The sequence below is a fragment of the Lolium perenne genome, chromosome 6 (genome assembly GCF_019359855.2).
Source record: "Lolium perenne isolate Kyuss_39 chromosome 6, Kyuss_2.0, whole genome shotgun sequence".
NCBI classification, from domain to species: domain Eukaryota; kingdom Viridiplantae; phylum Streptophyta; class Magnoliopsida; order Poales; family Poaceae; genus Lolium; species Lolium perenne.
In genome coordinates this window covers 137,346,945-137,419,033 of record NC_067249.2, presented here as the reverse complement: position 1 = coordinate 137,419,033, position 72,089 = coordinate 137,346,945, and the positions used below count along the sequence as shown (strand labels likewise).

Sequence of the window (72,089 nt, the reverse complement as noted above, 5' to 3'; positions counted from 1 at the left end):
GCATATTTCCAGAGAGGATGCTTGCGAGCCTGAAGCGGCTGCACCCTAGTCCTAAGAAAGTATGCAGTGATTTGGATGCCTGATAACTCCTTGCCGCGAGTATTTTGTAACTCGTGGATACGAGCCATCAAGGTTTCTGTCGACGCCCTTTCTTCTTCGGTGGCCTCCGCGTCCCATGAGCGGCGGCGAAAGATTTTTTCGACGCCATCAAACGGAGGGATGTTGTCTTCTGCGCATCCGTGGTTCTCCTCCTGAATGTACAACCACTTCTTGCGCCATCCTTGAACTGAGTCAGGAAGCTTGACGTCGAAGTAGTCGACAGTGGGTCGAATAGAAATTACAATGCCGCCTATATTATAGGCGATGTTGGGCGAGCCATTGCGGCGGCAGAAGAAAATGCGTTTCCATAGCGCCCAGTTAGGCTGGACGCCAAGGAAAGCCTCGCACAAAGTGATAAAAATGGAAATGTGGAGGATTGAATTCGGCGTGAGGTGGTGGAGTTGCAAACCATAGACAAAGAGCAGTCCACGGAGAAAAGGATGAATGGGGGCGTAAAGACCACAGATGAGGTGGTCGACAAAACTTACCCGGTACCCCATTGGAGGGGTTGGGTAGCTCTCCTCGCTGGGGAAGCGCAATGCTTGGGGTTTCTTGGTGATCCCCAGTTTCTTCAGCAGGTTGACGTCTTGAGTGGAAATTTTGGATCTTTCCCACTCCGCCGTTCCAAGATCCGCGGCGGCCATGGAGGATTCCGGCATACTGTGCCTGGTCGATCGGCGAGGTGGCATCAACAATGGCGCAGGATTCGCAGTTTGGAGGTGAGGAGCTCAGGAAGTTGTGGATAGCAAGGGGAAATTTGCAGATGAGAGAAGGAAGATGGCGCGGGCGGAAGTGTCCAAGGAGGAAGAAGACGAATTCATATAGGGGTGCGGTGAAACGACGAACCGTTGGATAAGGAAAATGTGTGACAGAGGATAGCCACGTGGCGTCAAGGGTAAAAAAGTAATTCAACGTCGCGGAAGTTACGGTGCGTGCCCCGGAAAAAGCGGAGGACGTGTGTACCCCACTAGCACGACGTGTCAAGATGGTGAAATAATTGGGCCCGCATGGCGGCGAGAAAAGGCTTGTCGCAAATTTTTTATAGTCAATCGTGGCTATCGTCAGCAACAACATCATCTCGACAGAGGGAAAAAATTCGACTCAACAGCTTTATAAAAGGCAACACGGGAAAATAATGATGGAGCCTTTGATCAAATACAAGTTTCCGATCAAATGCTCGGGGGCTACTTTGGAAAAAAGAAAAAGATCTAGACAGAAAAAAATAGAAGTGGCATGAGCCTATGACCAAATATGAATATTTGTTCATAGCCTCGGGGGCTACTCCCATCGGGAGCGCTGTTCGCGCACCCGAGAAATTGTAAAACTCCGGAAGAGAAAGGGAAATATGTCGGCATAAGGCGTGGAGCCTACACCCAAGTACAAGTCCTTGGCTGTAGCCTCGGGGGCTACTCCCATCGGGAACGCTGTTCGCGTGCCCGATGAAATTATAAAAGAAAGAAAGACAGAGAAAAAAGAAAGATAAAAGAGCAAAAGAGTATATTTCGAGTTATAACTAACTCTACATATACTCCCATCAGGAGAGCAATATAAGTCATCTTTGACTCGATAAAATGTGCCATTCCAACAGCCGGAAAAGCACTCGACAATATATTCTCAGAACGCCAAAGTTGCGATCAATTTCTGAATGCCGCAAATTTGCGAAGGTAAGACCCCAGATCCGTTCTGCTGGGCGTGGCATCGCCGAAGAATGCGCTCTGCTACTTTTATCCGTATCAACAGATACGAAGAAAAATCCTAACGGATGCGTTAGGTACCCGATAAATTTTACTGGGACTCGACAGAATGGTAAGACCTTAAGCGGCACCTGTCGAAGTTTACACCAGTATCCCGAGGTCATGTCCAGGGACGTGATCTTGAAGTAGGTTTTTGCGGATTGCCACTAGAGCAGTTAACTAGTACCTGATCCGTCAGATGAACTAGCCCCAACTACCATCATCCCTGTACAATATAGAATTTTATGTGAAGAAATATAGAAAAGTTGAAGTTGTCGAATAAAAGTAAACAGTGGAGATTTTCCCTGACTCTACGATTCAAGAAAAATCTCGGGGGCTACTGACATAGGCATCCCAAATGGGCCTGCTGAAGGCCCACTACCCGAAAAATAAGAAGATTCGGGAACCCAAGATATATTAAGGAAAGTTAGAACGGTAATAGGAAGTGTTATTTGTAATCTGGCGGGGTGAGTTAGAAACCGTCCCGGACTCTGTAACTTGTACAACATGAATCCCTCGGCTCCGCCTCCTATATAAAGGGGGAGTCGAGGGACGAAGAGATCATCGAATCATTGTTTCAAACCCTAGTTTTCATAATCGTCGAGTACTTTTCGGCTGAAACCTTCGAGATCTACTTGCCCTCTACTTCCAACTAAACACTAGCCTACAATCCATAGGCATTGACAAGTTGATACCTTGTCACGAGGGTTTAACAAATGGGAAGGAGAATGGAATTGCTTTATGATTTCATGAGGAGAATTACTTCTAAGAGTTTAAGAAGATGATTGAATAAACTCTATAATTATTAATCTTGCTTAGCAACTTGTAACTTGGATTACTTAAGATAATTCCCAAGCTTATCATTGGTCAATTCACTTGGTAAGGTGATGGTTCAAACTATGATACATTTTCCTATTTGGTTAACTAAATAAGTACTTGGGATACCAATTAGAATTGGATATTGGTTTTACTCTTCTCACCAAATGGCATTTAGTCCAAAAGCATATATGGCTTGGTTTATACTTGTGATCCATGATACACAAGTTAGGACATTTGATTTTATGTAGATTAGTTCCATATGACAAGGTTTATGGTTTTAGAAATACTTCACTATTTGAAGTATGAAATAGGCATGAGGCATGGCAGGGTTCTATTTGTAATCTAAATTTATACTTGTATTGAAACTTAAATTGGGTTTAGGGTTTTAGTAGTGATCACCCAAGTGATACACAACTAGGATTAGGTATGAGCATAAGCTTGATTATGTTTAATTGGCTAGGGTTATCCTCCTCACTTAGGTAGAATTATTGTATCAAGGCAATGCTAGGTTTGTCTCAAGTGTTTGGATAAGCAGGGTTTAAAACTAATATCATAACTACTCTACATACGGCATGAGTATTGGTTTGGTTAACTACTAATGAGTTACTTATTATTTCATGAGAAGAATGGGATCTATACATCACATATATAGGTTTAACTTATCAGCTCAATTTATAAAGTAAGATCATGCATTAGACATAATCAACTAATTCCTCACTAATCTCTTTAATACTTCTCTCAATACATTTACTTAGATTCTTAGGGTTTGTGATCATCACCCAATTTGTAATGATCAAAGTATTGGCCTAATAAAAATTCATTGGTGAATTATGGTTCTCTCTTCAAGACAAGTATAAGTCCATATACTTGAGTATACCTCTTTAGGTTGAGCTCTTCTGAATAGGTAGGGTTTCTCTAGGGTTTATGATCAAGTTGTAATGATCACAACACTTGCCTCTCTATAATTACTAGAAATAGTTTCTTACTAAGTCAATTAGAGTTTAGTACTTGACTTATATTTATTATAACATTGGTTAGTATCAACAATTACCTTCCTTGGACAAGGTTTAAATATTTAGCTAGGTTCTATTGAATGCATAATATAAGCATATGAATAGTTCTCTCCTTTCTCTAGGTTTAATGGTAGGAGTTGGGAAACAAGATTGGAATGGTCAAAGTTAATGAAGAATAAATATGATTGTCCTTGGCTTGAGTTCAAGCATTGTAGTTGAAAAGATATACCATGTGACTCATGTTAGGAACATTTATTTAGTAGAAGACATGGATAAGATAAGTAAAGAATAGTTTCTTAATTAATTGAGTTCTTTGATTTAGGATTGAATAATTATCCATGTGTTGTTGTAAGGAATGGCATGTTGAGATCCTTTTATAAGATCTTGTAGTTGGTCCTTACTTAAGGTGTTGTTTGTTGTAAATCTACTTCGATTTGATCTAGCCCATAGATCAAATCATCTCTACCCAAAACAAGGTTTTAGCAAAGGTCACAGTGAAGTTTATAGCGCTTGACTTGATGATCTACTTCAATTCCAGCAAGTCAAGTGAAACTTCAATTAATGTGGTAAGTTTTATTTGAAGCGCGAAAATTACCCTGATTTTCTATGCATGAATGCAATGCACACTTTGGTGTTCTCTCATTTTATTGCCTCTAAACCTGGGATATTACACTCCTCCTCGGCGAAGTCGAGAATTTCTTGGGTACAGTGCCTGTCAGAGACATGCGCACTGTATCTGACGCGCCAGTACCAGGGGTCACTTCCCTTCGGCTTCTGCGTCTGCATTTATGGTGCCGCACTGGATCCCTGCTGCCGTTCCGGATCCGTGCGGCCTCCCTGTGGCATATTATTTTCCGTGCGTGTATCATCGCGCCACGTGGTGGCCCACGAACCGAACCGCCGCGGCCCAGCGGTTGCCAGCCCACTATCTCTTCTTCCTATATAAGGGGAAGCGGTTCCTTCTTCCTCCCTTTCTCCGCATTCGCCATTTCCTCTCGCACTTAGAGATCTTAGCCCTCTTGCACCCTCGCTGCCGCCGTTCGTCGCCAGAGCTCCGCCTCCCGGTGAACTTTCGCTGCGACTCCTTCAAGCCTCGCCGAGCCTCGCCGCGCAGCGATTCACCGCTGCACGTCTGCTGCCGCCGCACCGTACGTTCTCCGGTGACTTCTTCTCTTCTTCTTCTTCGCCGGACCTCGTCGGCGACTGCAGGTTCGCTGCTTCTCCGGCGACCATCTTCAGCGTTTCACGCCGCCCCAGGTTAGCCTCAATGCTTCTTTGCCCTCTTCTTTCTCGTCTTCCAGATCTTGGGCCGGTAGAGTATTTACTCTTTCTTTTCTTTTGCTTTTTTTCTTACTCGTAGATCTTCGCGCAAGGGTAGATCTTGGGAAATCAGTTTTTCGGGTAGAGTCCGGCGTCCGGTAGACCCGTATGTCTAGCGAAGATCATCTTTTCGAATCCTCCTCCAGTAGCCGCCAGAGTGAAGCTTCTGACGAACTCTCAGCTGAGCTTGCCAGGATGGAAACCGATACCGGAAGAGGTCAAGAGTCCGGCAGCTCTAGCCAAGCATCCGGAGTAGATCTATCCGGTGTCATGCGTGGGCCCTGGAAGGGCTCTGACGTGACACAGCACGAAATCGACTGGTTGTACCGGTCTAGAAGGATACCGGAAGGAGTATCCTGCCGGCTTCCGCGCGACGAGATCGAACCGGTACTTGAACCCGGTGAGTTCGCCGTTTTCCTTGCTCATTTCGAGCGCGGCTTCGGCCTTCCTGCTTCTGATTTCTTTCGCCGTTTTCTGGATTTTTACCAACTCCAGCCTCACCACCTTCCTGGCAATGCCATCTTCTATCTCTCTTGTTACGTTTATTTCATGGAGGGCTACATCGGCCTCCGTCCTACTCGCGAGACTTTTGCTCGCTTCTTTTCTCTTCGGATCAATTCCGTCCAGGGCAAGGACATTCCTAAGCCCAAACCCCCCGTTCAATGCGGGTCTTGTATCATCGGCTCCCGTCAAGGGAGCCCCTTCTTTAAATTCTCCGGTCTCGAGTCATGTCGGGCATGGCAACAGACCTTTTTCTACGTGAAGAACACCGGCGCCACAGATCTCATCAATCTGCCGGCTTTTAATCCGGGAGTGCCTACGAAGGTCAATTGGGGCTTCAATCCTGGTACCAATCATATAGAGACGAACCGGATTGTACGCTTCATGGAGCAGCTGATGAGGGAGACGGACATCTGCTCCGACGACATCATCCGCACCTTCATCTCACGCCGGGTGCTTCCCCTCAAGCGCCGAGCCCATAAAGTAAGCGAAATGTACGGCCCTGGCGATCCTACCAAGATCACCGGCCTCCCTCTAAGCAAGGAGGATGTAGTCCTTAAGGCTAGGCAGATCTGCCAAACCGCCATGCCGATGGACTGGGAGTGGGGCTTCCTGCCTCTAAGCTCCACCAACCCTCCAACTGATGAAGTAAGAGATTATGCAATCCGGGTTGTTTTCCGGTAGCTTTTCGACGTATGACTAACTGTCTTTTTATTCCTTTCCAGGCAAAACAGCGCTCCCCTCGCACCGCGGCGGAGCAGCGAGGCCCTTGCCGGAAGCGGCCTCTGGACACGGTGGACCCGGATCCTTACAACCATTGGACCGAGCTCAAGATGGGTCGCACCCACACCCCGCGCCCCAGTAACTTCTCATCCAAAGCTTCCGGTTCCGACGATGATGTTACTATTCTTGAGGTATCTCATTCTTTCACCTCCTCATATGTTTCCTTGTTGCAGATGCTCCCTCAGCCAGCGCCAACCCACAGGTTGTGGAGCGCGCTGTGCTGCTTCAGGCCGAGGTTGGCGATGAGATCCTGGAGAGACTCATCTCCCAGGACAAGAAGAAGAAGGCGCCGGCATCTGAAGCCAGCCCCAGCGAGGCTCCTCCCGCCAAGCGCCCCCGGCAAGAAGTTGTCGGCGGGAAGACGGTCTCCACGAAGCGGTACAAGAAGCGGCAGATGCCGGTCGCTTCCGGGTAAGTTTTTGTTTTTCTATTTGCTTTGTTTTGCAAAGTTTTTCCTTCCGATTGCTTTTCCTGATCCTTTCTTCTTTTTCTTGTTCATTCCTGCGCTTAAGCTCTCCAAGAGTGCCACCGGCATGCCTCCGGAGAGCTCTGAAGAAGCCGCGAGGCCTTCACCTCCACGTCAACCAAGCCCGGCACCATCTGGTGCCGGCAACTCTTATGCCTCCTGTCTGGGAGGCACTGCAAGTGCGGGGCGCGCGGCCCCTACATCTCCAGATCACCGCGCGGAGGAGGAACACGTCTCCCCTCCAGAAACGCAAGATACCGGCGCCAGCAACATCGGCACCAACACCAAAGATGCCTTTGGCTCCTACCACCCCGAAGAAAAAGAAGAAGAAGGACACTAGTTCCTCTCCCTCCAAGTCTGCGCCGGACTCCTCCGCGCCTCCTCCAGAAGCTCCCATCGGCGAGCCAGCTAGGGCCAACCCTCCACGCCAAAGACCCGCTGCTGCCCAGCCTACGGCTTCGGGGGCATCAGCTTCTCCAAGCCTCAAGCTGCCGCGGTGACTTCCGCAACCAGCTCCGGCCCGCAGTTCTTGGCGCTGCACGCCGGTCGCGCCGCTGTTGTGGTCGGGGAAACGGCTCCAGCTTCGCTGGGCCGGATTACCGAGCTTACACGCGGAGGAGCTGAGCTAGGGCACCTTCTCGATTACGCTGAGAAGTGGAATCGGGCGGATGAGTCCCCAGCAACGCGCGGCCTGGGGAAGGATAAGCTGCCGCTGGTCGATCCTTCCGGCCCCCGGAGCACCGGACAACACTTTAGCCGGCTGCGGCGCGCTGTCAAGGAGTTCGACAACGTGTGGCACGATGCCAATATCAATGTTGTGGTAAGTTAAACCAAACTTTTTTTCATTTTTCATCTCATGCCGGTTTCATTCTTTCCAGATTATGTATATCTTGTAGGGATTCGTTGCATAGAAAACAAAAAATTTCCTACCGCGAGAACGCAATCCGAGCCAAGATGCAATCTAGAAGACGGGAGCAACGTGGAGATGATCGAGACTCACCCTTGAAGATTTCCAAAGCCTACAAGATGAGGCTCTTGTTGCTGCGGTAGACGATCACTTGCCGCTTGCAAAAGCGCGTAGAAGATCTTGATCACGGTGCCACGATCGGGCAGCACCTCCGTACTCGGTCACACGTTCGGTGTTGATGAAGACGACGTCCTTCTCCCCGTTCCAGCGGGCAGCGGAAGTAGTAGCTCCTCCTTAAATCCGGCAGGACGACGGCGTGGTGGCGGTGGCGATGGAGAACTCCGGCGGAGCTTCGCTAAGCGTGCGGGAGAGGTGGAGGAGAGAGGGGGCAGCTAGGGTTTGGGAGAGGGGTTGGCCGGCCTCTATGGGTGCGGCCAGCTTGGTGGCTTGTGGTGGCCGGCCCCCTCCCCTATGCCCCTCATTATATAGGTGGAACCCCAAGTGTTGGACTACAAGTCTTCGAATAAGACCCGAACCCAAAACCTTCCATGTAGTAGGGAAACCTACCCAAGGTGGGACTCCCACCCAAGTGGGATTCCCACCCTTCCATGAAGGGGGGTGGCCGGCCCCCTTGGTGGAGTCCACCTTGGACTCCCCCCCCTCTAGGGTTGGCCGGCCATGGGGAGGTGGAGTCCCTCCGGGACTCGTCCTTCCTTAGTGATTTCTTCCGGACTTTTCTAGAACCTTCTAGAACCTTCCATAAATACACCGGATCATTTCCAAACTTGGAATATGACTTCCTATATATGAATCTTATTCTCCGGACCATTCCGGAACTCCTCGTGATGTTCGGGATCCCATCCGAGACTTCGAACAATACTTCGAACTCCATTCCATATTCAAGTTCTACTATTACAACATCAAACCTTAAGTGTGTCACCCTACGGTTCGCGAACTATGTAGACATGGTTGAGATTTCTCTCCGACCAATAACCAATAGCGGGATCTGGAGATCCATAATGGCTCCCACATATTCAACGATGACTTAGTGATCGAATGAACCATTCACATACGATACCAATTCCCTTTGTCACGCGATATTTTACTTGTCCGAGGTTTGATCATCGGTATCACTCTATACCTTGTTCAACCTCGTCTCCTGACAAGTACTCTTTACTCGTACCGTGGTATGTGGTCTCTTATGAACTTATTCATATGCTTGCAAGACATTAGACGACATTCCACCGAGAGGGCCCAGAGTATATCTATCCGTCATCGGGATGGACAAATCCCACTGTTGATCCATATGCCTCAACTCATACTTTCCGGATACTTAATCCCACCTTTATAACCACCCATTTACGCAGTGGCGTTTGATGTAATCAAAGTACCTTTCCAGTATAAGTGATTTACATGATCTCATGGTCATAAGGACTAGGTAACTATGTATCGAAAGCTTATAGCAAATAACTTAATGACGTGATCTTATGCTACGCTTAATTGGGTGTGTCCATTACATCATTCATATAATGATATAACCTTATTATTAATAACATCCAATGTTCATGATTATGAAACTAATCATCTATTAATCAACAAGCTAGTTAAGAGGCTTTACTAGGGACTCATTGTTGTTTATATAACACACATGTATCAATGTTTCGGTTAATACAATTATAGCATGGTATATAAACATTTATCATAAACATAAAGATATATAATAACCACTTTTATTATTGCCTCTTGGGCATATCTCCAACAGTCTCCCACTTGCACTAGAGTCAATAATCTAGATTACATTGTAAGGTACCTAACACCCATGGCATTCTGGTGTTGGTCATGCTTTGCCCTAGGGAGAGCTTTAGTCAACGGATCTGCTACATTCAGATCAGTGTGTACTTTGCAAATCTTTACTTCTCCATCTTCGATGTACTCGCGAATCGAATGATAACGCAGCTTGATATGCTTCAGCCTCTTGTGTGACCTTGGTTCTTGTGCATTGGCGATGGCACCCATGTTGTCACAGTAGATGACTAGTGGGTCCAATGCACTAGGAACCACACCGAGCTCTACAATGAACCTCTTCATCCATACTGATGAAGCCTCTGAAGCCGCTATGTACTCCGATTCTGTTGAAGATTTCGCCACCGTGCACTGCTTCGAGCTTGCCCAGCTTACTGCAGCACCATTCAATATAAACACGTACCCAGACTGTGACTTAGAGTCATCAGGATCAGTGTTCCAACTTGCATCGGTGTAACTTGTTACAACGAGCTCTTGGTCACCTCCATAACAAAGAAACATATCCTTAGTTCTTTTCAAGTACTTCAGGATATTCTTGACCGTTGTCCAGTGTTCCATTCCTGGATCACTTTGATATCTGCTAGTCAAACTAACAACATGTGCTATATCCGGTCTAGTACATAGCATGGCATACATGATAGAGCCTACTGCCGAGGCATAGGGGATCTGACTCATCCTTTCTCTTTCTTCTGCCGTAGCCGGACCTTGAGTCTTACTCAAGACCTTGCCTGGTAACATAGGTAAGAATCCTTTCTTACTTTCGTCCATTCTAAACTTCTTTAGAATCTTGTCCAGGTATGTACTTTGTGATAGCCCTATTAGACGTCTTGATCTATCTCTATAAATCTTGATGCCTAATATATACGATGCTTCACCAAGGTCTTTCATTGAAGAACTATTATTCAAATAACCTTTTACACTGCTTAATAGTTCTATATCATTCCCAATTAATAATATGTCATCTACATATAATATCAGGAATGCTACAGAGCTCCCACTCACTTTCTTGTAAATACAGGCCTCTCCATGACCTTTGTATAAACCCGAAGTCTTTGATCACCTTATCAAAGCGTCGGTTCCAACTTCTCGATGCTTGCTTCAGTCCATAAATTGAACGCTGAAGTTTGCATACTTTGTCAGCATTTTTAGGATCGACAAAACCTTTGGGTTGTACCATATACAACTCTTCCTCAATGTCTACATTAAGGAAGGCTGTTTTGACATCCATCTGCCAAATCTCATAATCAAAAAATGCAGCTATTGCTAACAAAATCCTCACAGATTTTAGCTTCGCTACAGGTGAGAAAGTCTCATCGTAGTCAACACCTTGAATTTGTCGGAAACCCTTTGCGACAAGTCGAGCTTTATAGACAGTAATATTACCATCAGCATCTGTTTTTCTCTTGAAGATCCATTTATTCTCGACAGCCTTGCGGCTATCAGGTAAGTCTACCAAAGTCCACACTTTGTTATCATACATGGATCCCATTTCGGATTTCATGGCTTCTTGCCATTTGTTGGAATCTGGGCTCATCATCGCTTCTTCATACGTCGCAGGGTCTTCATCATTGTTGTCCACAATCATGACATTTAGACAAGGATCATACCAATCAGGAGTGGCATGTTCCCTTGTCGATCTGCGAGGTTCAGTAGTTATCTCATTTGAAGTTTCATGATCATTATCATTAGCTTCCTCTGTTGCCGGTGTAGGCGGCACAGGAACATCTTCCGGTACTGCGCTACTCTGATCAATGAGTGAAGATTCATCAATCTCATCGAGTTCTACTTTTCTTCCAGTCACTTCTTTAGTGAGAAATTCTTTCTCAAGAAAGGTTCCGTTCTTAGCAACAAAGATTTTGCCTTCGGATTTGTGATAGAAAGTATACCCTATAGTTTCCTTAGGGTATCCTATGAAGACGCATTTCTCCGCTTTGGGTTCTAGCTTGTCCGGTTGTAACTTTTTTACATAGGCTTCGCAACCCCAAACTTTTAGGAACGATAGCTTAGGTTTCTTATTAAACCATAATTCATACGGCGTCGTTTCAACGGATTTTGATGGTGCTCTATTTAAAGTGAATGCGGCTGTCTCTAATGCATAACTCCAAAATGATAATGATAAATCAGTAAGAGACATCATAGAACGAACCATATCTAAGAGAGTTCGATTACGATGTTCGGACACACCGTTTCGTTGAGGTGTTCCCGGCAGTGTCAATTGTGAAAGTATTCTGCATTTCTTTAAATGCATGCCAAACTCATAACTCAGATATTCACCTCCGCGATCAGATCGTAGAAATTTAATCTTCTTGTTACGTTGATTTTCTACTTCACTTTGGAATTCCTTAAACTTCTCGAAAGTTTCGGATTTATGTTTCATGAAATAGATATACCCATATCTACTCAGATCATCTGTGAAGGTTAGAACATAACGATAACCACCGCGCGATGCTACACTCATTGGTCCGCACACATCGGTATGTATGATTTCCAATAAGTCAGTAGCTCGCTCCATAATACCAGAGAATGGAGTCTTAGTCATTTTTCCTATTAGACATGCTTCGCATCTATCAAGTGACTCAAAGTCAAGTGATCTAAGTAATCCATCAGTATGGAGTTTCTTCATGCGTTTCACTCCAATATGACCAAGACGACAGTGCCACATATAAGTAGAATTATCATTCAATTTAATTCGCTTAGCATCAATGTTATGAATATGTGTATCACTACTATCGAGATCTAACAGAAATAAACCATTCTTTTCAGGTGCTCGACCATAAAAGATATTATTCATAAAAATAGAACAACCATTATTCTCAGACTTGAATGAATAGCTGTAATATCCCAGGTTTAGAGGCAATAAAATGAGAGAACACCAAGGTGTGCATTGCATTCATGCATAGAAAATCCGGGGAATTTTCGCGCTTCAAATAAAACTTACCACAGTAACTGAAGTTTCACTTGACTTGATGGAATTGAAGTAGATCATCAAGTCAAGCGCTATAAACTTCACTGTGGCCTCTGCTAAAACCTTGTTTTGGGTAGAGATGATTTGATCTATGGGCTAGATCAAATAGAATTAGTTTTACAACAAACAACACCTTAAGTAAGGATCAACTACAAGATCTTATAAAAGATCTCAACATGCCATTCCTTACAACAACACATGAATAATTATTCAATCCTAAATCAAAGAACACCATTAATTAAGAAACTATTCTTTACTTATCTTATCCATGTATTCTATTAAAGAAATGTTCCTACCATGAGTCACATGGTATATCTTTTCAACTACAATACTTGAATCAAGCCAAGGACAATCATATTCATTCTTCATTAACCCTTGACCATTCCAACCTTGTTTCCCAACTCATACCATTAAACCTAGAGAAAGGAGAGAACTATTCATATGCTTATATTATGCATTCAATAGAACCTAACTAAATATTTAAACCTTGTCCAAGGGAGGTAATTGTTGATAATAATTAATGATACAAGAAATAAAGTCAAGTATTAAACCCTACTTGACCTAGCTAACCCTTGATGGTAAGCAAGAACCTATTCTTCTAGTAATTATAGAGAGGCAAGTGTTGTGATCATTACAACTTGGTAATGATCATAAATCCTAGAGGAACCCTACCTATTCAGAAGAGCTCAACCTAAAGAGGTATACTCAAGTATATGGACTTATACTGAATCTTGGAGATAGAACCATAATTCATCAATGGATTGTTATGAGTCCAATACTTTGATCATTACAAATTGGGTAATGATCATAAACCCTAGAGAATCTTACTTTATAAATAGAGTTGATAAGTTAAACCTATACATATGATCAATAGATCTCATTCTTCTCATGAAATGTTAAATATAACAAGAGTAGTTAATCCATACCAATACTCATGCCTTGTGTAGTATTGATATGGTATTTAAACCTTGCCTATCCAAACATTTGAGACAAACCTAGCATTACCTTGATACAATAATTCTACCTAAGTGAGGAGGATAACCCTAGCCACTAAAACATAACCAAAGCTTATGCTCATATTCTAATCCTAGTTGTGTATCACATTGGTGATCACTACTTAAACCCTAAACTACATTTGAATTCCAACCCATGGATTAACTTGGATTATAATTAGAACCCTGCCATACCTCATGCCTATTTACACTTCAATTTAGTGAAGCTTATGCAAAACCCTAAACCTTTCAAGTAGAATTCACACCACATAGAATATTATGTCCTAACTTGTGTATCATGGATCCCAAGTATAAACCAATCCATATACACTTATAAACTAAATGCCATTTGGTGAGTAGAGTGAACCAACATTCAATTCTATTTGTTTTCCAAGTACTTGTTTTGGGAACCAAATGAAATAGTATTTTTTATAAAATAGAACCACCACAAGAGCAATTGAATTAACTATGAGGATTATAGGATTCATCCTAAATAATTTAAGTCAAAGCTTGATTGATGATTATAGAGGTTATATCACCACTCTTCTTAAACCCTAAGAACTGTCATACACATAAAATTATGAACCAATCCATTCCCATTGCCATTTATTTTAAACTCTAGCTATAATTATAATATGTGCACAATCCATATTATGATGTATAAGTCAAACTTAACAAAGTGTTCACCAAGCACATGTTATAATTTTCAACCATTCAAACAGAGTGGTTCCTAAATAAAAGGAATAGAGATAAACATTTCAAACCATGCTAATTTACAATTTAAAATGCATTTCACAAGAACACCAAATTACTCAATTATGAAATGATTGTTTATAAACAAAACAATACAACAGGTAGCATTATCAAATTGTTCTGATATTAAAATATTTTAGAATCTGCAAAACAACACATAATTCAAATCAAGTTAAAACCAGTAAATAAAAACAGAAAAAGAAAACAGAAATTTGAAAAAAAGAAAATGGAGGGAAACTTACCTGGCAGGCCGAGCAGCACCGCAGCAGCCCATCACCACCACGTCCACCAAGCCCAGTATCAGCCCAGCCCAAAGCCACTTACCTTTTGGGTCGCTTTAAAAATCGTGCAAGGAGAAAAGCCACCTTCTTCTTCCTTCCCGGCGTCGACAGCGCAGAGGGGAGCTTCGGCCACGTCCTCGACGGGGATAAGAACGCCGCCGGACGCTAGAGACCATCTCAGAGCCTCGCCAAATCTTCTCGCGTCCGTCTCATCCACTTCTCATCAAGATTCACGCCCAATCCACCTCAGTCTTCATCGAGGCATCCCGGCCACTGCCGCCGGCGAGGTGACGAGATAGACCTCGTCGTGGCCTATAAATACGCCCTGAGCTCCGCACTGAAACCCTAATGTCTCGCCGCCCAGCCATTCTTCCTCAGTCACCCTTTATCTCTCAACTTCTTCCTTCACTGTTCGCCGGCGAACTCCATGGCGCCGTCGATTGAGAGCACCCCGGAGTCCGTGGCGTAGCTCGTTGGATGCGCCCGATGCCGTAGTACCTTCTGGCCGAAGGAATCGATCCAGAGCTTCCTCAATCAGTCCAATTTGATTGATTCCCTCCGCAGCACCTCGTCGGAATCAGCGAATTCCTCGTCGTCTCCGATCATCTTCTTCGCCTCCGACCACTGCAACCATCTCAAGGTGAACCAGCGCATCTCTGAAGCCCTAAGTTACATTCTTGCGCGTCCCGTAGCCACCGTTTGATAGTTGGCCGGAGTATACCGCCGCGGAGGGTGGTCACCGGTGAAGTTCCGGTGATCCCCTGAGTAGGGCGACCCTACCATCGTGCTCGTTAGGTTCCAGGGAGTCGAAATCCATCGGTATCTCGTCCTGGGGAGCACAAAAACGGCGGCGCCACCGTGCCCTGGCCGCCGGCGGTTAAACGCCGGTGCGGTCAACAGCCCAGTCCACTTTGACCAGTCGTTGCATGCGTGGCATCCAACGTGGCAGTAGCCCCACCTGTCTGTCTCTGGGTGTGTAACCGAATCGGTATGTCTAGCCTTTTCACTTTATTTCAAATTCCAGAAAATTACTGAAACTTTGTAAAATCATAGATATTTCATTTCAACTCAGAAAAATATAAATAATATATCAACATTCTCACAAAAATAAACTCTATCCAAATAAAATATAAAACAAAAATGTGTGTCAAAATAAAAATTCACTTATTTTTAATTTTGTTAATTAGGCCTTTTCAATTATTTAAAATACAAATTGAATTCAATAATTAGTGAAGTTTAAAAAATTAAATTTTAACTATTCAGTAACTAAGTAAAATGTTATGATTAATTTTATTTATTATATTTGCATTAACTTAATTATTAGTGGTAATTCATAAACCCTAGTTTGCAAATTACTATTTTCTATTTTCTTTAAATAGTAACAACTCAAGAAAATATTAAAAGCCAATGTTATTTTGGTAATTCAAAACTTATTTAATTAAACATCTTTAGTTAACAAGTTAATTATTTTAAACCTAATAACAATTATTAAACTTTGATTCTTAATTAAACCAAAATAGGAATTACTCTAATTATTAAATCTTGTGAAAATTAATAAAATATCAAACCATTTCTAATTTTGATTCAAAGTAATTAGTAATCACAACTCTATTACCAATTATCATTTTAGGAGTTGTACCATAATTTAGAAACCCTATTTTTAATTTAAGTAAGACATTGATCTCATTATTTCATGTGTTCATCCATAGTAGTTGCAAACCTAAAACCCTAAGGATTTAACCCATGTGATCATTACACTTTAGTAGTAACTCTAAAACCCTAGTTGCTTATCACATGTGATCATGTGAATATCACCTTACCTAGAGAACCTTATGATATGACCAACAAATACAAGTCATGATCCACCAACATAGAACCAATTCACATGAGATTATCATTTCATGTTCCTATTCTTAATTAAAACCTATATGATTTACTAGTATCACCTAGGTATAAACCCTAGCTTGTTACCACATGTTAGCACCATTGATCACCACTCCTATATACCATACCATTAGGATTAACCTCAACCACCAAACCCTAGTTAAACCATGATAATAAACCCTAATACCAACCTTGTGTAGCAAATCACATCACATGCTCCTATTCAACTAAACCCTACTTAGGAAATGATAAGCCACTTAGCTTAGAAACCATTAGAGATTACTTAGTGAAGCAATTGTGAAACCATAGTAAACCCTAATAGCTAATTTATAGAACCATCTTGACCATCATCCTTTGATATGATACTATAATCAACCATAGTAATAAACCTACTAATACTTGCTATATAGAAACCCATTCCAAGTTAAGAACCAACTAGTTCCTATTAGAAAACTAAATGAATCCAATAGTAAACCCTAGAAAGCATAGCTCCTATGAATAGTAGTTCATATTCTTATTTTTACCTGTTCTTCAAAAGTTATTCTTTTGAAATACAAATGTCAATCAAACCTTAGAAGCCCTAATCCTTCTTTGAAATACTCATTAGTTCTTAAACAACATGTTCTTCAAAAGTTATTCTTTTGAAGTATAATATAAATAATCATCAACCATGTTCTGTAGAACTTAAAACTGACAACTGTTCTTTACATATTATTTCATCACTATTCTTTATGTGTATGATTGTTACGATGTCTTATATCACTTGGTTATGATGCTAATACAACCAAACCCTAATAAGAACCTTGTTTGAGAATCATTCTAAAAGTGCAACCAACCCTAAAGAAATCTTTACAACTCATCCATCTTAAATCATCGAGGTTAGGTTACGCTCGGGGCGATTGCATCTCATACTATGCATTATAGCATCTTTGCCAGTTCTTTAAACATTGTCCTTACCGGACGATGATGGTATTTCAGCATTTGGAGTTCTCACGTATCGAAGCTTTTGCCTGCATAATCTTGCAGTCAAGAAAGGCAAGTTCATCGCTTGCTCATGTCATTTGATTATTTTTATCAAACTATATGCAAAGTACTATACTTATCACTCATGCATTGAAAGTAAAGTATTATTTTACAATTATGAATATGACTATGTGGTGGGCAATGGAACCATGGTATGTGTTGATATGGTGGAGGTTCCATTGCATGGGTTATATCACCCTAGGATTAATTACCAATGCCGTCCAGTGATTCTAGCGCCGTACAAACCGCGTTGACCATGAGATCTATAATGGCTCTGGGGAAGCCAGCCGTATCTTTTCCCTTCTGCACGCAAACGGATCGGAGAGCCGGTGGGAGTCTTGGAGGCTACCGCAAATAGGTTGGGATATCCTTTTAAATCCCCATCCATTAGTGATGATAAGCTCTACGATCTATGATGGATTGTCCGGAGTACACCATGAGTAAAGCCGTATTATCGGGGGAAGTCTACTGGAGGTGTACGGTTGGACAAAAGGGTGGGTTTGCAGTCGCGGAGAAGGCGGTGTGGGCTTGAATCTTTATACCTGGCCTCACACCAAAGGAAGTGTGAACGGGGGCAAGTCCCTGCGGATGGCAAAAAGGGTGAGATCTCTTGTGGGAAAAGTAACGCACCTCTGCAGAGTGTATCAAATTGTGGCTGTCACTCCTTGTTCCGGGAAGGGAACTGCGAACGCGGCAGGAAAGGAACTCCACGAAGTTCTAGTCAACATGTGAAGACTGACGGGCATAGTTTTCAGAATAAAATAAACCTTTTGAAGAAATGTTTACAAAAACTTGCATTCGCCTATGACTTTCTGGTCTATGGCTGTAGCTAGTGCATGATACACCTATTTCCTAATATGAACTTGTTGAGTACGCTCGTACTCATCCCACTCTTAAATCCCCTGCTTAGCTATGGAGGCACCGAAGGAGAAACTACCGTGGAACTCGAAGACAAAGGAGTCAACTGCAACAAGATGAAGAATTCAATCAAAGAAGCCAATGGAGTCAACTTCTGCATCAGCTATTATGGAAACCTAGACTAGTAATAGAAGGGAACCTTTCCCTAATCCTAGCACCTAAATAGCTAGAATTCTATAGCAAGCCAAGTAGCTCTTAAACTTAAGTTAGCAATAAGATAGACTACGAGTCGTTCTTCTGGAGCTTTATTTGAAGTTTTACCTCACTGTAAAGTAGGAGGTTGTGTTGATCTTATGTAAACAGCTCGTGTGTACTTCTATAGACATACCTTGGACTCGCATATGTTTCTGTTGTACCACTCTGAGAGATGTAATATGAGTGGAACGGTGTTTCACTTGTGTTATGTCAACGACTTGTGTACTACACCATGCAGTGGTACGCTGGGTCACCACAATAACCGTCTTGCATTAAACAAGATCCAGATATAATGTTCATGCTCAACGCGGGTACAAAATAACAATTATTGAGGTTTAAAACTAATCCCGAAGGTAGATGTAGAGGAAGTGTGCCGACAGCGATCACATCGACTTTGGATCCATTTCCAACGCGCATCGTCACTTCATCCTTTAGTAGTCTTCGTTTATTCTTTAGTTCCTGTTTCGAGTTACAAATATGAGCAACCGAACCAGTATCAAATACCCAGGTACTAGTACGAGAACCAGTAAGATAAACATCTATAACATGTATATCAGATATACCTTCTTTCTTCTTCTTGACAAGGCCGCTCTTCAGATCCGCCAAATACTTGGAGCAATTACGCTTCCAGTGTCCCTTCTCCTTGCAGTAATAACACTCAGCATCAGGCTTAGGGCCAGTCTTAGGTTTCACAGGAGGCGTGGCAGCTTTCTTGCCACCCTTCTTGAATTTTCCCTTAGACTTGCCCTGTTTCTTGAAACTGGTGGTCTTGTTGACCATCAACACTTGGTGCTCTTTCTTGATCTCAATCTCAGCAGATTTCAGCATGGAGAAAAGTTCAGGTAACTCTTTGTTCATGTTCTGCATATTGTAGTTCATCACAAAGTTCTTGTAACTAGGTGGTAGTGATTGAAGGACACGATTAATCCCCAGTCGGTTAGGAATCACTATTCCCAAATCACTGAGTTTCTTCGCATGCCCGGTCATGGCGAGCATGTGCTCACTAACGGAGCTTCCTTCTTCCATCATGCAACTGAAGAAGTGTTTCGATGCTTCATAGCATTCCACGGCCGCATGAGTTTCAAAGATAGTTTTCAACTCATTGACCAACTCATGAGGATCGTGGTGCTCAAAACGTTTTTGAAGATCGGCTTCCAGACTGCATAGGATGGCACACTGAACTTGAGAGTACTGAGTTTTTCGAGTCGCGTAAACATTCTTTACTTCATCGGTTTCATTTTCTGCAGGAGGGTCACCTAGCAGTGCATGAAGCACATATTGCAGGTTTCCACCATTGAGGAAGATCCTCACATGACGGAACCAGTCGGTGAAGTTGGTACCGTTGCTCTTAAGCTTTTCTTTCTCTAGGAACTGGTTAAAATTGATTGGGGATGCCATATCTACAACATATATTTGCAATAATTTAGACTAATGTTTATGACAAATTGAGTTCAAATTTTAATTTAACAAAATTAAAAACTAGGTGAACTCCCACTCAAAACAATATCCCTCGCATTGTCTTAGTGATCACACGAACCAAATCCACCACACCAAGTCCGATCATCACGAGACAAGATGTAACTTCAATGGCGAACACTCAAAGTGTTCATCATATCAATCATATGATTCATGCTCTACCTTTCGGTATCATGTGTTCCGAGACCATGTCTGTACATGCTAGGCTCGTCAAGGCCACCTTAGTATCCGCATGTGCAAAACTGGCTTGCACCCGTTGTATGCACTTGTTGAGTCTATCACACCCGATCATCACGAGATGCTTCGAAACGACAAGTCTTGGCAACGGTGCTACTAAGGATGAACACTTTATTATCTTGATATTTTAGTGAGAGGGATCATCTTATAATGCTACCGTCGCGATCTAAGCAAAATAAGATGCATAAAGGATTAACATCACATGCAGTTCATATGTGATATGATATGGCCCTTTTGTCTTTGCGCCTTTGATCTTCATCTCCAAAGCACGGACATGATCTCCATCATCAACGGGCATGATCTCCATCATCGTCGGCGTAGCGTCAAGGTCAATGGCGCCGTCTTCATGATTGTTCTCCCATGTAGCAACTATTACAACTTCTTTGAAATACTACTCAACATGAAATTTAAAGACAACCATAAGGCTCCTGCTTGTTGCCACAATACAATAATGATCATCTCATACATATTCATCATCACATTATGGCCATATCACATCACCAAACCCTGCAAAAACAAGTTAGACGTCTCTAATTTGGTTTGCATATTTTACGTGGTTTAGGGTTTTCGAGTAAGATCTAATCTACCTACGACATGAACCACAACGGTGATACTAGTGTTGTCAATAGAAGAGTAAATTGAATCTTCACTATAGTAGGAGAGATAGACACCCGCAAAGCCACTTATGCAATACAAGTTGCATGTCGAGCGTAGAGCAAATCTCATGAACGCGGTCATGTAAAGTTAGCCCGAGCCGCTTCATCCCACTATGCCACAAAGATGCAAAGTACTCAAACTAAAGACAACATAAGCATCAACGCCCACAAAACCATTGTGTTCTACTCGTGCAACCATCTATGCATAGACACGGCTCTGATACCACTGTAGGGATTCGTTGCATAGAAAACAAAAAATTTCCTACCGCGAGAACGCAATCCAAGCCAAGATGCAATCTAGAAGACGGGAGCAACGAGGAGATGATCGAGACTCACCCTTGAAGATTTCCAAAGCCTACAAGATGAGGCTCTTGTTGCTGCGGTAGACGATCACTTGCCGCTTGCAAAAGCGCGTAGAAGATCTTGATCACGGTGCCACGATCGGGCAGCACCTCCGTACTCGGTCACACGTTCGGTGTTGATGAAGACGACGTCCTTCTCCCCGTTCCAGCGGGCAGCGGAAGTAGTAGCTCCTCCTTGAATCCGGCAGCACGACGGCGTGGTGGCGGTGGCGATGGAGAACTCCGGCGGAGCTTCGCTAAGCGTGCGGGAGAGGTGGAGGAGAGAGGGGGCGGCTAGGGTTTGGGAGAGGGGTTGGCTGGCCTCTATGGGTGCGACCAGCTTGGTGGCTTGTGGTGGCCGGCCCCCTCCCCTATGCCCCTCATTATATAGGTGGAACCCCAAGTGTTGGACTACAAGTCTTCGAATAAGACCCGAACCCAAAACCTTCCATGTAGTAGGGAAACCTACCCAAGGTGGGACTCCCACCCAAGTGGGATTCCCACCCTTCCATGAAGGGGGGTGGCCGGCCCCCTTGGTGGAGTCCACCTTGGACTCCCCCCTCTAGGGTTGGCCGGCCATGGGGAGGTGGAGTCCCTCCGGGACTCCTCCTTCCTTAGTGATTTCTTCCGGACTTTTCTAGAACCTTCTAGAACCTTCCATAAATACACCGGATCATTTCCAAACTTGGAATATGACTTCCTATATATGAATCTTATTCTCCGGACCATTTCGGAACTCCTCGTGATGTCCGGGATCCCATCCGAGACTTCGAACAATACTTCGAACTCCATTCCATATTCAAGTTCTACTATTACAACATCAAACCTTAAGTGTGTCACCCTACGGTTCGCGAACTATGTAGACATGGTTGAGATTTCTCTCCGACCAATAACCAATAGCGGGATCTGGAGATCCATAATGGCTCCCACATATTCAAAGATGACTTAGTGATCGAATGAACCATTCACATACGATACCAATTCCCTTTGTCACGCGATATTTTACTTGTCCGAGGTTTGATCATCGGTATCACTCTATACCTTGTTCAACCTCGTCTCCTGACAAGTACTCTTTACTCGTACCGTGGTATGTGGTCTCTTATGAACTTATTCATATGCTTGCAAGACATTAGACGACATTCCACCGAGAGGGCCCAGAGTATATCTATCCGTCATCGGGATGGACAAATCCCACTGTTGATCCATATGCCTCAACTCATACTTTCCGGATACTTAATCCCACCTTTATAAGCACCCATTTACGCAGTGGCGTTTGATGTAATCAAAGTACCTTTCCAGTATAAGTGATTTACATGATCTCATGGTCATAAGGACTAGGTAACTATGTATCGAAAGCTTATAGCAAATAACTTAATGACGTGATCTTATGCTACGCTTAATTGGGTGTGTCCATTACATCATTCATATAATGATATAACCTTGTTATTAATAACATCCAATGTTCATGATTATGAAACTAATCATCTATTAATCAACAAGCTAGTTAAGAGGCTTTACTAGGGACTCATTGTTGTTTATATAACACACATGTATCAATGTTTCGGTTAATACAATTATAGCATGGTATATAAACATTTATCATAAACATAAAGATATATAATAACCACTTTTATTATTGCCTCTTGGGCATATCTCCAACATATCTTCCCAGTCCCCGAGTTTCGGGTTGAGAGCGTAGCTGTGAGCGCGAAACTTCCTTAAAAATTTCCAAAACCGGCATCTTTCTTACCGGAATTATTTTTAACTTGAACAGAACACGGCGGACGCCCGGAAGCGCCTGTTTGAGGAGCTACTGTGGGAGCACCGGGATCTTTCTGAAGCGCACAACAAGTGCCAAGGTGAGTTCTTTTATCTTCGGCTTCTTTTCACCGGTTGGTTTTTTCCTCTTTGTTACTTATGAGTTTTTTGTATAACAGCTATCCCGAAAGCTTCCATCGAAACGCTCAAGACTCAGCTCGCTGCACTCCAGAGTATTTTTCTTTTCCGGTTAACTTGCTTTTCTGCATCCTACCGGTTATTTTTTGCTGACATGTCTTTTTTCCGGACTACGGCTGAAAAGGAGCAGCTCATCACCGCGCATCTCGCAGTGAAAGAGCAGGCCATTCAAGCTGGGCTCCGGCACGCGCGCGACCTCGAGGATGCCTAGGCAGCGGCTGAAGCTAAGCTTGCTGAGTCGCTGGATGAGTACACCAACAACACCGCGGTGCTGCAGACAGAGTTGGAGGAGGAGAGCAAGGCGCGGAAAGCGACCGAGGATCAGGTCGCTCTCCTAACTGGGGAGCAAAAGGAGTATGACCAGCTGGTCATGCAAACCGACGCGCTCGCCCTCAGTAAGTTTTTTCTTCTTTCTTTTCCGGCTTTTGCTTATAAGCTTATATCTTCCGGTAGCATTTCCTTATCTTTTTCCTTTGTGTTGCAGGGCTCTTTCCGGATTCGTAGGTGCATGCGCAGAAGAAAGTGGCAGATCATCGGGTTGCGCAGCAGTTCAAGAATCTGACTGCGCCCTGGGATCCTTATGATCACCTGGTCGCGCTCTCTGCCCGGGTCCAGCACATGCGCGCGGTGGACCGGCATCTTGCCGATCTGCCCGACGTGGCGATCCAGCTCTGCAAGGTCCTGTGGCCCGGGGAAGGGATGCCGGCGAACCTGACGCTCACCTCCGAGCGCCTGAAAGGTGCCGGACGGAGGATCCGCGAGTGGCAGTGCTCGGTGGCTCGTGCCGGAGCGGATGCGGCGCTACGCATCGCCTGCTCCTGGTATGAGGACTTGGACTTGGACGCCCTCCACAGCTTGCGCGAAGATGCTCCCACCGACAAGGATCCGGTCCTCACCGCAAAGCGGAAGGACCGTGCCTACCGGATTGCAGAGTACGCCCCGGTCCGCACCTTCATCCCCCCACCTCCTGATGTCCAGGACTTCCTTAGCGATGAAGAGGAGGGAGAGGACGAGGAAGATGAGGATGCCGGAGAGGATGATGCTCTCCCAGAAGCTGGTGATGCGCCTCCGGAAGCTCCAGATGCCGGTGCTGCTCCTCCTGAAGCTCCTGCTGCTTGATTGCTTTTATCCTGTCTCTGCTGTATCTGATGCTCGACAAAACAATGTTCGTTAAATTCTACTCCGGTATGCCGGGGTCTATGATGTAATATATAACTTAGCCGTTCTTTTGGCTGCGCTACCATATTATCTGCCGGTATGTTATACCGGGAGCTTATTAATTTATGTTTGTCTGTTGACTTAACATTTTGCTCATTGTTTGCTTTTATCTTGCACTGCAAAGATTCCGGAATTGTTTCCGCATCCAATCCGATGCACACTTGGCTCTTTTGCTTTGGCTCTGCCTACCTCTTTTGGGTGTTTCCGCGTATGAGGCACAAAGTTCTTTTGCCAAGCAAGCACTTTCTTGAACTTAGAAAAAACTCGAAATTTTCACAAAAAACCGGTATAACCGGGGTTAATTAAACTTTTTCGGACTGTCCGTTCCCACTCCCTCTTTTCGCAGTTCACGTGCTTAATTCCTACCGGTTTATCTTGCTTGCCATGAAGCCGGGTTGCGGACATCAGCAGAGTCGAAGACTCCGGTAGGTTTAGCACGTTACCAAACCGGAAAGAAAAAAATGTTCAACAAGCAACCGGTAAACTAAAAAAATAAACATATTGCATGCAATTTCAGTAGGGGCAGTCCCTGAGATTCATTCGAGGTCCCGACATCTTTTATTCATAGCGAATAAGGTACAAAAAGGAACTTGTTACACCACAACTTCAGGAGTAGAAAGGACGCAACAAAGCTATGTTCCATGGACGCTTGGTCTCATCTCCGGATATGTCCGCCTTTCCTTCTTTCCATTCCTGTGCATCGATTAGATAATAGGCATCATTGTGGAGAGCTTTGCTCACAATGAAAGGTCCTTCCCATGGGGGTGAAAGTTTATGCCGGCCTTCAGTGCGTTGCACTAGGCGCAACACCAGATCTCCTTCCCGGAATACCCTCGGGTTAACCTTCCGGCTATGATAGCGTCTGAGGTTTTGCTGGTAAATGGTTGTTCTTGCCAACGCCAGCTCTCTTGCTTCTTCCAGCAAGTCGACATAATTTTCTCGGGCCTCTTTTACCTCTTGTTCGGTATAGAGCTGCACCCTTGGTGAGTCATGGAGAATGTCGGTTGGTATGACCGCTTCTGCTCCGTAAACCATAAAGAATGGAGTGTATCCGGTAGACCGGTTTGGAGTCGTTCTTATGCTCCACAGCACTGATGGTAGCTCATCGAGCCAACATCCCGGTGTCCTTTCGAGTGGTTCAATGAGCCTTGGTTTTATACCGGAAAGCACCAGTGCGTTTGTTCTTTCCACTTGGCCATTGCCTTGTGGGTGTGCCACTGAGCACAAATCCAACCGGATGTTGTTATCCTCACAGAATCGCTTGAATTCACCTTGGGCAAAGTTGGAGCCATTGTCAGTGATGATACTATGCGGGTATCCATACCGCAAGATGACATCTTTTAGGAATTTTACCGCCGTGTGCCCATCACACTTTGCGATAGGTTTTACCTCCAGCCATTTGGTGAACTTATCCACCATTACTAAGATGTGGGTCATGTTTCCCCTTGCAGTTTTGAATGGGCCAACCATGTGAAGGCACCAAACAGCAAATGGCCAAGTTAACGGTATAGTTTTTAAACCGGATGCCGAGGTATGATTTTGCTTGGCGTACCTCTGGCAACCATTGCATCTTCTTACCAAATCCTCAGCATTTTCCAAGGCAGTGGGCCAGTAGAACCCATGCCGGAATACTTTTGCCACCAGCGCCCTTGATGAAGCGTGATGCCCACATTCTCCTTGGTGAATTTCCCTAAGCACCTCTTTTCCCTCTTTCGGTTCCACACATCTTTGAAGGACACCGGTAACACTTCTTTTGTACACCTCGCCATTGATGAAGGTGTATGCTTTGGCTCTCCGCTGGATCCTCCTTGATTTAGTTTCGTCAGCCGGCAAGGTGCCGTTGATCAAGAATTCCTTAATAGGTTTAACCCAAGATGGTTCTTCTCTAACCACAAACACCGGTACGTCTATCTCCATGCTATCCACAAGCATTGCTTCTTCCGGTATGGGCGTCACAGTCCCCGAATTTACCGGAGAAGTCCCCGGGTTTGCCGGAGCAGTCCCCGAGTGTGCCGGAACAGTCCCCGGGTTTCCTTCATCGATATCCATTGGCACCACATGTGATTCCGGTACAAAAATTGACTCTGATTCCGGACTTGGCTTGATCGATGGTGTTCTTAAGTGCGCCAATGCTATTCCGGGAGGAATTTCTTGCCTAGATGAGCCTAGCTTGGATAAAGCATCAGCGTCTTCATTTTCAGCCTGCGGCACATGGTGAAATTCACACCATTCGAAGAAGCCGGCAATCTTTTGTACATGAAACCGGTACGAGGCCATGTTGGCATCCTTTGCGTCCCAATCCCCGGAACATTGTTGCACCACAAGATCTGAGTCGCCGTAGCAAATGATCCGGTGTGCACCGATTTCTTTTGCGACCTTAAGCCCATGGATCAGAGCCTCATATTCAGCGACATTGTTTGATGCCCTGAAATGCACTTGCAAAACATACCGGAGATGATCTCCCTTTGGTGAGGTAAGTACCACACCGGCACCTAGACCCTCTTTGAGCTTGGATCCGTCAAAGTGCATCTTCCAGTACTCCACTTTATGCTCCGGCGGCTTGTATTGCATTTCCGCCCAATCAACTAGAAAATCAGCCAAGGCTTGCGATTTTATGGCATCTCTTCTTTCGTATACCGGCACGTATGGAGACAGCTGAATTGCCCATTTTGCAATCCTGCCGCTAGCATCTTTGTTACCCATGATATCTGAAATGGGTGCCTCACTTACCACTTTCATGGGGTGCTCCTCAAAATAGTGCTTAAGCTTGGTAGCGGCCATAAACACGCCATAAGTCATTTTCTGAAAATGGGGATAGTTTTGTTTTGAGACGGAGAGCACCTCGCTCAAGTAGTATACTGGCCTCTACACGATCTTTTCTTCTTCCTCTCTTTCTACTACAACCACCACACTCACAACCCGGTTTGTTGCTGCTATATACAACAGCATGGGCTCCCTTTCCAAAGGTGAGGCCAATACCGGTGCGGTGGCTAGCATTGTTTTCAGTTCCTTGAAAGCTACGTCTGCCTGCGGGGTCCAGACAAAGGTATCGGATTTTTTCGTTAATGCATAGAGGGGTAGAGCCTTTTTGCCCAACTGCTTATGAACCGGCTTAGCGATGCCAAGCTTCCGGTAAACTTTTGCACATCTTTTAGTTCTCGCGGGATAGTCATTATTTCTATTGCCTAGATTTTTACCGGATTCTCTTCAATGCCCCGGCTTGATACAAGAAAGCCAAGCAGTTTGCCGGCAGGGACACCGAAGGTGCATTTTGCCGGATTGAGTTTCATCCGGAACCTTCTTAAGTTATCAAATGTTTGCTGGATATCGTCGATTAAGGTTTCTTTTACCTTAGTTTTTATCACGACATCGTCCACATAGACTTGCACATTTTTTCCGATTTGATCAAACAAGCATTTTTGCATACAGCGCTGGTACGTTACACCAGCGTTGCGCAAACCGAAAGGCATAGTGATATAGCAATAAGCCCCGTGCGGGGTAATGAACGCAGTTTTTATTTGATCTTTCTTTTTCAGGGGAATTTGGTGGAAACCGGAATAAGCATCCAGAAAAGACAACAACTTACACCCAGCAGTAGAATCAATCACCTGATCGATCCGGGGCAGAGGGAAAGGATCTTTTGGGCAAGCCTTGTTTAGGTTGGTGTAGTCGATGCACATGCGCCACACCTTTGGAGCTTTTGCTTCCAGGTTGTTGCGGCCAGAAACCCACCGGCGAGCAGCGACGGGCAACACAGTAGAGCCGGGAGGCTCCCAGGACTGCGGCTGGCCCTGGTCCCTCCGAGCGACGGCCCGCAAAGACTCGGCACGCACGTCCGATGCTGGTGCAAGGGCGTGCCACCTGACCTATACCTGGTCAGGAAGGTGATGGATGTGCCTCGCTTAGTTTCCTGCATGGCATACACGTAAACATTAAATACGAGCCTCGATCGGCTCTCAGGTTGTCCTGTGAATCGGCTCAAAGAGCCGATCCACCCATGATCCGTACGAGGTGTACGAATATATGGTGGTCCTGCTTGATCAATATAAAGCTAAAACGACCTACTACGATTTAGGGTTTTCACCACATAATCGGAACATCCTACTCGTGATTGAGCCTGGCGGCCACGCACGGTGATCGTAAACCGACCCTAGACAAGGCCTAAAAACCAACACGAAGTTGATCCCCGGAACATCCTGTCTAGGGCTAGCAAACTACACCCTACGCGCCACTGGATCCTTCAACCCGTTTGTAAGGCCTAACAATGCAGATATTAAACTAATCCTTAAAGAACAAGGAGCAATCATAACGGATCGGATCTACTAAATAATGAACAAGCGGGGTGCCGCCCTTACACCTAAGATAGGTGTAAGGGCGGCTAGACGTCTAAGGGTTGCACGACGACAGCATATGATACGATGAACAATGCTAACCCTAACACATCTAAGATAACTACGTTGCTCGCCATCAACAAGGCTTCAGCACGAGCAACGCATGAACAGCGAATAAACGTGTACTGCCTAGATCGCAAGATGCGATCTAGGCAGCATGATGCTTACCCGGAAGAAACCCTCGAGACAAGGGAGTTGGCGATGCACCTAGATTGGTTTGTGGTGAACGTGATTGTTGTTTATTTCATAAACCCTAGATACATATTTATAGTCCGTAGACTTTCTAACGTGGGAATAATCCCAACCGGGCACGAGCCAAACTCTATCTAACCGACACGTATCCTACTATATTACAGATACACGGGCAAACTAGCCCAAACTTTGCATATAAGGCCGATTCATGTATTTCTTCCATGTATATCCTTCAAGCCCATCTTTAATCGCGGCCCACCTCTGATCCTGTCAAATTCTGGTGATAACACATGCCCCCCTGGTTTTGGAAATGACAATTCCAAAATCACTCTGCTTTTTCTTCGTCGGGTCATGCCGTGCGTGAGCGTAACCGTCGCAGTATCCTTCATCATGATGCCTTGCCTCTTCCACTTCTCCGCGTGACCTGGCAATTTTTTTTGTTGGGCACCACTTCCTCGGAAACTGCTGTGGCATTGAATCTCCACTATATCCCCTTTTATTTAACCGCTCCAAACAGTTTGCTTCTTCATCCCCTTCGCATTAGCACTCCAAAAGCCCTCCTGCGCCACCATGTCTTCTTCCTCCTCTGCCTCATCGGGTCTTTCCACCCAATCCTCCTCCTCCCGCGAGCCGACACCGGAGTGGGACCCGGAGGAGGCCCATGCGGCCAACATCCGCCGCGCCATCGAAGCCGGGGAGGAGTCCAGTCACGATTTCTCCGTCCGGTCTGAGGACGACAAGTCCTCGACCGACGGGGAAAGTGACCTCCGCTTCCTTGCCGACGGGGAAACGGAGGAGGAGAGCGATGACGATCGCTTCTCCTGGGATGACTTCACCTCCTCCAAGGAGGAGGAGGAGGAGAAGGAGGAGGAGGACGACACCTCCTCCGACGAACCACCGGCCAAGCGCTTCTGCCCCTGGCCGGGGAACCTCAGCGACTTCGACAGCGACGACGACGACGCTGACGAGGAGGACGAGGACAACGAGGGCCCTGCCGGTGGCCGCTGCAGCAGCGACGACGAGCCCGCCGGGAGTAGCACCGACAGCGGCGACGACGGCGACGACGAGGGCAGCGACGGCCCGTAGATAAGACCCTTAGCATAGGATCAGTAGTAGTAGATGGGGCAATGTATCCCCTAGTACTTCCTTTTGAGAGCAATCAGCTCTTTATGTAAGAAATCCTGTTTATCAATGAAGAATTTCCCCCAATTTGATTTTGCCGATTTCCTTTAAGCTAATTTAGCCGATTTCCCCGCATACTGACTTTGCCGATTGTTCACTTAGCCAATGCTCAATGAGCCGATGGCAACGCATCGGTCCTTCACAATCTATCCTTCAACTCTTCGACTGATGACTTTGAGATCTGGTGGATAATGTGGAAGACCCTTGCCTTCAAGAGAGCCCTTAAATTCCTCCCACCAGCTCCAGTGATCCTCTTCTGCAAGAACTCACCATTTTTTAAGAAGGTTGCCACGCAGGACCAGCCGATGACACCCCAATCGGCTTCTAAAAACAGAGCATCTACCAGGCCAGCTGCCCCCCGAGCCTCAGTCAAGGCGAGAATAGCGGTGAGGATGCACAGATCAGACAAAGGGCTTTGAACTCAGGTAATTCTGAGACAGCCACCATGCAGAGCCAGCCAAACTTGCCCCCATCGATCACCTTTTCTTCCGTTGAAAGCCAATATTGTAGACGAAACACCAACGGCTTAATGAGCAAAAGGCTGCCTTGCATGCCAAAACTGACGCTTCTGACAAGATCATCGAACCGGCGCAAAGGGTTGGAAGTCCTCGAAGAGAAGGTTCGGGCACCAAAATCGGCTCATTGCAGCTGAGGAAGCTCTCATTGTTCACTCCCTCAAGGAAGCAGAAGGCCTCGAAGCTGAACTGAAGACCGACTTGGTGAAAATCCGCGTCTTGAACACGCAGCGGGTAGATCTTGTGTAATTGTACTAGAGTCGATGGCTGTGCATCAGCTTTGTTTCTTAGCTCTAAAGTCGATGTCCGTGCATCGGCTGTATACCATGAGAATTTTTTTTACTGGCCGATTTTTCTATCGGCCCCCCCCCAATATTTCACTGCACATGTATCGCACATGTTTATCTGATTAGGTGCCCCCGAGCCGAATCTGCCAGGTAACTGCGGATATCGGCTCTGTAGTTAGCCAAGGCACAGTATTTGAACGTCGGCTCCGTTAGGACTAATGTTGACTTTTTCCAGCTCATCAGCCGACGTAAAACCGCTACCCATTAGATCGACGTTGAACACAGGCAGAACGTATGGTGAGGATAATTTTGGCCGATTGCTGGAATCGGCCCCCATGTTGATTGAATCGCTCAATGAAGGTTTTGCAATGTTCCTCCATAGATCTTTGGGGCCGATCCCAAGGATCGGCCTCGCCACGTTTGTCCATAGGTTTGTTCTTGCTATACGGTCAGGCCGGTGGATAAGACCAGCCTAACCCCGTCCTTCGTCACGTCGATGCACTCGCAGTCGTCCAAATTGATGCCTGAGAGTGGCTCTTGGCCTGTTGTCTCCCAAACATTCATGCCAGCCGTTGAAATCTCGACCGAATCATCTGCATGGACGACCTCGACTTCATCTCCATCCCACTGTATTAAGCATTGGTGCATCGTGGATGGAATGCAACAGTTGGCGTGGATCCAATCTCTTCCTAGCAGGACAGCATAGGTGCTCTTGCTATCGACAATAAAGAACGTCGTAGGGATGGTTTTCCTCCCTACGGTCAGATCCACGTTCAGAACACCTTGTGCGTCAGATGCTTGGCCGTTGAAATCGCTCAGTGTCACGTTGGTCTTGATCAGATCCGAGCTAGAGCGTCCCAACCGACGTAGCATGGAGTATGGCATAATGTTGACTGCCGCTCCGGTGTCCACCAGCATCTTGTTGACAGGCTGCCCATTGATATAACCTCGCAAGTACAGGGCCTTCAGATGTCTGTAGCTTCTTTCTCGTGGCTTCTCAAAGATAACTGGCCGTGGGCCGCAGTCAAGTTGTGCCACAGGTGCTTCGTCTAATCCTGGAGCACTAAACTCCGTCGGAAGAATGAACACCATGTTTGTGCCAGCCGATGTTTCATCATCGGCTTTCTTTTGTCTGGGGCGCCACTCTTTCCTTTGTGGCCGACCTTCTTCGTCCAGGGTTCGCTGAATTTTAGCGGCCAGATCAGGCCGCGCCTTCCTCAACGTGTGCAGGTATAACCTTTCGGCTTCCTCCAAACCACGTAGTCGCTGAACCCTACGCTTTTGGGAACGGCTGAGTCCATTAGGGCACCACCTTGGCCGGTGGTACTTATCTTCTTCTTCTTCATCATCGTCTTCCAAATCTTCGAGATCTTCCACCCGAGAGGACTCAGCGTGCTTGTTCCGAGGCGGGAGAGGCCCTAGACGTTTGAACACGGACACGTTAGCTGCATCCTTCTTCTTCTGTCTACATTCTGGGCAGTTGCCGATTGTAGGCAATCGGCTCATTCCTGAATCCCAGCAGTGTCTGAAGAAGGGACAGTCCCAGTGCCTATCCTCGTCGTCTTGCTCTCTTGACTTTTCCTTGGCGTGGCGCTCATATCTCTCCTCGTCGCGATCATGCTGACGATGTCTCCTGGCGTCCCTAGCCAAACGATCTCTTTCATCATCGTCGTTGGTTCGTCGGCGTTGGTCATATTGACTCACATACTTGTTGAGGAGGTGATCAGAGAGAGGTCGCTGATATCTCACCTTCCTCACTTCTCCCTCTGTGATGTAGCGCTTGCCATCGTGACGGAGCCGATCGCGTGGAACGGCTTCCTCTGTGTCCTTGCTATGAGAGCAGCTGCCCTCGTCTCCGTCCTTACCAGAGTGGTGTCCAGGTCCTACCATGTTGATGTTGAACGAGAATCTGGGCCGGCACCCTCCAGGGTAAGTGCACTCCACCATGTTAACGGCGGGGAAGGGGTGTGTGTCGACTTTCATGGCGTACCGGCTGAAAATTAGACGCCCTTGTTCTATCGCCATTTGGACCTGCTTTGCCGCCACACCTGCGATCGTTGGTGGCATGGGTGAACGTGTTATGCCACTTGCAGTATGGCTTTCCGTTCAGCTCCTGCGCCGTGGGGATCTTGTGGCCTTCGGGTACCTTTAGCTGCTTCTCCTTAAGTAAGAGGTCGAAAATCTGCTCAGCTTTGGTAACGTCGAAGTCAAACCCTCTTGGAGGACCTTGTGGCTTAACCCACTTGCAGGACACGGGGCTTGCCCCCCGAGTCCATTCAGCCACTGCTACCTCTTGATCTCCCGCAGAGCCTTCGTCTTCATCTGCCTCAACCAGGACCACCGCACGCTTGAATTTATCCTGGTATACATCCGGGTGGCGCTGTTCATATGCGACAGCTTACGCACCATGTGCGCCGGTGAAGGGTAGTCTCGCTTGGGAGGCCACATCCTTGATCGGTGATGCGAGACCCACCACCGCCAACTCGATCGCTTCTTTTCGATCACACGAGCCGAATAGCATCGGTTCCTAACGGTCCTGAAGCGCTGGACGTATTCGACACTGTTTCTCCGCGCTTCGTCGTACTTGTGCTAAATCGGCAATGCCGGCCTCGAAGCCTACGAGTGATACCGCATGTGGAACTGCTCTTCCAAGCGCTTCCAAGTCCGGATTGAGTCCGGTGGCAGCGATGTGTACCACCCGAAAGCCGATCCCGTGACGGATCGTGCGAAGAACCTCACACGCAGCTCATCTGATGCTGAGATCGTGCCCAGCTGTGCCAAATATCGGCTCACATGCTCGATGGAGCTGGAACCATCTGATCCATTAAACTTGGAGAAATCAGGGAGCCGATATTTGGGTGGTAGCGGGATCAACTCGTACTCGTTGGGGTACGTCTTGGAATAGCCGATTGTCCTCCTTTTCGGCACCATGCCGAACTGGTCTCTCAGGATTGTATGCGATCTGATCCGCGGTCTTGGCTGCGCAGGAGTCGAACTCGAAGATTCGCCGGAGTGGCATACTTAGCCAGCCATGCTTGCTTTTCCAGCTACGAGCCAACCGCAGGAGCTGAGCTCTGGAGGTTTGTCGGAGTGGCATACTTAGCTAACCACGTCTCGCTTCTCAAGATCTGTTCCCGAAGTTCCTCCCCGCTGTTCCGAAGTCCTGTTGTTGCGATCTCGGTTTGTGAGTGCCCGATTCGCAGTGCGGCACGTATGTGCACGTGTATCCGTGAGGGATCTCCTTAGGCGCCTCATGCAAGAACTGGTAGTCACTAGGGTCACCACCGATCTTGTAGACGACGTATGCCGGTGAATTCGGCACTTCTGGTGCTGCCAACGCGAATGGCAGCGGCGGTCGGGACTGGAGTGGCATCTCTCCCTGGTAAGTCCCTAGAGCTGGTCCTGACGGAGAATACTGATGCCTCACGATTTCCTGGATCACCCGAAGAGCGACACGCTCCAAAGTGTTCACCAGGCTCTCAGAATGGCGGTGTAGCGAATGAGCTACCATGAAGTTAATCTCCTGACGCAGAGACCTGGTGCGTTCTTCTGACGGGGCGGACAGGTCCACTCCATCGAGCGCGCCTTCAGGTGAGAACCCTTTCCACCTGATGCCGTGTGAGCGGGTTCTGTGAAAAGAGCCGATGAGGTCGGCTTCGAGGATTACTTTGACCTCGTCATACTTCTTCTTGAGCTCCTCGGTCAGATCCTCGTACGTGACTGGAGTGCCTTCCGCCATCTCAGATGTAGATGGCGATGCGGTTGATGTCGAAGACGGTCCCACCGGGCGTGCCAGAATGTGTTGCGGCCAGAAACCCACCGGCGAGCAGCGACGGGCAACACAGTAGAGCCGGGAGGCTCCCAGGACTGTGGCTGGCCCTGGTCCCTCCGAGCGACGGCCCGCAAAGACTCGGCACGCACGTCCGATGCTGGTGCAAGGGCGTGCCACCTGACCTATACCTGGTCAGGAAGGTGATGGATGTGCCTCGCTTAGTTTCCTGCATGGCATACACGTAAACATTAAATACGAGCCTCGATCGGCTCTCAGGTTGTCCTGTGAATCGGCTCAAAGAGCCGATCCACCCATGATCCGTACGAGGTGTACGAATATATGGTGGTCCTGCTTGATCAATATAAAGCTAAAACGACCTACTACGATTTAGGGTTTTCACCACATAATCGGAACATCCTACTCGTGATTGAGCCTGGCGGCCACGCACGGTGATCGTAAACCGACCCTAGACAAGGCCTAAAAACCAACACGAAGTTGATCCCCGGAACATCCTGTCTAGGGCTAGCAAACTACACCCTACGCGCCACTGGATCCTTCAACCCGTTTGTAAGGCCTAACAATGCAGATATTAAACTAATCCTTGAAGAACAAGGAGCAATCATAACGGATCGGATCTACTAAATAATGAACAAGCGGGGTGCCGCCCTTACACCTAAGATAGGTGTAAGGGCGGCTAGACGTCTAAGGGTTGCACGACGACAGCATATGATACGATGAACAATGCTAACCCTAACACATCTAAGATAACTACGTTGCTCGCCATCAACAAGGCTTCAGCACAAGCAACACATGAACAGCGAATAAACGTGTACTGCCTAGATCGCAAGATGCGATCTAGGCAGCATGATGCTTACCCGGAAGAAACCCTCGAGACAAGGGAGTTGGCGATGCGCCTAGATTGGTTTGTGGTGAACGTGATTGTTGTTTATTTCATAAACCCTAGATACATATTTATAGTCCGTAAACTTTCTAACGTGGGAATAATCCCAACCGGGCACGAGCCAAACTCTATCTAACCGACACGTATCCTACTATATTACAGATACACGGGCAAACTAGCCCAAACTTTGCATATAAGGCCGATTCATGTATTTCTTCCATGTATATCCTTCAAGCCCATCTTTAATCGCGGCCCACCTCTGATCCGGTCAAACTCTGGTGATAACACAGGTTCTCTTCTTTTTTCTTCTCTACCAGCACCGGATTGGCTAGCCACTCAGTATGCGTTACTTCCACGATGAAACCGGCAACCAACAACTTTGTCACTTCTTCTCCAATGATCTTTCTCCTATCTTCAGCGAATTGGCGTAGGGGTTGCCGCACCGGCTTAGCGTCCTTTCGGACATTCAGAGAGTGCTCAGCCAGCTCCCTCGGAACTCCCACCAAGTCATTAGTAGACCAGGCAAAGATATTCCGATTCTCACGGAGGAAGCTGACGAGCGCGCTTTCCTATGCCTGACTCAGGCCGGCACCGATACGAACGGTGCGCTCTGGGTAAGCCGGATCCAGCACAATGTCCTTCGTTTCATTTGTCGGCTTGAATGCCGGTGCGCCCAAGTTTCCACTCATTGCCGCTAAGCTCAACTGTGAGGACTGAGCCAGCGCAACCGCAGTTTGCATCCTCCTTTTTTCCTCTGCAATCACCAGCGATTCTGCCAGGTTTGATCCGGCTGAAGCGGTTTCCAGTGAGACTTTGTAGTTTCCCACCACAGTTAAGGGTCCACGAGGTGCCGGCATCTTCATCTTGAGATAGGCTGTATGAGTTGAGGCCATGAAAGCTACCAATGCCGGTCTCCCTAGCAATGCATGGTAAGGACTGTCTAAGTCCACAACCTCAAACATAATGTTTTCAACCCGGCAGTTGTCACGTCCTCCGAATGACACATCCACCCGGACCTTTCCTACCGGTGCACAGGACAATCCCGGAACGATCCCGTGGAACGTTGTGTGAGTTGGCTGCAGCATGTTTTCTGTTATCCCCAGCGTGTGCATTGTATGCTTGTACATGATATTTATGCTGCTTCCATTGTCTATCAGTACTTTGCTGAACTTGACTCGAGTCGTTGGCCCATGCATGATTGGGTCTACTACAAGAGTATAACCACCCGGATTCGGCATGATCTTGGGGTGATCCTTGAACGACCAGGTAATTTCCTGATCTGACCACAACATGTATTTTGGTACTGCCGGCATCACAACATTCACTTCCATGGAACGGCGACGCAGGCTTTGCCTGTCGGTTGGCTCAGTGATAAACACAACACAGCACATGTCCGGATCCTGGTAAACGTTCCGGCCTAAAGGTGCCGGTGGAGGTAGTTGGCCATTGCCTTCTCCCACATGATGAACCTGTTGCTGCCGGTTCGGCTGAGGCTGTACCGATAGAGCATTTGCCCTGGTAAGCGGTGGCGGTGGTGGTAATGGGTGCTGATGTAATATGTCATGCGAGGGTGGCAGTATTGTGGAACATCCTTGTGCTTGCGCATCTTTTGCCGCACCTCTCAGCATCAAGTGCTTGACCCAAGAACAATCTTTTGTCAAATGGTTTGCCGGCCTCGTCGGATTCGGAGTGTGAAACCGGCACGGTTGCTCCATCCCTGCTTCCATGGTATATCTTATATGTTCTTGCCAATCTTTTTTCTCTCCCCACTTTTTCTTTTCAACCCATTGTTTTTTAGGACCCGCCCACGGCTGCGATCCGGTTTTTTGCCTTTGGCTCCCGCTGGGGCTGGAATTATCCTGCACCGCAGCCACTTGCTGTGGACCGTACCTTCGATCCGGAAAATCTTCCCTTCTCTTGTTATGCCGGTTGTCCCGGTATTGATCTTGGTGCGGTTGGCTTGTTTGCGCCGGATCAGCTTGCACTGCCGGTTGCATTGGGTCTCCCAACGCGTAGCTATCTGCCACTCGTATCATTTCTGCCAGAGTTACCGGCATGTTCCGCTGCAGCTTTGCCACAACGGCGAACCTCTGCGGCATCCATTGCAAAACCAAGCAATGGCTTGCGCCTCTATCACTCCTTCGCAGGAGTTTCTTGTGGAGTTCCACTGGGTCAGATAATCCCGGTCTGTTTCACTTGGGCGCTGTACGTACAAGGCGAGCTGCTGCGGCCTGTTGGGCCTCCGGTATGTGCTGCTGAAATTACTCACAAAAGCTTCCTCAAAGTCCAACCAGCCATTTATGCTTCCTGCCGGCAGGTTATTTAACCAGATTCGTGCCGGTCCTACCAGGAAAGATGGTACAATCCTTACGGCCCAACGCCGGTTTCCTCCACCGGTTACGGTTCCTCCGCCACCGGCGATGTACACCGCAGTCACGTAATCCGCGAGCCAATCTTCCGGCTTAGTGGTGCCATCATATGTTTTTGTGTCGCGGGGCAACTGGAAGTTGCGAACCGGTGGTTCTTCTTTCATGATCCTAGGACCAAAGCATTTTGGGCCCGGAGGACCTTCTGCCTCGATCATTTCAGATAAATACACTCTGTCCAGACGGTGCCTCGCATCCCGTTCTGGCAGATGTCTTTCTCCCACGCGTTCCCCCAACGGGTTCCGGTATGCCGTGAGTCTTTCTGCTGTTGAATCAGCTTCATCGTAATGTTCCGGTACCGCGGCCCTTGCCTGCCGGTACCTTGGGTGAGACATTTCCTCCTCTTCGTACGCTGCCCTTGCAGCTCGATAATTTTGCCCGGTTTCATATCTACCGGCGGGATTGTTTCCGGCATAGCCTCTCCTGGCGTAGCCTCGATCCGCCCCTTGGCTTTTTCTACCGGCATCGTGTTGCCCGGCTTGTTGTTTTCCGGCAAGGACCGGATCGTACACAGTCATCTACTGCGCATTCATTTCTTTTTCTTTTCTTCTGTCCGGATGGGGGGACGATGCCTGCCCATGGATCGCACGGCATTCTTTGTCGAACGCACAGATTTTGATGCCGCAGCTTTGTTCGCTCTAGCAAGCTCAGCATTTTGTTCCTGAATCTCATCAAGCAGTTCTCTAACACGATCTTGCTGTTTTGCCAAAGCATCTCCGCTAAGCGATTCACACAGCTCCATAGCAGCCCTAGCAGCTTTTATGGTTTTATCCGGGCTACTGTACTTAGGTTTCTCTACGATGCTCAAAGATACAGAGGCACTCTTGCCGGCAAGAACTTCCTTACCGGCAAGAACTTCCTTACGCAAATCCTGATCTAGATTGCGAGCCTTAAGCCGGTTTCCCGGCACCCTAGCGGCCTGAGCGCTAACTGAAGCAAAGCCATGGGCAGCGTTATACTCACGTAGGGTTAGGTTCAGCTCGCGCTGCGCCCGGATGATGTCCGCGCCTCCGGAAAGCAGCGTCTTGCGCGTTGCCTCCAGCTCCGCCTGAGCCGCTGCTGGGTCGATGTTCTGCGTGATGGACGTCGCCAGCACGTTCATCGCCGCTTGAAGTGGTGTCTCTGGTGGTGCGGAAGATGTTCCCGCAGCGCCTGCGTCGCGCTCCAGCGGAGGCTTGGCCGGACGGGTCGATGCCGCACGCCCAGCACCTTCTTCCACAGCTTCTTTGCCAGCACCGACCGCGCCAGCCATCATGACCTCCACGCTACCGGCGGCGCGGCCTGCACATAGCCACCTTGGCGGGTCCGGTGCCACCAGCACCGGCGAGAGGCGCTGGCGCACAGGGATGGTGCCGAAGTAGATGCGGTGGCTGCCGAACTCGATGATGCGGCCGTTCTTGGGGAAGACGCCGCCGTTGGCGAAGCAGCCCGCGTTGTCGTTGATGAAGTCCATGGAGTAGATGCGCTGCACGAGCGCAAACACCGTCCGCTCGCCGGCGACGTCAAGGAGACTCGCCCGAATGTGAACTCCAGCAAGCGCCGCTTCATGCCCCACGGTGGGCGCCAACTGTCGTGGTGAACAGATAGATGCCATAGGATGGCTTAAGTTGGGGCCGAATGGGCGCTAGAGGATTCGGGGGAGGGTTTTTGATTAGATTGGATGAACTTCCGGGTGCTTTCCTCAAGAACTTGACCTAGGCCAGAGGTAGAAGAAAAGAGACACAAGGAAGAACTCTGCTCTAGATCTCTTTCTTCATTGATCTCAACAGGTTACAGGTTTTTGCATACAAGGTCTCTACGTCTCATACAGGTCATGCCCGCGATGGGGTGTGCCCCCTCTCCTTATATAGGGGAGAGGGTGGCTTACAGGGGAAGAAACCCTAATGGCATCTTTGAACAGACAAACTACTTTACAAAGTTACTTTAATCATAGGTGACGCCGGTATCTTCTTTAATCACGGAGGCTGACGTCCTCCGGTTGCTTTTGGCGTCACCTTCCTCTTTGGCGTCAGGGCTTCGTTTAAAGCTACTTTGCTTAGGTCACCCTTGTCCTCTAGCTCTTGAGAGAATCTTTGACCAGTCCTGCCGACGTGCTACAGTGCACTTCTTACCGGCAGTCCGGTGTCTTCTTAGCTCATACCGGTATGCCTCTCTTTGGGGATACCGGTAAGATTTACTTAGCCCAAAAGCTTATCCGAAATGAACTTCAAACCGGTATCTTAATGGCTCGACCATCCGGTTTGGCCTTTGGCATACCGGGGTCATCCCCCAACACACCCCCCACTCTCTTCTCTGGTTCCCCTCCACGGATCCATCTCACCTTTCGCCATCCAAGTTCCCAACCTCCGAAATAGCCGGCGACCAGGCGGTGCAGAGCTCGAACCTGGAGGCGTCGGCGAGCTCGGAGTATAGCGACCCGAGGCGGTGCACGGAGAAGTACTTCGCCGTCGTCAAGGCAGCAGGTGCGGCGACTAGGGGAGGAGCAGTGCCTCGATTACCGAGGGCACGAGCGAAAGGGAGCAGGCGAGCGGCGGGAGTCGGGGCCTGCTCGAGGCGGCGCTGGGGAGATGGGTTCCATGGGAAGGAACCCGAGCGAGTAGGGTCGGTTTTTTTCTTAACGACGAAAAGGGTAGACGGGCCCTTATCTCTTTTTGACTCTCTCGCGACTCTTTTGCACAGCGGCGGCGCGGCGGGGAGGAGTCTTGCGGACCTCGGCGACGACGCCGCTTCCGTCGAAAGCCATCGGCAAGGTATGTATCACCCACCACCCTCCCCCCTTTACGATTCGTCCCAGCCCCTTACGCTCTGAATCCTGCGTGATTTCTCACCCCCTCGACCAATCCGAGTGTGCTGGGCTCATCTCCGAGGGCTCCCCCTAAACTTTGTCGTGCAAACGAAATTTCAGATGAGATTGGTCGGCTTGACGGGCGGGATCGCGTCGGGGAAGAGCACCGTGTCCAGCCTCTTCAAATCCTCCGGCGTCCCTGTCGTCGACGCGGACATCGTGGCTCGGGTAAGCTCTATTGATCTATACACGGGGATCTTGATTCTATCTCGTGCCTCTGCAAGTCACAACTATGCTAGTTGTATTATTATACAATAGTAGTACACATGTAGCAACTTTATTACTGTAATACAGCTTTACATAGTAGTAGGTAATTCCATGCCAATACACGTTTTATTGCGTTGATATTAGATCTTCTCCTCGCCCTGATAATTTGATGGAAGGAAACACGTGCTACTCATTTAACTTTGTAGCAGAGTTTTACAACACAGAACAAACAACTCCGCTTATCTTTATATGGAGGGCAAAGGGCAGATACAATGTCTCACGTGGGAGTTTTGTTTATCCCTAGCAATACCCAGGGACTCGCACGAACAAAAATCAGAGCTGGGAGTTATGTCAGCCTGTTAAGAAATGCGTTCTTTGTTATGCAGTGTTGGATTATGTGATACGAATTCAGAATCTAATCCTGGCTTCAGTAAATGTAATAAGGTCTGCATGCTGTAGCCAAAAATGGTAGATGTCGAGAAAATAGGTCTTCTCATTTTGTCGCTATATATGGATAAAACAAGCTCGCGACATGCTGTAGCCAAAAATGGTAGATGTCGAGAAAATAGGTCTTCTCATTTTGTCGCTATATATGGATTAAACAAGCTCGCAATTTGCTAGCGTAGGATCAGAAGAGGGAAAAAGAAAGGAAAACGAACTAACAAGCCACGATTAAGGCCATGCATTGCAGAGGTCCAGAAATACAGCGGGCGGAGCAGCAAGTTAAGGCCTTAAATTCCAAATCCATTCGGTCTAATACGTACTCGGAATCTGGTATCATGAATGTCTTACCATAACTCTGATACGTCTGGAACAAAAGTAAATGAAACGACATTAGCACAATGACTAATATGGCGTTATATTGATCATGTCAGACATCGGGTCTTCATGGGGATATATGAATGCGAACGGTGTCACGTTATAAAATACAGTGTTGTCACAACCCAGATTGTGGAGGAGATAGTTGTGTCTTGTGAGAGGTGGGAGGATGGGGGGTGAGGGAATTTAGGCTTGGGAGCCAGGGGTAGATCATACTGTAGGTGAAACCTCCCCTTTTCTCTCTGTTTATTTCTTTGATAGCCATTACACGGGTACTGCCTGGCTTATATAACAGCCAGCCGACAAGAGATCGAAACCGAGTCAACTAGGACTCCTGATTCTAAACATATTCTAATACTTCCAAATTAAGCAAACTATCAAATCCTAAGATAGGAATGTTTAGATCTGCTATATTATTCTAAATTTATTCTAAAACTTGCAAATTAACGAAACTAACAAATCCTAAGTTTGGAAGGTTTGGATCTGATGTATTGCTTGCCATGCGTGACATCACTCCCCCCTTCGACAAGCAACTAGCTGGAAAGAGGACTAATCTGCCCAAGAAGACTCAGGAAGCGGTGCTTGTTTCCAGCAGGTTAGGTGCCTCCTCTTCGGCATCTCAACTGGCGATAGCCGCATTATTGGCCACCTATTTGGCAACGCCACTGTCTCCTTGGGACTTGGGAGGAGCTGTGAGTTCTGGAGTAGACGGCGGTTTAAGAAGTTCTCCTCGTAGTCGTTGACAACCCTGATTTGACACAAGTTCTTGATCGCCGCCAGCTGGGTGTTCTGGATTTTAGGCCCGAAACACGGGTTCAGCAATGAACTGAACTTATCCCAGGGCGGTGCGCCGGGCTCAAGCTTGAAGCGGAGGAACCATAGCGATGCTCGCCCAGCCAGATGATAGGATGCGAGCCACACCTTGCCACTTTCCGGTGTACCCTGCCCATCAAAGAATTGCTCAACATGAGTGAGCTATGGCAGCACATCTGCTGATCCATCAAAAATGGGGAATTCCAGCTTATGAAATTTCGGTTTCCACTCGCTGATACCCTCTGGATCATAGGAGAGACTTCTGCGATGGTTCTTCAAGTCCTGAGCGGGATCCTCCTTGTTGCAGGTCTAACTAGAGCTGCCTTTCTCCAGGCGTGCAATGGCAACCTGGTTGGCTGCGGCCTGCTCCTTGAGGTCGGCAATGTTAACCTGGTTGGCTGTTGCTGCTCCTTGAGATCTGCAATGTCCGCCTCAATCTTGTGGAGGAAGGTACTCTGCAGGCCCTCTATGATCTCCTTCCTTTCAGCAGCAAGTTTGGTCTTGAGCTTCTCATCAAGCAGCTTGGAGATCATTGCTTCCTCAAAACAAGACACGGGCGGTTTTTACGAAACCTCTTTAAGCAAGGCGATACATGAAGGAACCAAAAAATACAAGAAGATAGAATGGGAAGAAAAAGCGCGAAACAAAGTTCATTATTTACTCAATATGTTAGAAGGAGCAAAATTAACAGATGCCGGAGCTGCTACAGTTGCTTTCTAGTTTACGTTGTATTTCAAAGAAGGAGTTGAGTTCAGTAAGGGAAGCCATGGATGTTGGTGATGGGGACGCCATGGATAGCCGCGAGAGATGGGAGGTGGGAGGACGGGGGTGAGGGAGTTTAGGCTTGGGAGCTAGGGATAGATCGTACTGGAGGTGAAACCTCCCCTTTTCTCTCTGTTTATTTCTTTGATAACCATTACACAAGTACTCCCTCGCTTATATAACAGCCAGCCGATAAGAGATAGAAACCGAGTCAACTAGGACTCCTGATTCTAAACGTATTCTAATACTTCCAAATTAAGAAACCTATCAAATCTTAAGATAGGAAGGTATAGATCTGCTGTATTATTCTAAACGAATTCTAATATTTGCAAATTAAGGAAACTAACAAATCCTAAGATAGGAAGGTTTAGGTCTGATGTATTGCTTGTCATGCGTGACAGTGTTTTAAGGTGTTACCTGCATCGCAAACCACCGTCAATTGAGCGAACATGTTCTGAGGTAATTATGTTTGCATTATTGTCATCACTTATCATTAATGTCTATGGGATGACAAAAAAAATCAACAGCACCACATTGCCATAATTCCTGGTAAGGCTAGTAAGATGTGAGGTTAATTATGTTAGAGTTGGTGCTTTGACCAGCTGAGCATATACAGCACTTACTTTTCATGATTTAAGAATTAGTTTCTTGACTACAGACTGCAACACATGCTTATCACTGTATAGACTTATTATGTGTTATGAGATCTCCCTAGACGCTGTGATGAGTGACTTGATTTTGGTATGACATTTATGCTGATTATGGATACATGTATTTACAGAATGTTGTGCAGAAAGGTACTGGAGGCTGGAAGAAGGTTGTGAAAGCTTTTGGGAATGACATTTTGTTGGAAAATGGTGAAATTGACAGAGCTCGCTTAGGTCAGATTGTTTTCTCTGACCCAGTGAAACGAAAACTTTTAAACAGGTATAGTTTCTGTTAACATACATATTTCATCTTTTTTTAAAATTCTATTTATTTGAGTGACAACCACTACATGATTACTACTTTTGAAAACACCTATTTATTCTCGCATATCTCATCTTGTTCCGATTTCTAGAAAAAAAAAATGTCATAAGTTTGCTCCCCATTCAGTTCACATTAACTGTGCTCATAGTTTTTTAATTTATGTTTCATATACTGATGATGAACTTTGATGAAGCCGATGGATTAACAATACTAATTATTTTATTTTATTTATAACACTGCAGTAAGATTATATAATATGATACCGATTTACATTCTGTTGCATTCTTATAATTTTTCCTTGAGATATCAAGGTTACTTGTTTGTCAAAATTATGCTTGTATCCTGACTACATTTTGGTTTCTTAATTGTGGCTATTTTCAGTCTTCTGGCACCAAATATTTCATTTGGTATATTTTGGGAGATACTAAAACTGTGGGCAAACGGATGCACGGTTATCGTCGTCGACATCCCACTCTTGTTCGAGACAAAGATGGACCGATGGACGAACCCTGTCGTTGTTGTATGGGTGGATCCCAAAACACAGATGGAGAGGCTCATGTCAAGAGACGGGTGCAGCGAAGAACAAGCTCAGAACCGGATCAACGCGCAGCTTGCGCTGGACTGGAAGAAGTCCGAAGCCGACATAGTGATTAACAATTCCGGCTCACTGGATGACACGAAACAACAGTTCCAGGAAGTGCTGAAGCAAGTTTCAGGTCCATTGACATGGAAGGAGCGCTTGATGTCAAGGGATGGCCTTCTCTCTATCGTTGTATGCACAACAGCAGGGGTTTTACTTGCTCAGAAGAATCTGCTATGATCTTCGTTAGATGCTTAGGATTTGACTAGGTTAATTGGTTGAAAATTGTGAAGTGTGGCTAGAGATTGAACATTAAACCAGCACGATTATAGTTGTGTTCAACATTTTGTATTCATGCAGCTACTGCTGAAATTTTGAGCACTGGAATAAATTTTGTAAGTGATTGCTTGTGTTGTCTGTGTGTTCTGCATCTGTATTCGCAACGGAAGCATTAATTGTTTAGAAACTGGTTGATACGAGAGAATGCGGTAATATAAGCTAGGGTTAGTAGTTGTGTGTGTGACATATAATTAAATAAAGAAAGGAGTCCACATAATCCACCTAACTATTGAGTTTTGAACGCTACCCCCCTAACTATTAGCCGGAACAAATAACCCCTAAGTATGCAATACTGGCCAATTAATCCCCTCGGGCCCTGATGGCTGTTTTGATAGGTGGTTTTGTCCATGTGGACAGTGGTATTAGGCCGAACCGCCTCGCGATGTTGAGGTTCATCGTCGCCGCCGTAGGTTGAATCCACACCTCGCTGCAAGCCTGGAGCCTCGATTGAGCACCTCCACAGCTTCTCTGAGCGCTTGCTGCTCCGTGGCGCTGTTCAGCGCGCTGAATCTCGCCGCCACCGCCATGGTCGTTCTGAGCTTTGATTGAGCACCACCGCTGGTGCTTCGAGCGGCCCCTGCTCCATGGCGATCTCCAGCACCAGAACATCGGCGGCAAGGTAAGTCTGCAGCCGCGATCTTCTTCTTCCCTCCCTGTAAGGGACAACTTAAGGGAATTTCCTTTGGTACTCTGTAGCCTGTACTTGTACTGCATAACAACGGCCAATTCAGTGGCATGGCCGAAAGTAATTGATTTGTGATGTCTGCAGATTCAAAAACAATTAGCAGACATCTCCGTCTATGTGTACAGACCATGCCCTGCATCTGACTTAAGAATCAATCAAACTAAAATTCCCAGGTTATTTCAAATATCTTAATTCATAAGTAATTCGCATAACCCTTTTTTTTTTGACGTAAGAACACTTATATTATAATAAGCAGCAGACCGCCTCATTAAAAACCTTCCAGTCCCCTTAGGTACCCTGGTAAGGAAAAGAGTGCGTAAGAAACCTGCCGCCAAGAGATTACACAGTGTTCATACATTCCGCAGTGATCAGATCCCGGACGCAGTCAGGGACTGAGTCACTCATACAACCCGAAAAGCCAGATTTTCCTAAATGTGCTAGAACATGAGCAACACCATTATGACTCCGATCCACCTTAGATAAGGAGATGTGGCTGAAAATCTTCAAAAGTTCCCGGGCCTCAAGAATCGTTGTCCATTCCGGAGCATGCACCATCGTATCGTCCGTTATCACATGCACCGCCCAGGCGCCCAAGCACAATCGGACTCCAACACAGCAGGCCAACGGCGAATGGCGATCAGATGTCGAAGGCCTTCTAGGCATGCGATGACTTCCGCCTCTTGTGCACTTGCGCAGCCAGTAATTGGCTTCCAAACTGCGAGTATAGGCTGTCCCAGATGGTCACGGATTATGACACCAATGCCCGCCATTTTTGACATAGAGTCCCAACCTGCATCAACATTAACCTTAATAGAGCCAAATGGAGGGGGTGACCAGGAAGCCTCCTTAATCAACGCCTCATCCCCAACCCTAGTAAAAGAGCGGTGGTAATTCACGAGGTATGGTACAGAGGCAGAGACCGAGGCCTTTCCATCCCCGTGCACGATATTATTACGGTGATGCCAGGCCCGCCACAGCAGGAATATGATCATGGGTCGCTGGTCCTTAGTGGCATTACCCAGAAGCGAGAAGATCCACTCGTCATGATCCTCTTTGAAGGCGGACTCATCTGGGAGTGACCAGTGCACACGTAACTCTTCTCGGAGAGCTCGAGCCAGTGTACAAGCAATGAGCGCGTGGTGTGAGTCTTCAGTCTTGCAACCACATAACGAGCAGGTCGGATCCACCGTAGGAATACGACGGTTCAAGTTCTGTTTAGTTCCCAGGGAGTCCGTAGCAACCTTCCAGGCAAAAACCCTGAGCTTCGGTGGTACAGCGGCTTTCCAAACGAGGTCCCAAATTCTCCGTTCACCAGAAGGGCCGGCGCTTGATTGTCCACCAGAGAGAGAATGGAGCCTAGCCTGCAAACCAAGACGATACGCAGACCGAACACTGAATAAGCCATTGTGCTCTCCACTCCAGGCTATGAAATCGTCAGTCGCACGAGCAGATAATTTGATGCCGAGAATCACATCAGCATCATGTGGCAGGCAGCACTCGCGGACGGCAGCCTCGTCCCACGATCTGGAATCTTGGTTAATAAGTTCCGAGACCCATTTGCGGCGCGAAGACCCTCTTCTCCCATCCAGTTTTAGAGCTCCCGGTCTAGGAAGCCAATTGTCTCGGAAAATTTTAACACTGGAGCCAGTACCAATACGCCATATGATACCCTCCTTCAAAAGATCAAGGCCATGCACACCCTGCCAAGTATGGGATTGGTTTTGGATGAAGGCCGTGTCCAGTAGATGACCAGAGGGGTAGTATCTGGCTTTGAGCAATCTCGCACAGAAGCTATCAGGGAAGTGAATTAGGCGCCAAGCTTGACGAGCCAGCAGAGCTTGGTTGAACACGTGGAGATCACGAAAGCCAAGGCCACCATACCCTTTAGGCCTAGTAACTTTATCCCAGGCCAACCAATGCATTTTCTTTTTATTGGTCTCATCACCCCACCAGAAGTCGCGAATAATGCGCTCCAAATCTTCAATTAATCCAGCGGGGAATTTGAACACTCCCATGGCATAAGTAGATACCGACTGAAGAACCGACTTGATCAAAATGTCCTTTGCTCCTGATGACATATATTTGCTAGACCAGTCACTAGCATGTTTAGAAAATTTTCCTTTAGTCGACTTAAATTTCCCCTTACTCATGCGACCATCAGGAACTGGCAGTCCAAGGTACTTCTCTTCAAAGCAGGTAGTATCATATTTCAGAATCCCCTTGATCTGCTCTTGCACCACATCCGTACAGTTAACGCCATACATGATGGAACATTTACCCAGGCTAACCAGTTGCCCTGTACCTTGTTCATATGTGTCTAGGATGGATTTGATGACATTTGCCTGATCCACTGAGCCCTCAAAGAATAAGAGACAGACGTCTGCAAATAGTAAGTGAGATATACCCGGGGCTCGTCGACAGATATGCAGCTCATGTAAGGACGTAGCCTCAACTTCCTTCCGAATAAGACAAGACAAACCGTCAGCGACAAACAGGAACAAATAAGGCGAAAGAGGATCACCTTGGCGGATGCCGCGAGATGGGGTAAAGGGGTCCAACATATTTCCGTTAAAGCGAACTGAATATCGAACGGTGGTAACACACGCCATCACCCACCGAATCCATTGACTGTGAAAGCCCAACTTCGCTAAAACCCCTTCCAAATGCCGCCAATCAACACGATCATAAGCCTTAGCCATATCCAACTTATAAGCACAAAATTTCTTCCGAGCAGCTGAACCCGTTTGAATTGAGTGTATGCACTCAAAGGCCATCAGGGCGTTATCAGTAATAAGGCGACCAGGAATAAAAGCACTTTGTGAAGGCGAAATGATATCCTGGAGAATAGGTCTCAATCTATTTACCAAGCACTTCGAAACCACCTTAAAGATTACGTTGCAGAGACTTATAGGGCGGAAGTCCTTAAGAATTTCAGGGTCATTTTTTCTTTGGGATCAAAACAATAGCAGTATCGTTTACTTCTTCAGGCATAATACCAGTAGCAAAAAACACCTGAACAGCGTGAACCACCTCTTCCTTCAGAAGGTCCCAATTTCGTTGCAGGAACCGAGCAGGAAAACCATCTGGTCCGGGGGCCTTGAGGGGGCCAATCTGAAAGAGGGCATCGCTGATCTCCTTCTCTGTAAACGGTGCACAGAGTTTATCATTCATCTCCGCATCGATGCAAGTCCTCATCGTATCAATGACAGGGGCCGTCTAGATAACATCCTCTCCAGTGTATAGCTTCTGGAAAAAATCCCTGGCTAAATTTTCCATCTCACCCGGATCAGAAGTCCAAGAGCCATCTTCCCTTTTTAATCTCCGAATCTTATTCTTGCGCCTCCTCCACGACGCACGCCGGTGAAAATACTTAGTGTTGCGATCACCCTCGCGCAGCCAAGCAATCCTGGAACGTTGCATCCACATGATTTCCTCCCTATATAACAGCTCATCCATTTCCTTCTCCAAACCGATGCGGGCTGCAACACTCGCATCATCAGTTAAGGGACGCAGCTCCTCAAGAATAATACGTTTTCTCTCAATTTCTTTCGGTATGGATTTGAAATGGGTCCTGCGCCACCGTTGGAGGTTATTCATAACCTCGTTGAAAGACTGTTCAACTGCGCCCAAGTCGCTGCCAGGGATGCGCCGTGACCAGGCTTCCTGTACGGCTGCCGCCAAGGAAGGTTCACGTTCCCAGACCACTTCGTATCTTCTTATTGGCTTGTTTGATCTACACCCGTTCACTTCATCCGCCGAGAGCAGAATTGGGCAATGATCCGAGCGAGATGATGTAATATGCCGCAATCTATGTTCCGCATAACCCTTTATTTTACGAATAGTGAGAGGCTAAGTTTTCTTATTCAGACTTACGGCAACATGATCATTGGAAGCAATGTGAAGTGTTCTCCTCTGAATCGACTAACTGCAGTGGACTCTCTTGGACAGTTACCATGCACTCTCTTGAACAGTACACCATCATTTGCTGATTTGATTTTTCCGATAGAAAAAATAAACTCACTGTGGCATCGATCTATTGATTGTTACGGGAAAACATGGACTCCAATTCAGTGTTCTCCTTTGCATCGGACTGGACCTCGCTTTTGTCTACAGGAGAGAGGAGCAGAGCGGCGCGGTGCAGGAACTCGACCAGGCCATGCCGCCCTCAAATCCTCAAGAAGTGTCGCCGTTCATTGGCCTCGTCGACGGGAGAGGGAGCAGAGGAGCAAGGAGAGGAGCGAAGTGGAGCGGCAGTAGCGAATCGGAGAGAGGAGGTTCAGTGCGGCTGGGTGCGACCAAAGTGTTTTGATCGGACAAGGTACTGCCTGGCCTAATACACCTGTTCATGTGGATAAAACCACATATCAAAACAGCCATGAGGGTAATTGACTGGTATTGCATACTTATGGGGTTATATGTCCAGTTAATAGTTAGGGGGGGTTAGCGGCCAAAACACAATAGTTAGGGGTTATGTGGACTTCTTTCTTAAATAAATAAATCATACTAAGTGAGTACTTTGAATATTAATAATTTTATTGATATGATAGATAAAATGGAAAAATAAATTTTTTGGAGGTAACAACACTTGGCGGAAAAATACAGGATTAGAATGTCCTGCATTTTGTTCAAAAAAAATGCCCTGCATTCACATACAGTTGGTCCATTACTATGTGATGATCCAAAGTTCCAATTGTAATTGAGTTTTTTTTAATACAAATAAATATATTATAGGAAAATAAAATGAGATACACAATCAAGCAAGGGGTATAAAATATTTGTCCTTGTGGATTCTAGAGGACAAAACATATTTTCCATCATTTAGGAAATTCAAGATATGCAAAATAAGGAGATCCTAGCAATTAAAATAACCGATGATCTCTGCAAAAATACTCGTAGCCATAGCCGCAGAGTCTGCTGTCTATAGCCGTAGCTTGCCTGGTCGGTGTCATCCAATTGTTTTGCAAAACAAAAGGCTGCCATCTAGCTGGTCGACGTACTAGCTAGCTAGGCGTAGGACTGGACGGCTGGTAGGACATTGCCATGGCATGGCCCTGCGATATGGAGCAGCGCGCCGGTGTCAGTGTGTTTTTGGGACTTTGCAGTGTTGGGGCACGCATGCTTGACGTGCTGCGACTCGGTGCTGCTGCCACAGATGCTTGACGTGACAATGCACGAACTGAACTGTGCAGTAAAAATTCATTGCATTCACCCACTTCAATTTTACTACCACCACCAGCTCCGGCTCGTCTCGTCTTCCTCCCCAAGCCGCCTATAAAACGCGCCGTTCTCCTTACTGCCTGGCTATATAACGGAGGAGGAACATACCACGAGATCTATCCAGCCCACTCTAGCTATCCTCTCTCTTCTGAGCAAGAAATGGCGCCAGTGATAGCAGATTTGAGTTTCGTGGAGGGAGAGCTAAGGAAGCCGACCCTCTGGGGGTCGTCGGAATGGGTGTGTAGAGAAAGCACGTCGCCAGCCGACCGTGGATCTCGGCACGGTCTACGGCTTTACTATGCCATCCATTCCAATGATTCCCAGGCGCTCCTTCCTTGGCTTGTGTCCTTTCAGCTGTTTTCCGGTGTGTGAGCCAGCACTTGCCAAGTTGCTAGTTCTCTTTAGCCAAACAAAGTTTATGTAGTTTGGCCAGCAAGTTTGGGTGTAGTAGACTAGTAGCTGGCTGCTAGTGCAAGTTTATGGGTTTTAACAACTCGCAAGCAAAAATGATGGCAAATCTTGTACTCTCCTTCCCTCCGTCATAGTTCGATGTTTTATTGCTTGAGAGTAAATAGTTCTTTTTTTTTTACCGTATATACTTCGGTGAGTTCATATACAAGAAACTACTCTGTCAAGTGATTAGTTCTTGTCCTGAAAACATGGAAAACAAAAGAGGATCTCAACTCGGAGCTCCCTTTTGTTGTAGGGAGCCTCGTGTTTGTGTCATTTTTCCGATGTGCCAGAAATTGCTTCTCTTTCACTTTTGGGGGAAATTAAGTTCGTTTTAGTGGATTTTTGCCCGTTCTCAGTTCTCTGTGCTGATAAAATGACTTGCAAAATAATACTCCAGTATTGAGTAGTAGTAGTAGTACAGTTGATGGTGACCATTATATCTTCAGTTCCTTAGCATCGGAGCTGCCGAAGTCAAACATGGCAGCGTCCACCGGCTCACCGCCGCATCGGTGTTCTCATTTCATGGCCACGAGACGGCGTCGACGTCCCTGCCGATCTGCAGGGTCTTGCGGTGCACGGGTGCCCATCGGTGGTGCCGACGGCGGCAGCGGCCGCAGCGGAACCAAGTGTCGGCGTCCGCACCCTGGGCACGGCTCTGGCTTGAGCGACCCCCGGCATGCGGCGGCGGTGGCACCGATCCCTCCCGCTTTCCGTACACACTAGATGCTTCACGTTTGCCATTGCGATGCAGTATTTGCATCTTACATGTACACTATTAATCAGCTACCAATTGCTAGCGCAATGCTATTCTGTGGCCCATGAAGCCATGACCAATAAACTACATTGCTTAAGCTAGATCATCGGACATAGTTTACCTGGCACGGAACAGCAGATGAAAAGGACAGCCAGGACTAGGAGCGCCGAGTTCGTGTCGAAGAAGATGATGACGAAGAGGAGCAGTGGGAGCGGCACGCCATGATCCCCACTGTCAAGTGTTAAGCAGCTAGCTGGGTTTGTGTTTAGGCCTCGGCTTAGTTCACGCGCTCACCCTTCCATTGTTTTATACTAGTAGCCACTGGTCGGGACGGAGGCTCTTTCCTGTCTCATGTCTCATGGGAAGCAATGCTCAATTATTGGTCAAATCTAGTACTATTTCACAAAAGAAATTGGTCATTGTCGTCCCTCGATCTCGGAGTACGTGCACACTGAACCTATCCTAGTACTCGGTGCACTGGGACACCGAAGGCAACCCACTACACGGTGCACCGTTCAGCCCAGATGCACACACGTTCCACACGCTGGCAATCAGCATGCCCATAGTTCTCGGGGCATCTCCAACGGGGCCGATGCATTTCGCACTTCGAATTGTTCGGTTGTGTCTGTTTGCGTCGGTCCGTGGACGTCATATGCGGTACAGGGTGACTGTTTGCGTCGGAGTATCTCCAGCGGTGCAGACACATTTTTTAGCGGAGACAATATCAAGGTCGTTAATGACGGTTTAACGTCTCATCGATGCCTGCCGCCGGCGATAAACAGTTCCCCCGTGACGACGGTCGTTCCCGCGCTTGCCCAATACATTGGCAAGTTTAGCCGGTATTTTGCGCGCGGGAAACGACCTGCACGGCAACGCCATTTTCCGCCCCGCCGTGGCTATATATGGTGGACACGGGGGGGGGGGGGTGATGGGTACACACCTCAAGCTAAACTCTACCATCCATCCATGGCCGAGCACAACCTTAGCTGAGATCAGGTTGTTCAGATGTGCCACCAAACCCACCCGGAGGACGAGCAGCTAGTCGCCGACGCTTTTCAGGCCGACCAGCTGGGCCTGGAGGCGGCCGAGGCGGAGACGGAGGTTGCGGAGGCGGAGGCGGCAGAGTGCTCGCAAGCGCGTGAGCGCCTCGCTGCGGCCAAGGCGGAAATCGCCGACGCCAGGGCCGAGCTCGCGGAGGTGCGTGCGCCGATGGCGGCCCCTCCGGCGGCCTCACCCGCAGACGCCGTCATCCACAACATCGCTGGACGATGATGTCGTACCCGCGCGCTTTCGCTGCGGTGACGACCAGTTGGTTCTAGTCGCGTCCTTCGAGACCGTAGCTGGAGACGCCCTGCGCCCTCAGGCTCGGGTAATGGAGGAGGAAGCCCACAACTATGCGGTCGCCATGGCTCAGGGGTACATGTGCTCCGACCTGGATTCGATCTAGCGGAGGGGCCCTTCTCCCGCGCGGGTCGAGCAGGAGAACCGGGAGCTGGCGGGCGCCATCGCCTCCAGGGACGAAGCGGTGGTCGAGGCGGCTAGGGACAGGGCCCACTTCCACGCCCAGCTGGCGGCGTTGGAGGCGGAGGACGCGAAGGCGGCCCATGCGGAGGCGGCGGCGGAGGCAGCGACGATGGAGGTGGCCAACTCTATGGCTAAGAGAGTCCTGTGCGACTCCTCTCTGGCCGAGGCCCTCGAACGCTGCAGGCGGCAGGTTGAGATGTCCGATCGCCGGCGTGCGCGGCGCGCGGAGTGCGTCAAGCGCTCCCTCTTCGACAACGGCGCTGACCCCTCCAGCGGCCAGTAGTATTCTGCGCGACTGCGAGTAACCCATGCCGTGGTAGGCCGCGCGATGGCGAGTAGGTACGCCGTTGTTGTATTTTTAGGTTAACTCAACTAATCATCTTTGTAAAGATGGTCCTTTTGCCAATCAATAATAATGAAGAAATATTATGGTTACCTAGTCACTGTTGATCAGGCTCGGATGTAACCACCGCGGACACTTTACGCGACCGCGCAGCGTCCGCGAAGACGCAAACCTGACGCATATTTGGATCAGATTTGCGTGGCCGTGAACAACCCGATCAATTTGCGTCGCTGCTAGAGCAGAGCCCAGACATTTTCGATCATAGTGCACGGGCAAAAGGTCACCCGTTGGAGATGCCCTCACTACTCAGGTGTTTGAACGACACACCGAAGATTTAACTCGCTTTCGCACCGTTTCAGCACGTGTCTGTCAGGCTTGGGCAGATTGTACATTTGGTCACTGCGTGGATCTTACGGCATGTCCAACGGGGCGACCCATCCCGTGTCCGGATAGGTTCAGCCGGACAAAAAAATGGCCCAACGCGGCGACGCACCGCAAATGCGGATGGCCGCGGCGTCCGGAACGACGCAAACCCGGCCCAAATCTGGGCTAGGTTTGCGTGGCCGCGGATGGCACGCGGCGTCCGGTCGCGTCCGGGCGCTTGGCGCCTCGTCTCCCTTGGGCCCACCTGTCGGTGACCGGGGAGGCTATTAAATGTGGACTGGAGGGGATTTGTCCCTCCAGTCCAGTCCCCACTCCACTCCCGCCATGGCCCGTAGCGACGGTTCGCTCCCGAAGCCAATGACGACAAGGCCAGCACCAGCCGGCGTCCGCCGCCGGCGCTGCGGGCCGGAGGGAACCGCGGCGGCCTCCACATCGGAGAGCCGCTCGCGGCGGCGCGGCATTGGCGCAACCGCCGCCGCTGCTGCTCGAGCCGAAGCCGGAGTCCTCGGAGGAGGACCCCGACCTCCGCGCCGTTCTGCTCATCTCGGCGGCGGAGGAGGACGCGAAATGGCCGCACCCTCCATGCGGCCATTCGCACCTCCGCGATGGAGGAAGAGGCCCGGAAGGCGGTGGAGGAAGCCGAGGCCCGGGAGTTGTACGCCCAGGGCCCGCAGCGCGACGAGAGGAGGAGGAAGCGGCGCGGCGGGAGGAGGCCAGGCGCCGCGCGGAGGAGGAGCGACGCGAGGAGCAACGGCGACAGGAGGCCAGGCGCCGTACGGAGGAGGAGCGGCGCCAGAAGGCCAGGCGCCGCGCCTGGCAGGAGAGGGAGCAGCGACTCGGGGAGGAGGCGCAGCTCCGTGCTGCCGCGCCGCCGCTTCCTCGGCTGGCTCCGGACCCCCATTCCGCATGGGAGGAGGCCCTATGGTCTCCGTGGCCGGAGTCCCCGGCGCGGTCGAGCCACAACAGTGCCTCGCCGCCCGGGGACGTCGTTGACGCCGACGCCGACGATGCCCACAGGGACTAGGCGGCGCAACGGCGGCCACCGCGCCGTCGACCAAACCCTAGCTTAGGGTTTTTTTTCTATTTTGTTTTAAATTTTAAAGCCCATATATAGGGCTTCTTTTGTTAGTTTATTTGCCACAAATAGGGCTATGTACAAATGTGCCCAAATTAGGCCATATGCTTAATGAAATTTAGTTCGAGTTAACATTTTAAATTTCGTTTTTGTTTTTTTTCGAATTTGCGCTGCATCCGCGGGTTGGGCGCAGCGTGCGACCCAAACGGATACGCGGACGCGGGACGCTGTACGGGTGTCCGCGCGGCCACCCAAACGGCCCAAAACGGACGACCCAGCGCGTCCGTTTGGGTCGCATGGTTGGAGATGCCCTTACAACATCTCGAGCGGCGTCCCCTATTTGGGGTACGCCGGATATTTTTCCGTTCCCATCCGCGTGTCTCATAGACTCTTTTTATTTGGCGCAGTTCAATACGGTATTCGGTGCTCCGAGCCCATCTCCGGTCCATAGGAGACGCTTAGGGCACGCCGGACGCAATGAAATGCGAGGTGAGAAAACGCGGGTGATACGTCTCAAACGTATCTATAATTTCTTATGTTTCATGCTTGTTTTATGACAATACCTACATGTTTTGTTCACACTTTATATCGTTTTTATGCATTTTCCGGAACTAACCTATTAACGAGATGCCGAAGTGCCAGTTCCTGTTTTCTGCTGTTTTTGGTTTCAGAAATCCTAGTAAGGAAATATTCTCGGAATCGGACGAAATCAATGCCCAGCATCCTATTTTTCCACGAAGCTTCCAGAACACCCGAGAGCCGCCAGAGGGGAGCCCTGGGGGGGGGGGGGGGGCCACACGCCAGGCCGGCGCGGCCCAGGCCCTGGCCGCGCCGCCCTATTGTGTGGTGGCCCCGTCAGCCTTCCGACTCCGCCTCTTCGCCTATTTAAGCCTCCTCGACCTAAAACCTCAAGACGGAAAAGCCACGGTACGAGAAACCTTCCAGAGCCGCCGCCATCGCGAAGCCAAGATCTGGGGGACAGGAGTCTCTGTTCCGGCACGCCGCCGGGACGGGGAAGTGCCCCCGGAAGGCTCCTCCATCGACACCACCGCCATCTTCATCAACGCTGCTGTCTCCCATGAGGAGGGAGTAGTTCTCCATCGAGGCTAAGGGCTGTACCGGTAGCTATGTGGTTAATCTCTCTCTCTGTACCCCAATACAATGATCTCATGAATTGCTTTGCATGATTGAGACCCATATGATGAGCTTTGTAATCTAGATGTCGTTATGCTATTCAAGTGGATTTTACTTATGTGATCTTGTCCCACGTGTGTAAAGGTGACAGTGTGTGCACCGTGTGGGTCTCTTAGGCTATATTTCACAGAATACTTATTCACTGTTATGAATAGCATAGTGAAGTGCTTATTTATATCCCTTTATGATTGCAATGTGTTTTGTATCACTATTCATCTATGTGCTACTCTAGTGATGTTATTAAAGTAGTCTATTCCTCCTGCATGGTGTAATGGTGACAGTGTGTGCATCGTGTAGTACTTGGCGTAGGTTATGATTGTGATCTCTTGTAGATTATGAAGTTAACTATTGCTATGATAGTATTGATGTGATCTATGCCTCCTTCATAGTGTGATGGTGACAGTGTGCATGCTATGTTAGTACTTGGTTTAGTTGTGTTGATCTATCGTGCACTCTAAGGTTATTTAAACATGAATATCGAATATTGTGGAGCTTGTTAACTCCGGCATTGAGGGTTCGTGTAATCCTACACAATTAGTGGCGTTCATCATCCAACAAGAGAGTGTAGTGTATAGCATTTATCTATTTATTCTATTATGTGATCAATGTTGAGAGTGTCCACTAGTGAAAGTATAATCCCTAGGCCTTGTTTCCAATACTGCAAACACCGCTTGTTTACTGTTCTGTTGCATGTTTAGTTCCTGCAATATTACTACCATCAACTGCACGCCAGCAAGCACTTTTCTGGCGCCGTTACTACTGCTCATATTCATTCATACCACTTGTATTTCACTATCTCTTCGCCAAACTAGTGCACCTATACATCTGACAAGTGTATTAGGTGTGTTGAGACACAAGAGACTTCTTGTATCGTGATTGCAGGGTTGCTTGAGAGGGATATATTTGACCTCTTCCTCCCTGAGTTCGATAAACCTTGGGTGATCCACTTAAGGGAAACTTGCTGCTGTTCTACAAACCTCTGCTCTTGGAGGCCCAACACTGTCTACAAGAATAGAAGCACCCGTAGACATCAAGCACTTTTCTGGCGCCGTTGCCGGGGAGGAAAGGTAAAAGGCACTCATACTCCGGTCCCATGTAACTGAGTACTTTTCTGTTGCCGTTGTGTGTGTGCTCGAAGCTATTTCCTTTAGATCCTGCAATTGCATCTTTTGGTTTCTTGTTTTACACTAGTAAGGCTTAATGGAAGACAACAACAAAATGAGAGATCTTTATGAACTTTATCTTGAATTAGGACATGATGTGTTTGAAGAGAAAATTAAAAAACCCATGGAACTTATGCATGCTAATGGGAATGTTATTAGTATGAATGCTTTGAACACCATTGTTGCTAATGCTATGGAAGAATTTAAGCTTGGGGAGGTCGGTTTTGATGAAAATGATCTCTTTAGTCCTCCGGGTATTGAGGAGAAAGTTTATGTTGATTATGATATGCCTCCCATATATGATGATTATAATGATAATGGTCTTTTGGTGCCGCCTACTATGGAGGATAAGTTTAATTATGATTACAATATGCCTCCTACACTTGATGAGAATAATAATGATAGCTACTTTGTTGAATTTGCTCCCACTACAACTAATAAAATTGATTATGCTTATGTGGAGAGTAATGATACTTTTATGCATGTGAATAAGAATGCTTTATGTGATACTTATATTGTTGAGTTTGTTCATGATGCCTCTGAAAGTTATTATGAGAGAGGAAAATATGGTTGTAGAAATTTTCATGTTACTAAAACACCTCTCTATATGCTGAAATTTTTGAAGTTACACTGGTTTTATCTTTCTATGCTTGTTACTTTGCTCTTCATGAACTTGTTTATTTACAAGATTCCTATGCATAGGAAGCATGTCAGACTTAAATATGTTTTGAATTTGCTTCTTGATGCTCTCTTTTGCTTCAATTCTTATTTCTTGCGAGTGCATCATTAAAATTCCTGAGCCCATCTTAATGGCTATAAAGAAAGATCTTCTTGGGAGATAACCCATGTGTTTTTTTACTACAGTAATTTGTTTTATATTTGAGTCTTGGAAGTTGTTACTACTGTAGCAACCTCTCCTTATATTTATTTTATTGCATTGTTGTGCCAAGTAAAGTCTTTGATAGCAAGGTTCATACTAGATTTGGATTACTGCGCAGAAACAGATTTCTGTCTGTCACGAATCTGGGCAGAATTCTCTGTAGGTAACTCAGAAAAATCTACCAATTTACGTGCGTGATCCCCAGATATGTACGCAACTTTCATTCGATTTGGGCATTTTCATCTGAGTAAGTCTGGTGCCACTTTAAAATTCGTCTTTACGAACTGTTCTGTTTTGACAGATTCTGCCTTTTATTTCGCATTGCCTCTTTCGCTATGTTGGATGGATTTCTTTGTTCCATTACCTTCCAGTAGCTTTGAGCAATGTCCAGAAGTGTTAAGAATGATTGTGTCACCTCTGAACATGTGAATTTTTGATTATGCACTAACCCTCTAATGAGTTTGTTTCGAGTTTGGTGTGGAGGAAGTTTTCAAGGGTCAAGAGAGGAGGATGATATACTATGATCAAGAAGAGTGAAAAGTCTAAGCTTGGGGATGCACCCGTGGTTCATCCCTGCATATTTCAAGAAGACTCAAGCATCTAAGCTTGGGGATGCCCAAGGCATCCCCTTCTTCATCGACAACTTATCAGGTTTCTTCTCTTGAAACTATATTTTTATTCGGTCACATCTTATGTACTTTACTTGGAGCGTCTGTTTGATTTTATTTTTATTTTTGATTATGTTTGAATAAATTCATGCTTGTGTGGGAGAGAGACACGCTCCGCTTTTTCATATGAAAGCTGGTGTTCTTAGTTCTATCTTTAATGTTCATGGCGGAGTTGAAAACCGCTTCGTTAATTGCTATATGGTTGGAAACGGAATATGCTTTATGTGGTAATTGATATAATGTCTTGAATAATTTGATACTTTGCAATTGTTGTGCTCATATAGATCATGTTTAAGCTCTTGCATCATGTACCTTGTACCCATTAATGAAGAACTGCATAGAGCTTGTTAGAATTTGGTTTGCATGATTGTTCTCTAGAGTCTAGATATTTTCTGGTTAAGGTGTTTGAACAACAAGGAAGACGATGTAAAGTCTTATAATGCTTACAATATGTTCATATGTGAGTCTTGCTGCACCGTTTTATACTTGAGTTTGCTTCAAACAACCTTGCTAGCCTAGCCTTGTATTGAGAGGAATTCTTCTCGTGCATCCAAATCCTTGAGCCAAAAACCATGCCATTTGTGTCCACCATACCTACCTACTACATGGTATTTCTCTGTCATTCCAAGCAAATACTTCATGTGCTACCTTTAAAACAATTCAAAAGCTATTATCTCTTATTTGTGTCAATGTTTTATAGCTCATGAGGAAGTATGTGGTGTTTTATCTTTCGATCTTGTCATTTACTTTTGACAGACTTTCACAATGGACTAGTGGCTTCATCCGCTTATCCAATAATTTTGCAAAAAGAGCTGGCAATGGGGTTCCCAGCCCCAATTAATTAACTTGCATTAATAATTCTCTTCACATGTTTTGCTCTGATTCATCAGTAAGCAACTTAAATTTGCAAATCGACACTCCTCCATGGTATGAGATTGTTGGAAGGCACCCGAGGATTCGGTTAGCCATGGCTTGAGAAAGAAAAGGTTGGGAGGAGTGTCATCTAAAAAATAAAAAAATGAAAACTAAACTAAAATACATGTGTAAACAAAAGAGAAGAGGGATGATCTACCTTGCTGGTAGAGATAACATCCTTCATGGGAGCCGCTCTTGAAAGTCTGGTTGATAAGGTAGTTAGAGTACCCGCTACCATTCGTTGACAACAACAAACACCTCTCAAAACTTTACTTTTATGCTTTGTATATGATTTCAAAACTTAAAAAGCTCTAGCACATGATTTAATCCCTGCTTCCCTCTGCGAAGGGCCTTTCTTTTACTTTATGTTGAGTCAGTTTACCTACTTCTTTCTATCTTAGAAGCAAACACTTGTGTCAACTGTGTGCATTGATTCTTACATGTTTACCTATTGCACTTGTTATATTACTTTATGTTGACAACTATCCATGAGATATACATGTTACAAGTTGAAAGCAATTGCTGAAACTTAATCATCCTTTGTGTTGCTTCAATGCCTTTACTTTGAATTTACTGCTTTATGAGTAACTCTTATGCAAGTCTTATTGATGCTTCTCTTGAAAGTACTATTCATGAAAAGTCTTTGTTATATGATTCATTTGTTTACTCATTGTCTTTACCATTGCTTTGAATCGCTGCATTCATCTCATATGCTTTACAATAATGTTGATCAAGATTATGTTGGTAGCATGTCACTTAAGAAATTATTCTTGTTATCGTTTACCTACTCGAGGGCGAGTAGGAACTAAGCTTGGGGATGCTTGATACGTCTCAAACGTATCTATAATTTCTTATGTTCCATGCTTGTTTTATGACAATACCTACATGTTTTGTTCACACTTTATATCGTTTTTATGCATTTTCCGGAACTAACCTATTAACGAGATGCCGAAGTGCCGCCTCGTATTCTGCTGTTTTTGGTTTCAGAAATCCTAGTAAGGAAATATTCTCGGAATCGGACGAAATCAATGCCCAGCATCCTATTTTTCCACGAAGCTTCCAGAACACCCGAGAGCCACCAGAGGGGAGCCCTGGGGGGGCCACACGCCAGGCCGGCGCGACCCAGGCCCTGGCCGCGCCGCCCTATTGTGTGGTGGCCCCGTCAGCCTTCCGACTCCGCCTCTTCGCCTATTTAAGCCTCCTCGACCTAAAACCTCGAGACGGAAAAGCCACGGTACGAGAAACCTTCCAGAGCCGGCGCCATCACGAAGCCAAGATCTGGGGGACAGGAGTCTCTGTTCCGGCACGCCGCCGGGACGGGGAAGTGCCCCCGGAAGGCTCCTCCATCGACACCACCGTCATCTTCATCAACGCTGCTGTCTCCCATGAGGAGGGAGTAGTTCTCCATCGAGGCTAAGGGCTGTACCGGTAGCTATGTGGTTAATCTCTCTCTCTGTACCCCAATACAATGATCTCATGAATTGCTTTGCATGATTGAGACCCATATGATGAGCTTTGTAATCTAGATGTCGTTATGCTATTCAAGTGGATTTTACTTATGTGATCTTGTCCCACGTGTGTAAAGGTGACAGTGTGTGCACCGTGTGGGTCTCTTAGGCTATATTTCACAGAATACTTATTCACTGTTATGAATAGCATAGTGAAGTGCTTATTTATATCCCTTTATGATTGCAATGTGTTTTGTATCACTATTCATCTATGTGCTACTCTAGTGATGTTATTAAAGTAGTCTATTCCTCCTGCACGGTGTAATGGTGACAGTGTGTGTATCGTGTAGTACTTGGCGTAGGTTATGATTGTGATCTCTTGTAGATTATGAAGTTAACTATTGCTATGATAGTATTGATGTGATCTATGCCTCCTTCATAGTGTGATGGTGACAGTGTGCATGCTATGTTAGTACTTGGTTTAGTTGTGTTGATCTATCGTGCACTCTAAGGTTATTTAAACATGAATATCGAATATTGTGGAGCTTGTTAACTCCGGCATTGAGGGTTCGTGTAATCCTACACAATTAGTGGTGTTCATCATCCAACAAGAGAGTGTAGAGTATAGCATTTATCTATTTATTCTGTTATGTGATCAATGTTGAGAGTGTCCACTAGTGAAAGTATAATCCCCAGGCCTTGTTTCCAATACTGCAAACACCGCTTGTTTATTGTTCTGCTGCATGTTTACTTCCTGAAATATTACTACCATCAACTGCACGCCAGCAAGCACTTTTCTGGCGCCGTTACTACTGCTCATATTCATTCATACCACTTGTATTTCACTATCTCTTCGCCGAACTAGTGCACCTATACATCTGACAAGTGTATTAGGTGTGTTGGGGACACAAGAGACTTCTTGTATCGTGATTGCAGGGTTGCTTGAGAGGGATATCTTTGACCTCTTCCTCCCTGAGTTCGATAAACCTTGGGTGATCCACTTAAGGGAAACTTGCTGCTGTTCTACAAACCTCTGCTCTTGAAGGCCCAACACTGTCTACAAGAATAGAAGCACCCGTAGACATCAGCGGGCCCGACGCGCCAGCGACACACGAACGAAAGGTCACATCTTTGCCTTAATGGCGACGGAGGGGCAGGCGAAACGTCTCTTCGGCGCTGCGCAGCCTCCACACGTCACCGGTGATCGCACGCCGCCGCTTCTACACTGTAATAACCCAGAACATAGGAACAACGAAGGGTAGATTTAAAAAAGGGATGTGCATTTCATCGCAAAACGAGGGAAATTTTCGCGCCTTATTGCAACTAAACCTAAGAGGGATCGAGGTTCTCTCTCATTTTGCACTTAGGGTTAGGCAATGTGAGTTAGGGAAATTTCAACATGATCTCTTTTGTATCTTGTTGATTTGGGGAATTGATTTCATTTGACAAGTAAGATGCATTTGGAATATCAAACATTAAGTATAAATGAATATGGAAATTGAATTCACAATTCAAAAACAAATTATGAATTCAAATAACTTTGAATTTCAAAGTGAATATTAAATACAACATTGATGCAAGAATATAAACATTACACAAAGCAAAAGCTCATAAGTAAAATTTGAGCTTTATTGATATCACAACATAATTACATGGTCTTTACAATATTCTTGATACAAGAATTAAAGAAACAATAAACATAAATGAAAATGAAGATTACAATATTGATCCTAAACTAAAACCTAGACTAAATGACTTGAAGTATATCTTCATGGTCATATTCATCTTCAAAACCTGCAAAACAAAATAGCAAGTACTAGCCAGAATGTTAGTGTTAGCCAAAGAATTCAGTTTGGACAGAACCAACTGTCCTGCACACTTGTGCTTGTCCAAAGCCCTGGACAGCAAGATAAGAGCAAGCAGACCAAACCTGAGCACCACCAGGGGCTCAAGTTTCAGCATATGAGAGCACACAGCTCATGTGTGCTGAGCAAGCAACAGCAAGGCCATGCACTGGCCTAGTCACCAAACCAAGCCAGGCTTGTGTGGCATGGCAAGGAGAGAAGTAGAGATGGTATAAAAGAGCACAAACCCTAGAAACAGTGCATAGTCGACCAGATAAGGATTCACAAGGTAAGGTGAAGGTAGAGCAGCACAGTTCATCCAGTTCTTTCTCAAAAACAGCACCAGCCAACACACAACCACTCAACCACCAGAAATCATGGTGACCTGAGAAGATCAACCAAGACCTGGAGGTGAAGGGCTGTGACACAAACCACAAGTCTGCATCAACACAAAATCTCACTCTAGGAGCTGGAACAAGGTATACCTAGTTCTTGGAGAAGATCCAATGGATCTAATCCATAAATCATGCATGACATAGTCATGGGATTGAGCAGATGCTCAAAGGGTAAATCATCACTTGGTTTTCACCAAGGATCACTGTCAGTCTAGAAGCCACTAAAATAGAAACCATCCAGATACAGATCTTGTGCACAGAAGCTAGAAATCATGCACAGATGCACACACTAGCAAGATCTCATGCACAGACAGCACCAGTAGATGTATTGCAAGGATTTGCAGCTAACAAAGACTACACAGAAAATCCTAAGCATGCAACCATCAGGAAACCCTAGATTTCTTCACAGGCAAACATATTGGCATTCATATTTATTATGATCCCCAAATATGCAAGCAAAGATGAGAAGCCAACAAGATCCAGCCAACCATGTGAGCAACCAATCAGTAGCAAGGCTACTGAGGTCACATCACACATAGAACCATCCAAAGCTAAGCCAAATACAAAGCATCATTATCCAGAAATGGATTCAGATTTTATTTGCTTGTCAATTATTCATGAAAAGCAAATTCATACACAGCAAGTCAAGTAATCATCACTGCATAAGCAGTTCATCATTAATTAATTTATTCAAGCATGAATACATCACAAATTCATGCTATATATTGACAGTAGCACACAGTGAGGCACACCAGCACTTGTCACTGCATCATAGCTACTGGATCAAGTCCAGTGAGCTAGAGAGAGCAGCAGCACATACACACAGAAGCAATAGCATGCTTGAGCATCATCATCAGTAAGCAAATGATTCACTTAGCCACAGAATTAATCAGCAACCAAGCCACTGACATTTGATTGATCAAATGGATCAATTGAATCAAGTCAAGCCACACAGATAGGCTAGCCAACAAGAAATGGTTGATCCAATGGATCATTGGATTACATAGGAGGCACAGAAGCACATCACAAGTATCACTGGCATTCACAAGTGTCACAGATGCATAGTAGTACACCTAGACAAGCAAGTAGAATATGCCAGTAAGCACAAGCAAGCTCATAAGCAGATACAACATGGCATAGCAAGATCATAGCATGATAGGAGCAGTAAGCAAGCAACACATGGCATGCACAGCAAGCAAAACACACTGGCCAGTACCAAAGATTGGTGAATGGGCTAGAACTTGCAGAGAAGGGAAGCACAGGTAGCTTAGGCAGCAGCAGCAAGGCTCTGCATGATCATAAGATCATCAGGAGGCCGTAGAGTAACAGAAAGTAGAAGCACAGAAGCATGGGAGGCACACAGGCATGGAGAGGAGAAGGAGAAGGAGCAGAACCCTTAACCGCGCCTGGTGGCAGAGGCTATGGCATGGCGAGGTAGTGCCCGCGCGGCCATAGCAGCTGCAAAGCCAAGGAAGACGCCGACGTTACACCGACGAGCACCACCACCCGTAGCACAGCACCGGAGACAACGGCATAGGAACTGCGAGCAGCACCCGCGCCAGGTCGGTCTCGGAGGCACGCACACGTTGGCGGCGAGGACGAGAGCTCGTCGGAGATCACCAATCGCCCGAGGCGATTCTCCACGAGATCCAGAGAGGAGGCGATTCGCCAGGAGAGGAAGCAATCGGAGAAACTACGCGGACAGATCGATAGATCGTCGCGCGGCGGTTCAGATCAGGTAGGTGGCGAAGTCAGGGGAGCACGGAGACGGCCGGAGCACGGCGGCGGCCATGGCGGCGACGCCATCGCCACGGGTGTCGCCAGAGGATTAGGGTTAGGTCGAGTGAGAGAGACGAGTGAGTGAACGAGCGAGGTGGGCCGCTTCGGCGCCACCGACCCGTTATGGGACACGCCTTAGTGGGCTGTCCCATGGGCCTTAGTAAATGGGCTGGCCCAATAAGGGCCAGGGGGTATTCTGGTCTTTTCACAATTTAGGAAAAAGCCAGAATTTCACCAATTTTTAGTAAATAAAATACAACTCTAAAAATCCATTAAAAATTGGATTGATGAATGAAAAATTATTCTTAACAAGAATAAAATATGAAATAGAATTTAAGAAACAAGTTAAAATTTATGAATTTGATGAATTTAACATAAAAACTTGGAATTTCAAACTATTATTTCCTTATATTTAAAAAATCAAGGAAAAGTCTCAAATAAATTCAAATACTTATTTTCAAACATTTCAAAATGAAATTTCTATTATTCCAAGTCATTTCTATTTGAAAAAGGTATTTTCCAAAGGAAAATACTCTATTCCTTTTTATTCCAAAAATATAGAGGCAACTCTATTATTTCAAATAATTTTTGGAATGAATAATGAATCACCAAGGTAAAGTAGTTTTACTTTGAATCATTTTACTTTATGAGAATTAAAGTGGTTTACACATTAAAGCAATTGCAAATTACCGCCAAAGGCATAAATCTTAACTCAACCCTAAATTGTAATAACTCATTGGGGTAAAGGGATTCCACATAAAATAATACATTCATGAATGCATTATTTGGATTTTATAACATTGTCCTTACCGGACAATGATGCTTCTTACAGAACCCGAGGTCCAGGTTCCATCAACTGCATTGAACTGCACTATCTCGCAGTCCACAGGCAAGTTCACCCTTGCTCATGTGAACTTGAGTATTTTCTATCAATTTAATGCCAAGCTATATATACTTATCACTCGTGCATTGAAAATGAAAGGTTACTTTTCCAATTATGAATATGACTATGTGGCTGGCAATGGAACCATGGTATGTGTTGATATGGTGGAGGTTCCATTGCATGGGTTTTATTAACCTAGGATTAAGTACCAATGCCGTCCAGTGATTCTAGCGCCGTACATATCGCGTTGACCATAAGATCTATAATGGCTCTGGGGATGCCAGCTGTATCTTTTCCCTCCTGCACGCCAACGGACTTGATAGAGCCTGGCGGGGTGTTGGAGATAACACTGCCGTAGGTTGGGAAATCCTTTGAAATCCCCATCCGTGTGGATGAGAGGCTCTACCGTCTATGAAGGATTGTCCATAGTACACCGGGGGTAAAGCCGTATGAACGGGAGATGTCTACCGGGGGTGTACGGATGGACAAAAGGGTGGGTTTGCAAGGTCGCGGAGAAGGCGGTGTGGGCTTGGATATTCTTTCCTGGCCTCACACCAAGGAAGTGTGAACGGGGGCAAGTCCCTGTGGATGGCAAAAAGGATGAGATCTCTTATGGGAAAAGTAACGCACCTCTGCAGAGTGTATCAAATTGTGGCTGTCACTCCTTGTTCCGGGAAGGGAACTGCGAACGCGGCAGGAAAGGAACTCCATGAAGTTCTGGTCAACCTGTGAAGACTGACGGGCATAGTTTTTATAATAAAAGCAACCTTTTGAAGAAATGATTTCAAAACATGCATTGACCTGCGATTTCCTGATCAATGGTCGTAGCTAGTGCATCAAACACCTTTTACTCTTTTGAACTTGCTGAGTACCCCTGTACTCACTTTCTTTCGACACCCTTGCTAGACTGTGATACAGAAGTGGAGGCCATCGCCGATGGAGCACCAGAAGGAAGCTACGAGCTGGTCTACGAGGAGCCTGATCTTACCGGTGGAGTGGAAGGAATAGACTATGGGATAGTCTACGAACCCGACGAGAATGAGATGGAGGAGTAGTGATATACCTTAGTATCATAGAGCCGAGCAGCGTAGTGGCATACTTAAATAAGTTGCTGAGCTCTTTCTTATATAGATGTGAGTTGTAATCGTACTTTAGTAGTATCTTAGGGTGTTCTCATAGGACCTGTGAGAATGCCAACTTGTTAAGACAATGTTTGTAATAATATTTGGAGTGTTATGATCTGCAATGTTTCTGTTGTACCACTCCGAGGGATATGGCAATTGTGAAGAAGTCCCTTCACAAAGATCATAACAACGACTTGTATACTACAACATGCAGTGGTATGCTGGGTCACCGCAGCTGGTATCAGAGCAAATGTTGCGACCTTAGGTTGGAAAAACCTAGTATAGGGAAGAAACCTGTAGGAGTCAAGTAGAAATAGAAAAGGATTCTCTAGAAATATGGTGATTATTCACATGAGAATAGCAAAACCATATCTTTTAGTGCGATAATTCTTTATTATAGCTATTATGATACATCATCACTACTAATACTCTGCTTTTGTATACAGCCATAATGGCGTACACGTTTCCTAAGAGGACTTTGAGGAAGGTTGAGGGTTGGCTCGGTGATTATGATGGACCAATTACAGCTCTCCTGTGTGGGATGCTGAAGGAACTCCATTGTGAAACTCGTATACCTGTTCTCAAGTATACCTATTATGACGGAGAGATCCTAACCAAGTGTAGAGTTTCGGTCCAACTACCGGCGCAACTGACGATGAGTCGTATAATGCCGTACGGAGAGGCCAAAACCATCACCACAGCCTATCACATGGCCCTATTCAAGGCAATCCTTGAGATAAGGCAGCACAAGTCAGTAGAACTGCTATGTTCAGAGTATTCCCATATACCTCATGCCGAGGAAGATGAGGATCCCACTATGAATCATCTGGTGTTGGCACAGAGAAGTCCTAAAGCTGCAACAAAGCACATGGACATCTGTAAGTCTTTATTGACCACGATGTACCTTTTACACATGAAGATGGTGGGTGAGATTGACCACATGCTAGCTGAGTTCACGGACCCTGATAAAGTCCAAGCTCGGATGCATGATCTGAGGGCACAACCCCAATACACAACACCCTTCTTTAGTCTCAATAGCCCTGTAGATTTGAGTGACCAGTTGCCCAAGAGAGATCCACTTACACCCAACTTTGTTCCACACTATCCACACGTGTCAGCATCGTATGATACTGGATATGGGGGAGATCATTCATGGAACCTAAACTGCTCGGAGTCACCGATCGAGAATTTGACTGGTTGGCGTTTCGGGGAACCTTTCGGAGATGAGGAGGAGCCTATTCCATGTGATACAGGAGATGAAAGTGGTGGGGTTAACCAGTACGTTAACCAACACTATGGGCAGGAAGAGGAAGGTACTGACTCCATTTCTTTAGACTTGGAGATGGGGTTATCAAAACCATCGCAGTACGAGGAAGGTGAGAGCTCTGGAGTAAAGAAGAACAAGAAGAAGAAGAAGAAGAAGATGATGATGAGGGGGCAGGTGAATAGAAACCCTTCATGGATGGCGGAAGAAGGAGGTATGTATCCTACTGGGGATACATACGAGTCATTGTCTAGTTACTTAGGCATGACTGATCTCTGTCTCGGCACTTCGTCCGATTCAGATTACATACCTACTGGAAGGACCTTTGTTCCGGACGGTGTCCGGAAGACAAGTCGCTGTACCGGATGGATGATGGCGTGTAACTCACACGTTCGTTGGGAACCCCAAGAGGAAGGTATGATGCGCACAGCAGCAAGTTTTCCCTCAGAAAGAAATCAAGGTTTATCGAACCAGGAGGAGCCAAGAAGCACGTTGAAGGTTGATGGCGGCGGGATGTAGTGCGGCGCAACACCAGGGATTCCGGCGCCAACGTGGAACCTGCACAACACAACCAAAGTACTTTGCCCCAACGAAACAGTGAGGTTGTCAATCTCACCGGCTTGCTGTAACAAAGGATTAACCGTATTGTGTGGAAGATGATTGTTTGCAGAAAACAGTAGAACAAGTATTGCAGTAGATTGTATTTCAGTAAAGAGAATTGGACCGGGGTCCACAGTTCACTAGAGGTGTCTCTCCCATAAGACGAACAGCATGTTGGGTGAACAAATTACAGTTGGGCAATTGACAAATAAAGAGGGCATGACCATGCACATACATATCATGATGAGTATAGTGAGATTTAATTGGGCATTACGACAAAGTACATAGACCGCCATCCAACTGCATCTATGCCTAAAAAGTCCACCTTCAGGTTATCATCCGAACCCTCCGTATTAAGTTGCAAAGCAACAGACAATTGCATTAAGTATGGTGCGTAATGTAATCAACAACTACATCCTTAGACATAGCATCAATGTTTTATCCCTAGTGGCAACAGCACAACACAACCTTAGAACTTTCTCACACTGTCCTGTGTCAATGCAGGCATGAACCCACTATCGAGCATAAGTACTCCCTCTTGGAGTTACAAGCATCTACTTGGCCAGAGCATCTACTAGTAACGGAAAGCATGCAAGATCATAAACAACACGTAGATATAACTTTGATAATCAACATAACAAGTATTCTCTATTCATCGGATCCCAACAAACGCAACATATAGAATTACAGATAGATGATCTTGATCATGTTAGGCAGCTCACAAGATCCGACAATGATAGCACAATGGGGAGAAGACAACCATCTAGCTACTGCTATGGACCCATAGTCCAGGGGTAGACTACTCACACATCACACCGGAGGAGACCATGGCGGCGTAGAGTCCTCCGGGAGATGATTCCCCTCTCCGGCAGGGTGCCGGAGGCGATATCCTGGATCCCCCGAGATGGGATCGGCGTTGGCGGCGTCTCTGGAAGGTTTTTCGTATCGTGGCTCTCGGTACTGGGGGTTTCGTCACGGAGGCTTTAAGTAGGCGGAAGGGCAAGTCAAGAGGCGGCACGGGGGGCCCAAACCACAGGCCGGCGTGGCCAGGGGTGGGGCCGCGCCGCCCTAGGGTTTGGCCACCCCGTGGCCCCTCTTCGTTTCGTCTTCGGACTTCTGGAAGCTTCGTGGAAAAATAGGCCCCTGGGCTTTGATTTCATCCAATTCCGAGAATATTTCCTTACTAGGATTTCTGAAACCAAAAACAGCAGAAAAACAATCGGCACTTCGGCATCTTGTTAATAGGTTAGTTCCAGAAAATGCACGAATATGACATAAAGTGTGCATAAAACATGTAGATAACATCAATAATGTGGCATGGAACATAAGAAATTATCGATACGTCGGAGACGTATCAGCATCCCCAAGCTTAGTTCTGCTCGTCCCGAGAAGGTAAAACGATAACACAGATAATTTCTGGAGTGACATGCCATCATAATCTTGATCATACTATTTGTAAAGCATATGTAGTGAATGCAGCGATCAAAACAATGTATATGACATGAGTAAACAAGTGAATCATAAAGCAAAGACTTTTCATGAATAGCACTTCAAGACAAGCATTAATTAAGTCTTGCATAAGAGTTAACTCATAAAGCAATAATTCAAAGTAAAGGCATTGAAGCAACACAAAAGAAGATTAAGTTTCAGCGGTTGCTTTCAACTTGTAACATGTATATCTCATGGATATTGTCAACATAGAGTAATATAATAAGTGCAATAAGCAAGTATGTAGGAATCAATGCATAGTTCACACAAGTGTTTGCTTCTTGAGATGGAGAGAAATAGGTGAACTGACTCAACATAAAAGTAAAAGAATGGTCCTCCATAGAGGAAAAGCATCGATTGCTATATTTGTGCTAGAGCTTTGATTTTGAAAACATGAAACAATTTTGTCAACGGTAGTAATAAAGCATATGCATCATGTAAATTATATCTTATAAGTTGCAAGCCTCATGCATAGTGTACTAATAGTGCCCGCACCTTGTCCTAATTAGCTTGGACTACCGGATCATCACAATGCACTGTTTTAACCAAGTGTCACAAAGGGGTACCTCTATGCCGCCTGTACAAAGGTCTAAGGAGAAAGCTCGCATCGGATTTCTCGCTATTGATTATTCTTCAACTTAGACATCCATACCGGGACAACATAGACAAC

General features: G+C 46.5%; 1 protein-coding gene and 1 long non-coding RNA gene across 3 annotated transcripts; both read left to right on the top strand.

Annotated features, from left to right (window-relative positions):
* Window positions 1–40,246: 40,246 nt before the first annotated feature.
* On the top strand, window positions 40,247–45,413 carry LOC127334405 (dephospho-CoA kinase). 2 transcript variants are annotated; one of them, XM_051360853.2, is made up of 5 exons: window positions 40,247–40,601; window positions 40,685–40,755; window positions 40,911–41,018; window positions 44,233–44,378; window positions 44,802–45,413. In XM_051360853.2, the coding sequence occupies exons 3-5, from the start codon at window positions 40,911–40,913 to the stop codon at window positions 45,238–45,240; spliced, it is 693 nt and encodes a 230-aa protein (XP_051216813.1). In that variant the 5' UTR covers window positions 40,247–40,601; window positions 40,685–40,755; the 3' UTR covers window positions 45,241–45,413. The 2 variants fall into 2 exon arrangements, with proteins under 2 accessions (XP_051216813.1, XP_051216812.1); XM_051360852.2 differs by having other exon boundaries at window positions 40,247–40,606.
* A 257-nt stretch (window positions 45,414–45,670) lies between these two features.
* Window positions 45,671–52,001, top strand: LOC127334406 (uncharacterized). The gene is made up of 2 exons (XR_007872152.2): window positions 45,671–45,958; window positions 50,138–52,001. It is a non-coding gene; the product is annotated as an uncharacterized lncRNA (long non-coding RNA).
* Window positions 52,002–72,089: the final 20,088 nt, after the last annotated feature.

Excerpts from the sequence above, each read along its gene's own strand:
- LOC127334405 (XM_051360853.2), top strand. The coding sequence starts at position 40,911 with ATGAGATTGGTCGGCTTGACGGGCGGGATCGCGTCGGGGAAGAGCACC. Across the intron at positions 41,019-44,232 it reads ACGCGGACATCGTGGCTCGG|AATGTTGTGCAGAAAGGTAC; the intron begins GTAAGCTCTATT and ends ATGTATTTACAG. Across the intron at positions 44,379-44,801 it reads AAACGAAAACTTTTAAACAG|TCTTCTGGCACCAAATATTT; the intron begins GTATAGTTTCTG and ends GGCTATTTTCAG.